The sequence below is a fragment of the Cricetulus griseus genome, chromosome 6 (assembly GCF_003668045.3).
Source record: "Cricetulus griseus strain 17A/GY chromosome 6, alternate assembly CriGri-PICRH-1.0, whole genome shotgun sequence".
Taxonomy (NCBI): Eukaryota; Metazoa; Chordata; class Mammalia; order Rodentia; family Cricetidae; genus Cricetulus; species Cricetulus griseus.
Genome location: NC_048599.1, coordinates 1,631,482 through 1,700,954, shown reverse-complemented (window position 1 = coordinate 1,700,954; position 69,473 = coordinate 1,631,482). Strand labels below are relative to the sequence as shown.

General features: G+C 52.7%; 3 protein-coding genes and 1 non-coding gene across 4 annotated transcripts; 1 reads left to right on the top strand and 3 right to left on the bottom strand.

The window, feature by feature from the left end:
- Window positions 1-144: 144 nt before the first annotated feature.
- LOC113836253 lies at window positions 145-247 on the bottom strand. The gene has a single exon (XR_003486274.1). It is a non-coding gene; the product is annotated as a U6 spliceosomal RNA (small nuclear RNA).
- A 14,234-nt stretch (window positions 248-14,481) lies between these two features.
- Rps21 (ribosomal protein S21) lies at window positions 14,482-15,784 on the top strand. Its single transcript, XM_027419891.2, has 6 exons — window positions 14,482-14,579; window positions 14,881-14,943; window positions 15,032-15,095; window positions 15,203-15,274; window positions 15,569-15,624; window positions 15,727-15,784. The coding sequence occupies exons 2-6, from the start codon at window positions 14,894-14,896 to the stop codon at window positions 15,734-15,736; spliced, it is 252 nt and encodes an 83-aa protein (XP_027275692.1). The 5' UTR covers window positions 14,482-14,579; window positions 14,881-14,893; the 3' UTR covers window positions 15,737-15,784.
- Window positions 15,785-15,882: 98 nt separating this feature from the next.
- Cables2 (Cdk5 and Abl enzyme substrate 2) lies at window positions 15,883-31,036 on the bottom strand. Its single transcript, XM_027419889.1, is given in 14 exon segments — window positions 15,883-17,606; window positions 17,703-17,907; window positions 18,079-18,185; window positions 18,482-18,585; window positions 18,951-19,116; window positions 19,536-19,644; window positions 20,392-20,469; window positions 21,567-21,659; window positions 21,747-21,818; window positions 30,670-30,784; window positions 30,787-30,837; window positions 30,840-30,875; window positions 30,878-30,892; window positions 30,895-31,036. Coding segments are annotated over 14 exon segments (1,419 nt in total). The 5' UTR covers window positions 31,022-31,036; the 3' UTR covers window positions 15,883-17,465.
- A 2,260-nt stretch (window positions 31,037-33,296) lies between these two features.
- Rbbp8nl (RBBP8 N-terminal like) lies at window positions 33,297-45,460 on the bottom strand. Its single transcript, XM_035447116.1, has 13 exons — window positions 45,400-45,460; window positions 43,904-43,946; window positions 43,061-43,156; window positions 42,679-42,791; window positions 42,224-42,296; window positions 41,946-42,088; window positions 41,777-41,859; window positions 41,406-41,572; window positions 39,668-40,370; window positions 39,280-39,406; window positions 36,884-36,945; window positions 36,675-36,792; window positions 33,297-34,868 (listed from the first exon to the last, which is right to left on the bottom strand). The coding sequence occupies exons 1-13, from the start codon at window positions 45,458-45,460 to the stop codon at window positions 34,747-34,749; spliced, it is 1,911 nt and encodes a 636-aa protein (XP_035303007.1). The 3' UTR covers window positions 33,297-34,746.
- Between the last annotated feature and the right edge of the window lie 24,013 nt (window positions 45,461-69,473).

Here is a 69,473-nt window from a genome sequence, read left to right as displayed (position 1 = left end):
TCCTTCTTCCTTTTTTCTTTCTTTCTTCTTTCCTTCCTTCTTTCTGAGAGGAAAGGGTTTATTTGGCTTATAGCTTACAGTCCATCAACAGGGAGGCCAAGGCAGGAACCTGGAGGTAGGAACTGAAGCAGAGCTCTTGGAGGAAAAAATATGGAACTCTTCACGCATTTGCATCGTCCTTGCTCAGGGGCCATACTAGTCTTCTCTGTATCGTTTCAGTTTTCATGTAGTGCTGCGGAAGCCAACACCACAATCTAGATTTTTATTAACTGTTGACCACCAGAACAAGACTGACTTGAAACTGGTTGCTATTTGGTTCCAAGGTTAATTAATTAAAGTAATGAATTTGGGACTCCCCCAGGACACTTCTATGCCATCTACATAAATATGGGGATCAAATGAGTCTCCTAGGGTTAACAGCGCCCCCTTCTTGCAGGAGGGGCCCTAAGGCAGGTGGGGACGTCTAAATGCCATACTGAAAGAGGTAGCCAGTTGCACTAAAGTATAAGTCGCTCTGGTCCACTGATTGGACCTCACATAAGAGTCCTCCACGATACCTCCAGATATCTGATTGTGCGACTGCCAGAGCTGAGTGGTCAGCTCTTCAAAAGGCAGACCTTCAGGGCCCCAGTCCATGGTTCACTGGAGTTGATTGCTCTTCCTACCTACCATGCAATTACTCCTGGGGGTGGGGGCTCTATGGTAGTCAGGGCACCATGGCTTTGACGGGGGGAACAGCAGGGACAAGATGCTATAGGACACATTGCTTCAGGCCCCTCAGTCTTGGAAGAGGGACATGATACAACGCATGCCATTTGGATTGAAGGTCCACCCAACAGGAAGGGGACTATTGGAGTCTGGGGTCCTCCAGCCACACACATCCTAACCACTCTTAACCAGCGTATGGGCTGAGTGTTTTATCCATTCTAACCCAGGCTTCTGTGTTTCTGCGACCTGTCTCAGTGCTAAAGGTCTGTCTTAAGTCTTTGGCTTCCATTATGGTTAGCTTGGAGTATTAGTCCTTAGGAGAATTTTTGGGTGTAAGTGATGGAAAATTGGGGACAGGTTTGGACTTGAGCCAGGGGGTGGTAAGGACATGACTTAAAGATTTGTTTGAAGTGATCTGAGGCATGTCGGCCTCTCCCCTTGACCTGTCTCAGGGTAGATTTTCCTACGGGAATCTATTGCTCTTACATCTGCCCCTCGTCCCTAAGGTCTGAATATCGAGGATTCTTGGTGTCATGATTAGTGTTATTATGGGTGACACTGTTGATGCTGATAAGCTGGAGGACTTTGTTCACCTCCTGTAAGTTTTCCTTTAGGGTTTGCATAACATTTGCGGAGGGTGGGTTGTAAGTCCATCTCTAATCCTGAGTGGTCCACCAAATGACACTTCAATCCTAATGAGCCCTTTAAAGCACTGTGCTTAACTTTCCTGAGTTCTGAAGGGATAGGAGTGCGTGTCTGTCCCAGAGAGCTGTCTTTGGCCTTTCGTATTCCCACAGGGTATAACCAAGCATACATCAAATTGGATAGACAGAAGTATGTCGACTATGATTCCATTAGTAGTAAAAACCCTGTCAGTTGCCTGCGTAGGGAACAATAGTCTTTAAAGTGAGCCCGTCACAAGCAAGTAAACGGGTTTGCCTTTTGGAATATCCTGAGTTTAAAATAGCACCAGAGAGCTTAAGGCAGCAAGAGAACCAGCAACACAAAGCCTACGTTATAAGGGCAAACATGACACACATGCTGAAAGAGCAAGGCAAACTGGTGAGGATGGAGTTAAGAAAAAGCCACCTTGAGAAATACCCCGCGTGGCACAAGGCTGATTCAGCTCCAGCCAAGGAGCCATAAACAGTTCCAAGGAGCATCCAAACTGTGCCTACTCTGGTCAAAGTGATCCCATCCGGGTGGTCAGGCAATGACTAATTTTGGTAAATAACATCTTCTCGCCATAACTGTCCTTCCTTTGGGCAACTGTTAGTGACAATTTTGAAATTCCCCTAGACCCTTGTCAATGAATTCAAAGGTCACCTACTCCTACCCAATTCTAAACAGCTAAGGCATGAACCACCCTGCTTGCAGGTTTTTTCCTTTATAAACCCTTTGAAATTGAGGCCAGGCACCCTTTTCCTGCAGCTGCTGTGTCAGTTTGCTGGACAGCTGGACAGCTTGTAGCTTAACAATAAACCTTGTGCGTTTGCATTGGTGAGTTGGCTCCTTGGTGGTCTTTCTGGGGTCTCATGAACTTGACATAACAATACATAGCAGCAGGTTGAAAACAACACTGGGACTACAGTGTAGGATGACTGGGTAAGGGGTGTTATCTGCTTCTTGAAGCTTTGTTTTGAAGAATAGTCTGGTGCTTCCTGCATGTTCCATTGAGTTTGGTCAGACTCATTGGACATCCCCTCAATTACAAGTGACTTCTTTTGAGTGTATGTGTCCAGCCCCTTTGGACAGTATGTGGCCTTTCAGTAGAGAGTGGGACTTGGTTGGGTCCTTCCTCCATTTCTTCCTTCCATTTCACTTCCTTCTCTCTGGAATGTGACCAGGTCATTGCTGCCTGGCTTGTGCTTCTGGGCCGTTAACTTGAGCAGTGTTGCCTGGGCTAATAGTCCCTGCCACCCAAGAGAGGGCAGAGTACAAAACAACCCAAGTGCATAGTCCCTGAGAAACTGGTCCTTGGTTTTAGAGGATGGGGACATCCAGTAGGTTTCCGTAGGGTAAATGGTGTAGCATCCTGTGTGGTGATGGTTCTGTGTACCTTCAAGGGGCACAGTTTTAGGAGGGCAACGGGGAGATGTCTTGTCAGGGTTATTTTGTATTAATTTGGTCAAATGCCTTTTTTAGAACTTGATTCATCCTTTCTCCTGGTGGAGGTTTGAATAAGAATGACAACCATAGGCCCACTTATTTGAATGCTTAGTCATCAGAGATTGGCATTTTTTGAGAAGGATTAGGAAGAGGTGTGGCTTTGTTGGCAGAAGTGGTCGCTGTGGGTGGACTCTGGGGTTTCAAAGATGCTCTGTCTGCCTGTGGATGAAGACACAGCTGTTGATTGGTTGCCACGTAGGGAGAAGCAGTATGGGTAACTCACTGTGGAGATACCGTGGCGGGGTGCTCCCTGCTGCTCCTGGGCCTGGCAGCCTTTCCTGGCTGAAGGCAGAGGCCCGGGATGTGTAGCGGCAGCTCCCGGGGTCTCAGAGTCTGGGTGCCAACTGTTGATTGGTTGCCAGGTGTGCTCAAAGATGAACTGTAGTCCGTGAGGCTAAGACTTCTTTATTCAGGTAAACACCAGTCCAAAACGCAAGCCAGAGCGAGCCCATAGGTAGCAAGCTAGCGTGGGCTGCGAGAAGGGGCTTTCTACGTGAGCCCCACTCCTTTTAAACCTCCTTGTACGTCATCTCAGACTTCCCCTCACCCCACCCTCACAGGCGTATCCTGGCACACCTGTCCGGGTTACCTGGGGCGGGGCTAGGGTGTCTCCCTACACACAGCTCTCAGCTACTGCTGGAGCACCATGCATGCCACCATGCTCTCTGCCATGATGAAAATAGACTAAACCTCTGAAACTGTAAGCCCCACCACCCATCCCCCCACCCCCATTACATGCTAGAATTGTTGGTTATGGTGTCTTTTTTTGCACCAGATCTCATAACGGATGGTTGTGAGCCACCATGTGGTTGCTGGGAATTGAACTCAGGACCTCTGGAAGAGCAGTCAGTGCTCTTAACCTCTGAGCCATCTCTCCAGCTCCGGTCATGGTGTCTTGACCAAGTGTTTTGACTATGTTATCAGGAATAGCTCTAGGTAGAGGTATAGCCTGATTCCAGTGAGTTAAGTTACTCCCAGTAATATTGTAAGTGGCCAGCTTTCAGCATTTCCATATAGTCAACCTGTACACTCTGAAAAGGCCTTAGCTTTGGGCTCCTCCCTCCAGAAGGCTGTAGTCTCAAAGCTGGCTTATTTATGTTAGAACAAGTAAGGAATCCTTGGACTTCTTTAGTTATGGTGTAAAGGTCCAGGTATCCATAAATTCTAAGGGAGCATCACACATCACTTGGGGGTCCCAGTGACAGCCCTCATGTGCAAGATGTATATGGGGCTTAAGAAACATTTTCTGTCTATCTCGTAAGCACCATTTCCCTCTTCTCTTACTTTAATTATTTATTTTTAAATTACGTGCCCATGAAATCCAGAAGTTTCTGGTCAGCTGGAGTTACGGGCATTTGTGAGTGTTGGGAACTGAGCTTATGCCCTCTGTGAGAGCAGTAAGTCTCTTAGCCACCAAGCCATCTCTCTAGAAGCCCCTCCCTGTCCTCATCATTGGAGTTTTTCCTTGTGGGTAAATAGCAGTGCAGAGAACTTGGGATAGGAGGCATAATGGAGGTGAGATAGAAAAAGGACATGTCTGCTCAGCGGCCTTTTCAGCAAATTCAGGTCATTCCCTTTTACATTGTCCCCCTTGATTTCAGTAGTATGACCCCTTAGAGACCACACACACACACACACACACACACACACACACACCACTTTATTTACTATTAAATGATGGTTTAGCCCTGCACGGATGTTTGTTCACCATGTGTGTGCTTGGACTCTGTGGAGGTCAGAAGGCATCTTCTGGAACGGGAGTTACAGGTGGCCTGTGAGTCATTGTGGGTTGCTGGGAACTGAACCTGGGTCCTTTGATTGTTTAGGGAAGTGAAGAACTTGTGGCTGTTATCTCCCATACAATAGCCTCCAGCCTTTCAGGAGCCATCTGTCCTTGAGCACAGTAATTTAAAGGTAAAATGTAGCTGGCTCTCACACAGACCAGAGTAATGGTCTGAGTAGTTTGGATGGTATGCCATGGTTGTCAGTGTCCTCTGTGTTCCTGTGTCAGGCCACCAAGTGCTGTCCTTCTACTAACACTGCCAAATAAATGAAACGACATTTCTAAGTAGAGTAGGGCTAAATTATGAGGCAGAAATAGGTAATAAGGTATCTTTCTCCTTTTTCTTTTTCTTTTTTTTTTGGGGGGGCTGGGTTCCAGACAGGGTTTCTCTGTGGCTTTGGAGGCTGTTCTGGAACTTGCTCTTGTAGACCAGGCTGGTCTCAAATCTCCTGAGTGTTGAGATTAAAAGTGTGTGCCACCATGCCTGGCTTTAGTGGGGCATCTTCAATGTCCTCTATTAACTTAGTTTCTCCTTGTTTCCAAGACATGGGATCTGGTTCTGCTCCTAGTTGTCTCTGACTTCACATTCAAACCCAACCCCTCCTCTTCCTAGGGGAGCTTTTCTAAGTGGGTATGCCAGTGAGTCTGGGCTCCAAGGGGGACATACTACTGAAATCAAGGGGGACAAGTGGGAGAAGGGTGTCAGGTTGTTGGGAGATTCTCAATTTTTCCCTCATGTTACTCACCTGAGTCTAACACAGGGTCTGTCTGACAATTGAGGAAGAGAAGGGGGGCGGGGAGCAGCGGCTGGGCTGCTTCTGGTAGGAGAAAAATAAGCGGTGTGTGTGTGTGTGTGTGTGTGTGTGTGTGTGTGTGTGTGTGTGTGTGTGTCTCATTTACGCTCTTATTCATCTTGGTGGTTGTCCCGATCTGCTTTTAGGGGAAGCAGAGTTATGGAACCTTCCCTCCAGCATTGAGCATACTTAATTGCCTCATTGGAAACAGGGCCTTCTTTTGTTTGTTTTTCAAGACAGGATTTCTCTGTGTAGTCTTTGCTATTCTTGGCTGACCAGGAACTCCCTTTGTAATTAGGCTGGCCTTGAACTCACAGAGATCCACCTGCCTCTGCCTCAGGAGTGCTGGGATTAAAGGCGTGCGCCACCACCGTCCAACTTCTAACTGATTCACTATGGGGCAGGCTCCTGTGTTTGATGTTTCTTAGTAATGGGCATGTTGGTGTAAAGCCCTGAATATGTCCAAAAGGACAGGCAAAGGCTGAATGAAGTCACTAGGATGTCCCCCCACTAAACTTCAGATTGTGACTCCACACCTAGCAACAGTTTTCATTTATTCTCATTCAACCTCCAAGATGACCCAACCACCAAGGAGCACTTTGTGGTCTCCAATGTTTCTAAACTCTGTTTTGTTCACAGAGTCTGAGTCACTGAAGCCGAGAACCTTCCAGTCCTGGGGTGTGTGTGTGTGTGTGTGTGTGTGTGTGTGTGTGTGTGTGTGTGTGAGTGTGCGCATGTGCGCTGGGATTCAAGGCTGCAACCTGCTTAAAAAAAAAAAAAGTTTGCCGGCTGTGGTGGCGCACATGCCTTTAATCCCAGCACTCCAGAGGCAGAGGCAGGAGGATCTTTGTGAGTTCGAGACCAGCCTGGTCTACAAGAGCTAGTTCCAGGACAGCCTCCAAAGCCACAGAGAAACCCTGACATGAAAAACCAATAAATAAATAAATAAATAAATAAATAAGTTTATGGCTGGTTGGTGATGGTACACACCTTTAATTCCAGCACTTAAGAGGCAGAGGCAGAGGCAGAGGCAGGTGAATCTCTGTGAGTTCCAGGCCAGCCTGGTCTACAGAGTTCCAACAAATTCCAGGGCTATGTAGAGAGATCCTGTCTCAAAAAAAGTAAAAGCAAGTTTATGTATTTCTGTGTGTTTGAGTGTGTGTGTATGTACTGTGTGTATGCCTGTGTTTGCATGTGTGTATGTGAAGGGACCAGCTCCCCATTTTGGCAGCCATGACAGTAACACGTGCTTGCCACGACCTTGCCTTGGTCACTAGGAGGTTAGGTGCCTGCCTTGTGGCAAGGAACCAATCAAAAGTTAGCTGGTGGCGCTATGCTTTACGGCTCTAGGTGTGCTTTACGGACAAGTGCACAGCAATGATGTGTAGAGCATAGCAACCACCCTGGGAGGGCCTATGGGCCATAACAATCAGTTGACCAATCAACACAGGGAAAGCCCTCCAAGCCTGGAGGCACACCAATCGTGAGCCTGTGCGTACCCCTAGACACTCCCCTTACGCTGCCCTATAAGATCTCTATGCAGACGCTTTGAGCTGTCTTTCCTAGCCATCTGCCATGGTGGATGGATGGAAGGTCCGAGCTAACATGGGGTTAGCTTGTTAAACAACTTTAATAAAGCCTTATGCAGTTTGCATCAAGCTTTCGAATCCCCCTGGTGATTGGGGTGACCGAGGTCCTGGCCTGAGATCCTGGAGGCCTGAGCTTCCGGGGGTCTTACATATGTACTCTGTGTGTGTGTGTCTGTGTGTGTGTGTGTGTGTGTGTGTCTGTGTGTGTGTATGAACTGTGTGTATGAACTGTGTGTATGTGTAGCTGGAGGTGTCTGTAGAGGTCAGAAGAAGCTGTTGGATTCCCTGGATCTGGAGTTCTGGGTGGTTATAAACCACCATGCACACACTGGAAACTAAGCCTGGGTCCTCCAGAAGAGCAGCTGGGCCATCTCCCCAGATTCCAGCCCTGGGTTTTGTTTCTTCATTAGCCCAGGGAGCATTAAAGACTCAGGGCGCAGGGCCCACTGCACACAGGCCTAGGATGCGTTTCCTCTGGGAGGGGAGCTGTCATCCTCAGGAATCCTGGACAAGCCCCCCATGTCGTCATAGACAAGAGTGGGGTCACAAATGGAGAAATTACCACTCAAATCAAGGGTCACAGCAAGGAAAACTTCACTTCTGCATGGGAGAGTAAGTGTCCGCCAAAAGCTGGGGACACTTATTCTACACCAAAGGGGCTTTGGTTTTGGGCTGAGGTTCGGCCTCACAATCTACACCCACTTGCTAATTTGAAACACAGCAAGGAAGGGCAGAGCAAGGGTAGAAGGAGAAGGGGTGTGTTTTACCTTAACCATTCCGAGAAGCTGTGTCAGTGAATCAGGGTGTAGGACACAGAGACATTCCAGAAGTAGATTATATCTGAGTGAACAAACGCACACACGGTCCTTGACAGGAGAGCCAAGGGGAGGACATGAGAGGAAACAGGCGTACAACTGCTGAACCTGCTTGACAGAAGAGATTAAGTCACCCATACCACCGGGGATGTGTGCTTGAGGAGCCCTACCTGGGTCGGGCCACAGCTCCTCCCAGTGCCTGGATCTGCCTTGCTGGCTCATACATACGTGCTGCACGTGTCTCCAAGGGCAGCACTGGGGTGTGGCAACAGTCCAGAAACCAGCCAGCCCGAGGCTTTCATGTTTATTACAATGCTGCTCTGCCTGGGATGGGGAGACCCTAGGGCCTGTCAGGGCTATCTGTGCCTAGGGTCAGAGGTCAGCCTGGAAGCTGGATGGGGCACTGTCTATGACTGGGGTCAGAGGTCAGCTTGTTGCTAGGCTAGGCCAAGACTCAGGTCCGCTCTGCTTTCTCTCCTTGAACCTGACAGGGCATCCTGGATAGAGGGAGTGTTGGCCAGTGTCAGAGGTCTAGTGGGATTGCTGGGATACAGAGGCTCTTTTCCTGTGACCCAGAGCTGGATACCCAGCCCTACCAAAGGGGTAGAGGCAAGATGGGACACTTGGGGAGAGGGGATTCTGACTTCACAGTCTACCAACCACACTGTGGGTACATTTGTGGTAAGACCTGTCCAGGGAGCCTAGGCCACACTGGGCTGTGGTGTGCAGCTTCTCCATTCTATTCACCTGGAGCCCAGAAGGAGGTCTTTTGGGGACAGGCTGGGGCCTACCCAGACACAGACCGATACCTGCAGTGGGCGGCAGGCAGCATCAAGGGTGGCTCTACTAAGTGTCTAGGGCTTGTGCTCTTGGTGGAGTCTGGGCTGGGTTTCACTGAAGCAACTGTGGTAAGAATTAAAATGTAACAACCCAGCGAGACACTGTTTCTTTTTCTGATGATGCTGACAAAAACAGGTGAAGTCAGGGAGGTCTGGTTTTGCTGTTAGTTCAAGATAGGGTTCCTCTTTTGGGGAAGTCCAGGTGGTTCACTGACTCCGCAGTCAGAAGAGTAATGAAAATGACGCACACAAGTACACCAAGTGCTCAGCTCAGTTTCTCCACCTCACGCAGCCCAGGATCCATCCCCTGCCTAAGGAATGGACCCACTCATAGTAGACAGGTCTTCCCACCTCCCCAGTGAGCATAATCCAGATGACACTAACCATAACACATACAGTAACAGAGCAAAGCAGGATCAAATGGAAGGCAGCAGGAAGGATCCAGGCCAGCATCTCCACTCTTGTTTTCCTCAGGCCTGTGGCTAATGCTCTGATGGTCCTCTAGACCCCAAATAGTGTGGCTGACCTTCTGCTGGCTCTGCCTGGCAGGTCTCACTTGATCCCTCTATGCCTAGGGGAGAGGGTTGTGTGACTGCTGGAGACCAGAAAATGGCCTCTACCATGTCTGGGAAGCAGTGGTCCTAGGAGTCCCACTCTGTGTGGGGTCAGAGTTTCATCCAGGAGGGGCCCGAGGGAGAAAGGGCTGAAGCCCCTGGTTGGACCTGCCCAAGGAGAAGGCCTGTCCCTTACCCTGACCTGTCATTCATCCTGGCCAAAGTCCAGGCCTGTTAGGAAGGCTTCCTGGTCCTCAACTGGGTCCTCTTCTCACAGACTGTATTTGATGCTGGCCTAGCTCCACCCCTTGGCCCACTCATAGCTGCTCCATTGCACCTTGAGTCTCAGTTTACACACATGTGAGGTGGACCTTCAGGATGGGCATAGGGAATCCAGTGGGGTTTACTGCACACAAAACCCCAGAATCCAGATCAGGACTGTAAGATTGAGGATTGGGAGCCTATACATGCAAATATGAATTGTAACATTGATGATAGTGATCATAAAGGGATTGTAAAGAAGGTGATGATGGTGACAGTGATGGTGATGATGGAGCTGATGAAGACAGCGATGATGTTGGCAATAATGGTGGCCATGGTGGGAATGATGGCAGTGGTGAGGTACCAAGCACCTTCTGGGTACACACCTTAGGTGAGCAATGCTAACTAGATGAATGTAAGTAACTCCAGGCTTTTAGGGTGGCTTAATTGCAATCACTACACTTTGTAGTTAGACAGCTACATGATTTGCGTGTCCTAGGTCACACAGCTAGAGAAGCAGAAGTGAGGGGTCTGGAGAGATGGCTTGGCAGTTCAGTGCACCGGCTGCTCCTGAAGAGGACCTGGGTTTGATTCCTAGCACCTACAGGGCCGCTCACAACCATCTGTAGCTCCAGTTCCGGGGGATCTGGTGCCCCTTTTTGCAGGCCCCAGACATGCACATGGTGCACATACACACACAGGCAAAACACCCATTCATGTAAAATAAGAAAAACAGATAATGAAGCAGAAATGAGTACAGAGCTGGCCCATGATACCTATGTGATGTTAGCTGTCCAGATAATACAGGATACTCAGCAATCGGGAGGCAGAAGCAGGCTGATCTCTGTGAGTTTGAGACCAGCCTGGTCTACAAGAGATAATACAGGATACTTCTTTTTAAATTTATATGCATCAGTGTTTTGCCTGCATGTATGTCTGTGTGAGAGTGTTGGATCCCCTGGATCACAGACAACTGTGAGCTAGCTGGTTTGTGTGGGAATTGAACCCAGGTCCTCTGCTCTTCTGAGCCATCTCTTCAGCGCTGGTATACTCTGTGGCTTTGGAGCCTGTCGTAGAACTAGCTCTTATAGACCGGGCTGGTCTTGAACTCACAGAGATCCACCTGCCTCTGCTTCCTGAGTGCTGGGACTAAAGGTGAGCTCTACCACTGCCCAGCTTTTTTTTTTGAGTCAGAAAAGGTCCAGTGAGATGGCTCAGTGGATGATGGTACCAAGACTGGTATCCTGAGTTAGACCCCTGGTCCCACATGGTGGAAAAAGAGAATCAACTTCCTGAAATTGTCCTTGGACCTTCACACACACACCAAGTCATATGAACACCATAAACATACACATGTCCACAAATAAGTAAAATGCAATAAATATGTGTAGGGTGGCACACACCTTTAATCCCAGCATTCGGGAGGCAGAGGCAGAAGGATCACTATAAGTTCGAGGTCAGGCTGGTCTACAGAGTGAGCTCCAGGACAGCCAGGGCTACACAGAGAAACCCTGACTCAAAACAAACAAACAGAATAAAATAGCATTCTTACAGAAAAAGAAAAAATAACAGCAAATACAAAGCCAGCCCACAATCCCTACGTGGTATTAGCAGTCAAGATCAAAGGAAACTTGGGGGTACAGAGGGGCAGAGACCCAGGGCCATTCAGGGACCCTGAGAAGGTTGCCCTGCAGAAGAAGCAGCTGCAACTCTGAGGCCTAAGATTCTGCAGGAAGGCGTGGCCTAACAGTGTTTGGGGTCCTTCTGCTCCCCTCCCTTTTTCTCACTTGGCCTCTGACCCTTTCCCACCCTAGAGTTCTGTCAACAGATGACTGCCTGACTTGGGGTGACGTGGCCCAGCCAGCTCCAAAGCGGCTAGGAGCTGAACTGTGTAGGTTTGCCCTTGATCCAGGATGGCTATTGGCTGCCCCCAAGTGGCGACTAGGAGAAGTACAGGGGATGTGTGGATGCCTCACCTCTGCAGATTCACTGTGATCCCTTCAGTGGAGGTTCTCACCCCTTTATTTTGGGGGTCTTGAATTTTGTGCAGCAAATTATCATATAGGAAGGGTCATCCAGATCTCATGGGCCCGAAGATGGGATTGCAATCCCAGTGCTGGGGTGCTAAGGGAGACAAATGGATCCCTGGGATTCACGGGCTGAATCAGCTGAGATCCAGACTAATGAGAGACTCTGCCTCAAAACACAAGGTGGACAGCAGCAAGGAACAATACATGGAGCTGCCCTCTGCCCTCTGATTGCACACACTCACACACTCACACACACACACACACACACACACACACACACACACGCAACGCACACACAAATGCACACACATATGCACACACACAAACACACATATGCAAATATACACACACATACACAAAAACACATACACACACACAAATGCACACACATATGCACACACACATACACACACGTACACACAAACACACATATGCAAACAAATATACACACTCACATACACAAAAACACACATACACACACACACACACACACACACACACACACACACACACACACCTGTGTGTGTGTATCTCTATAGGCTAGAGGTTGATGTTGGTGGCTTCTTCAATCACTTTCCGAGACTGGGTCTCTTGCTGGACCTGGAAGCTCCTAATTCACTAGAGTAGCTGACCAGCCAGCCCCAGGAATTCTCCTGCCTCTGCCTCCTTGGCCCTGGATTACAGGTTTATGTTGCCACTCCTGGATTCTAGGGACTGAACTTGGGTCCTCATGTTGTGCATAAAGGATGTGCTGACTGGGCCTTCTCGCCCCAGCACTGTCTCCCACCCGGGCTGGAACTTAGTATGTAGAGCGGGCTGGGCTTGAGCTCACAGAGATCCACCAGCCCTGCCTCCCAAGTGCTGGAGCTAAAGGTGTGCGCCACCATGCCCAGTCCTGACAAAAGATTAATGCTTAATACATAACAATAAAAAGATCAGGGCTCTTGTCCTCACTGGACACTGCGAGTACTTTTTCCTCAGCCAGGTTGGGGCAGGGCCTCTGCTGGTCAAGTCTACTAGTCCTTATGTCATATAACCAGAACAAAATACCTGAGCTAGAATGGATCAACATTTACGCTGGCTGTTTTAATGAGAGCACCGGTCTTGGGTCACCTCACTGTCACATTGGATGAGGACCCAGTAAGTGCTGAGAGCCGCAGATGTAGCCGGTGTGGGTGAATGCTGGGCTGGTGTCTGCTGGTCAAGGTACCAGAGGCTGCCTCAGCTTCCTCAGAGGGACAAAGGGTCATTAACACTGAGGAGGCTTGTTTATTAGTTTACTCTTTTCTTTCCACCTAAAAGTTTGAGCTTTTCTATTAGTGCTACAAGTATGCATCATGGTCTGCTTCTCGTGAAGGTTTTGAGCAGATGGAACACATTCTATGAAAACCCCTATCACAACCCTGTCTACTAATTCTAAACTCTGAGTCAGTCCTGGGTCAGTTTCAACGGGCTGTTCTTTCTCTCATTAGTGGCCATATTCCCTTGCTGTTGGATTTGGCAGTCTCTGAGTGGATACCAGAAAATACGATTTTTTCCTTTGTTGTGGGCTTCATGCTGCCTTTGTGTTCCGTTTTTTTTTTTTTGGGGGGGGGGATGTGGTGGAGTTATTTGGTAATACTTTGACCCTTGCAGGCCCTGTTTTTATGATGTTAGGGGGCCCTAGGCATTGTTCAGGGCAGTTACTGGAGGCTAGACCTTTCTCAACACTCTACCCAGTGCTATGTGCACTAAACTTTTTCACCTGTTTCCAGTCCCTGCCCTTTTTAGGACTGCTGAATTTGCTGAGTAGAGCTACTGCAAATTTCTGGGGTTTTCCTTGGCCACTTTCTCCTTACTGGCACTCTGGGTGTGCTCCATCTCTGGCCACTAAAGAGACCTTCAGGGTTCAACTCAACACACACAGGTGCAGCTCTCAAAGCTAAAACACAAACAAACCACCCTTGTACACAGGCCTCATGGCCTTCCAAGGGCAGTGGCTATGGTTCTTGTTTCTGATGCACAGAAAGGGTCTAGTGGAAATTCCAGACACAATGCCCACACCTGCTTTCCCAGGCGTGAGGAGGGTTTCAGCAGACCTCATGACAGTCCTGGGAAGGTGTCGGGTGCGCGTGGCAGGGAGGGGAGAGCTCTCCCCAAGATCATTTAACTGGGTGTGCACACCTGAGGCACCAGTCTGCCCAGAGAGACATCAGGTGCACAGTTCTACAGATAAGCGAGACAAGCGGTCCCTATGTGAAGAATGTAACGGTAGGAAAACCAACAGTGTAGACTGGGAGTCTTGTGTCCGGGCTGGTTTGCAGCCTCTTCAACAGGGGGCTGCCTGAGCGTTAGGGGCATTTTCCTCCTGGTTTTTAAAGATTTTATTTGTTATGTAGACAGTGTACTGCACCCTCTGGGCAGACTCACAACACTGGGCGGCCGGATGCCGTGCTGGCCAGAGCAGGAGAGGGCAGGGCCTGGGTGGAGACGCCGCAGGGGAGCGCGCCGGCCCGGACGCCTGGCTGGTCTCGGCGGTTCCCACTGGACTGCCGCTCTGCTGACACCCGTGCCCGCCTCCCTCCGCCGCGACTGGCGGCGGCTTCCGGGGAGCGATTTCCAGGTGCAGGTCTGGGGTGTCGGCGTCCCCGCAGGGCGAGCCGGCTCCCTTCGACGTCCTTCCTATCCCGCCCCCGCCCGCCCCCCGCCGCCCCCCGCCGCCCCCTCAACCTCAAGCAGGGGAGACCCGGCCGGGGCGGGGCACGAAGAGCGCGGCGGCTCCTGCTGTGGGCGGAGCCTCTCCTGCTATGGGCGGAGCCTGGGGCGGAGCCCCGCCTTGGTAGGGTAGAGCCAGGCTCCAGTGTCTGAGCTTTGTGCGGAAGAGCCGGGGCTTCTTTGCACCGGAAGCGGAAGAAAAGACTCCCAAGCCGGCCTCCGGAACGGTGGATACGAGCATCGTGACCCGGAAGTATTCACCACACGCACCGCCCCTCCCGCCCAAGAGAGCTGCCTGGGGACGACCCACTTCCTTTCTGCGCTCCGCTGGCCTAGAGAGCAGGTAGAGCACGCGGCGGGCTGGGGGCCGGCGGCGGGCGGCGGGCGGCGGGCGGCGGGCGGCGGCTGGGCCGGCGGCGGGCGGCGGGCGGCGGGCGGCGGGCTGGGGGGCGGCGGGCTGGGGCGGCGGGGGGCCGGCGGGCGGCGGGCCGGGCCGGGCGGCGGGCGCGGGCTGGGGCCGGGGGCCGGGTGCCGGGGCGGGCGGCGGAGGTCGCGCACGATGGCCGGGCGCTCGGGACTGGGTCCGCCGGGCCGCGGTCTGGAGTGCCGGCCCGCTGACCTCATGGCCGCGCGTGGCCCCACAGGCACGGTCTCGACATGCAGAACGACGCCGGCGAGTTCGTGGACCTGTACGTGCCGCGGAAATGGTAAGCAGGGCTGCGGGCCCCTCCCTCTCCCCTCTCCCCTCCCCGCGGTCCCTCGCGGCCCACCACACGCACTCCCGTCTCCCGTCAGCTCCGCGAGCAACCGCATCATTGGCGCCAAGGACCACGCGTCCATCCAGATGAATGTGGCCGAGGTGAGCTCAGCCCGTCCCGGGGGAGGAGGCAGACAGCGGCCTGGCCTCGGTGGGGTGGGGTGTGTGGGGTGGGGGTCGACTCTCCCAACCTCTCTCCCCCTGTGCAGGTTGACAGGTGCACGGGCCGCTTTAATGGTCAGTTTAAAACCTATGCCATCTGCGGGGCCATTCGCAGGATGGTGAGTTTGTTTTACCGCACGGACCTCTGCTTTGTCGTACTGTTGACGCAGACACTTGAGCTGTGTCAGTGGTGTCCCTCGGGAAGAAAGGGTTGGCAGGACAGGTTTGCTCTTCGCCTGCTTAGGCCTCAGGCTGCTCTAGGACGACTTAGGTAGTCGGTTCTTGCGTATGCAAGCTCGTTCTATTTCCCCTTGGGGCGGTGCGGGTGGGGTGCAGATTTGGGTATGGTGGTGCATGACCTGCCGAGCCGGGAGCCGTACGGGGATATTTAGGGATTTATCTTTAATTTTAAGGGCGAGTCCGATGATTCCATTCTCCGACTGGCTAAGGCTGATGGAATTGTCTCAAAGTAAGTGTGTGGTGGTGGTGGTGGGGGAATCATATTGGGGTTGAATGGCCTGGGGGTTCCCAAGAGGTACGGCTTTTAATATTATTTTTCTTCCTTTGTTAGGAACTTTTAACCAGAAGACATGGGGGAGCGTTTGTCATAAATAAAAGTGAGAAAGTACCTTTGTTGGTTGTGTGCTTTTAGCGTGTTGGCAGGGCTGGTGTGTTTCCTGCGACCTGAATAGGGACAACGCACTCATCCGAAAGACAAACTAGGGAGTATGTTGCAAAACCAAGTTTTACTTTAACAAAAACATTAACACCATCCATTCAAAACCTACCCGACGTACATGACATTCTGAGGTTAGATAGCCTTTCACAAACACTTGTGCCTACTGTTGGGTGCTAAGGGTGCAGCACCAGGTCTGTGGCATTGGGTCACAGTCCAGCTGGACACCATGGATATAGTTCAGATTTCTGGGTTTAGCCTGCCATTTGGTTTAAGGTTGGTTTTGTTGCAGCAGTGCTTGGTACCACACAGCAGCTCTTGGTGTCACTAAAGATGAGTGGGATGGAAGGACTCTTAGTAGGCGAGCTTGGTAAATAATAAACTTTACTACATAAATATAAGCTTAAGTTACTGCTGTCTACCAGCTTTAACATTAACTACACATCTAGAGGAAGCTGCCTGGGTGTCCTCGGAGGGTAGCCTGAAAGTTGGAGCAATGTCTAGGAGGTTCATTTTAAACCAAATGAGGGGACTACCTTAAGGATGGCATGTTTGCAGGACCATTGTCTTGCACCCAAGATGCTGTAGGGGTTAGGGTTCACTTACACCAGCATAAGCATGGTCTATAAACAAGATTGGTCTGTCACAATCCTGCAAGGCTCCCTTGTGCTCAAGCTGTTATTGATGCTCTGGTCCTAGGTGGTTGGACAGTGTCAGGCGTGAGGCGTGAGCATTGCTGGGGTGTGGTGAGGCTGTGGATCCGAGCAGCTGCTAGCAGTAGGTCTGGCACCTACTATGGGACCCCGAATAGTGGCTACTTGTCATAAAAAAGCAAAGGGACAATGGCACGGTGGATGCACAGGCAAGTTGTCCTCGACGACATTTAGAGGTGGCAGGGTCAGTGCCTTCCTGCCTGGAGATCAGGTGTGGTTTCAGAGTTGCACCAGCAGACCTTATTGGACCAGCTTCTGTTACCTTGGAGAACAAATTTCAATGACTTTTATCCATTACAGTATTGCTTAGGAAAGCCAAGAGCCTCAAGTCAGCAGTTGTCTTAAGGGCCCAGTGCTTCAGGGATGTTTCCGGCAGGCGGTGTGGTGGGGTTGGCCAAGCCTTGCTGTATGTGTGAATGGCACAGGGGTTTCACAGTGACAGATGCATGACAAGGTCCAAAGAGTAAGCAAAACCAGGGTGGGTCAAGGTATCTGCCCTCCCCTCTACCTTGCCAACAAAGGAGAGCTCTGTTAGGGTGGTGGAGGGAGGGTCTACACAGCCGATTCCAGAAATAAGCCTGGTTGGCAATTCTCCTATGTTCAGGTCTGTTCACCTGGGTCTCCATGGGAATGGTCTCAGCTGTGATGGGTTTCAAAGGCTGGACCTCAGGATCCACACAATGTAAACCAGGCTGGTCTCAGGCACATGAAGAGCAAGCCAAGCCCCACACTGTTCATTTACATCAGGAAAATTCTCAGAAGTGCTGTGAGGTGTGGTACACTTCTGAATGGAAGCAGTGTTGGGCTGTGAGGGGCAAGTGCAGTGTTGGAGGAGGGACTGGACACTAGTTGCCTCTGTTCTAGCCAAGCCACATGCCTTCCTACCAAGCAGCCTTCCTGCAGGGTGCACACTATTCTGGGCTAGAACTGCTGGGTGAGGCGTCTGTAGTGAGGTAACACTTGGCTCTCCGGGAGGTACAGGGCCAGTTCCAGAGCCACAAGCACCGTGAACTCAAACCCAATGAGGTCTCTTCTGTTGAACCGGAATCGTTCCTCCAGCTTCTGCAGTGAAGGAAGCAAAGGGTCAGCAGGTCAGCCCCGTCTGTGGCGCCCACCTACACTTCAGTGCTGCCGCACACCTCCGCACTCAGCACTCACGTCAATCAGCTGCTTCACTTCGCCCTTGCGGAGGTCACTGCTGATCTTGGCAGCCAGCAGAACGCAAGCTCCAGCACACAGTTTGCGGTTGTGCTTGTTGAGCTTGCCCTGCAGCACCAGCTTCTCAAAGTACACGTAGGCCATGGACACGGTCACGGGCTCCAGGCTGCACTCCTCAGACAGGGTGCGCATCTCCCGCTTTAAACTGTGGGTGGGATGGGAGCCGTGTCCATCAGACTACGACGAAGCATCGGCCACCCTTCCATGGCTACACCACGTGGTGTGGGCTGTCAGAAAAGACACTATGTTCTCCAAGGAGAAAGCCCAGGGCCAGGTTCTGTGGCTGGGTCGGGGCATCTGCCTGGCCCTTTCTTACCTCCTAATTTTGCTCAGTGTCAGTTTGATATGCGGGAACTTCTCCCTGAAGGTCTCATTCATGTCCTTCTTGAGGTCTGCAGGCTTCACATACTCTATAACCGTGGTCTATAACACAAGTAGAGGTAGGTGGAGCCTAGGCGCCTTCAGAGTGGAAACCCTGCGGCCTGGGTTTACAGACACGAGTGTGTGGGACTTCAGAGGGGTACCCAGAGCTCACCCCAGAAGCCTGTCTAGCATGGCTGGCTATCCGGCTTTGTCACACTGTCCTTGTCTATGGCCCTGTCCTACCTGCTGGTGCTGGACAAGGCCCCTGGAATAGATGGCTGTTCTGGACTTCTGGATGTGGAGGGGTGCTCACTCACAGCTGACTCCCTGAGCAACGCCAGGGCCACGGAACTTACCATGTACGAAGCAAAGATAAGGACCCGCTTGTGCTTCCCACATGGCCACTGTGGGTCATCCAAGAGGTTGGGGTTGTATTCCACTGCCTCTCCTCCATCGTTTCCTGTGGGCAGAGGCAGCTATTGACCCCTGGGTCCCGGTCAGAACCCATGCCACCCCTCCCCACCACACCCAAGGGAGAGAGAGGCATCACATCACAGCTCCCAGGTGGGAGAGGACTCCCAAGTGAAGGGCCAGGACTTGGGTACAAGAAGTGACACCTGGACAGTGCCCGCTTCCCACACGGATCCTTTCCTCTGCCTGACTCAGGCAGAGCCTCGGGCCACACCTCCCAAATTCTTGTCCTCTGAGAAGCCCCAGTGGAGATGTGGTTTACACTGCTGTCTGTCTGTCTGTCCCATCATCACTGTCCCTAGCCCAGCCATTGCTGCTGCCTCCCTAGTGCCATGGCGAAGGCACCTGGACTACCTAGTTCTGTGCCAGCTGGTGTTGACTTGGTAGGTACAGGTTTGTGTCTTGAACCTGGTGGAACACGGGGGACGCTGGGCCGAGGCTGGGGCAGCAAGCCGTGACTGTCATTCTTGTGTGTAACCAAGGCATTAGTAGGGTACAGGAACTTTGCATAAGACACGACCTGGAAAAGCAATCACAGGGGAACTCAGGCCTGCTTCCCCAGGCTAAGGGACAACCAAATCCTGCTGCCCTCCACCCTCCAGCAAGAAGCCTGAGGGCCATGCTGCTACCCATTTGGGGCAGGTGTTCTTATATCAGAGTACCAGCTTCCATCCCTGGGGTCTGCAGCTGTGCAAGTCTCCCTGTTTTGGAAGACTCTTGGCCTTGGCCTACTGGTTCAGAAGCAGGGCTAGGTGTGGAGAGCCCGGGGGAGACAGCTGGGTCACCTACAGCCAGCAGTGGCCACGTATGGTGTATTCTTAGGCATGGGCCAGCTAGTGATAGGTGTGTGGCTGGTTCCCAGTGCTGTGTCTTAGATTCATGTATGAGGCACCTGTCTGCCTAACTCTGCTGGCCACTGGCTGGCCACAGGGCTCTTGCCTTTCCATCTGCTCCCAGCTCAACGCCTTCCAACTCAAAGACCATCTCGGAAGAAACAGAAACGCCGCCGGATGGGTGCCTCTGCTTCTGGCTGTCCACCCTCAGGTCACTGCAATGATTAGGAGAGGAGAGGGCTGTAGTCCCTCTTCCTGCAATCAGTGGGTGGATGCCTGGCCCACAATAAATCCATGTGGCAGCCTTGTCTGCTCATCCACCCACACAGAGGAGCTCCCAGAACAGGAGGAGAAGTAGATGGGTATGACCTTGGAGGTCAAGACAGGTTAAAGCTGAAGGTAGTCTATATCTCACTCCTGCCCCAGACAGATGTCATCTGTCAAAGCACTAGAGAGCCACCACTCTGGAACATCCCTTAACACTCACCTGTACTTGGGCTCAGATCTGCTTCTCTGGGTGCCTCTAACCCTTCATCTGCAGTCACACACCTCAGCAGCTGGCCCGGGCCCCCGAGAACTGGCTACCACCCACTCTGGACGGGAGTTTTCTCTGTGTCGACTATTGTTCTGTGGGGTCACACACAACACTGCCCCACCCCAACAGCTGTTTCCTTCTTCCCTGAATTACACTCAGGACACAATTGCCAGGGTTGGTCACAAGATTTTAGGAGCATATCTGAGGGAGGGACAGAAATATCTCAGCCAACCTATACATAGTTTCATCAGAACCTGTGGCCCCCTAGGGAATAAGAACATGAAATGCAAGTTCCTGGGCTGTGGTGGAAGGTGGTGGGCTGACACCCCATGAGTCTAAGGACCCAGCTCACACTCAGGGATGGGCTGCACTGTTGCCCTGTGGGCTGGGCCCAGGGCTCATCAGTGTACACAGCATGGGTTCTTACCTGATCCGGAGGCCTTCTCCATAGGGCAGGACTGAGAAGGCCGCACACAGGGACCGCTTGGCACAGATGAGCACAATCCTGTGGGAAGCCCAGGTCAGAGCAGGGCCTTAGTTCTGTCCTGCCTACAGCTGGGTGATGGAAACTGACAAGAGCCACGGAGGGGGCTGGGATTCAGGAAGCCAGCCTAGCATCTTAGCACATGGGCCTGATTCCCTAGAGATTCTTAGTAAGAAAGCAACTCCCTGTTCCCAGGCACAGCGCCTTAAGAGTACAACAGAACTGCTGGGTAGATCTCCCTTGACCCTCTAACACACAGGGCCATAGATTTCATGTTTCCTGGGGGCACAGGTCACCCAGGAAAGGGCAGGCTTCATTTGCACAAAGATAGGGCACAGGGAAGTGAGGTTCATCAGCATGGAGCCTCAGTGGTCCAGACCAAGGCAAGGCTCAATGCTCTGGAGAGCAGCCAGATCTAATGCGGAGCTCAGTTGCCCAGGGCTTAGGACCCGAGGCCACCCTGCAGTCTTGGAGTTCAGGACCTGCAGGGAGCCACCTCTGGCTAGGCCCTGTAGCATTCATTCCCTGGAGATACTAGTCAGGGTGACCTACAGAGGGAAGGGGGTTCCCAGAGTGGATCAGAGTGACTGGTAGTGTGGTGCCAAGGGACACAGTCAAAGCACTGCCCCTGCACCAGTGCAGGACATATGCAGCTGCCCAGAGCCCAGCCTAGCACTGTTTTGGGGAGCCAAATACCAGTTTGAGTTCAGGTTCCAAATGTTCCCCAATATCCCACACCTCCTTCTGTGTGTGTCCCCAGTATGACTGCTTCCTCCTATGTGCTCCCAAGTATAACCATGCCTTATCCTGTGTATGACCCCCACAACCCACCCCTGACAATGCACCACACCCTTGAGCATATCTGGGGTGGGGCCCATTTTTGCTCTCCTAGTCCTCTTTTCCCAAAGACTTGAGTCCAGCTGGTGGCTCTTCCATGGAACTGTACAAGGCAGGTTTGCTGGCCTGGCCACGCTGGCAGTGTTCAGCTAACTTAGAGGAACATGAGTGCCCAATTCTAAAGGGTCAGGAGACAGGCCATGGCGATGAAGCAGGCTGCCTTGTCCTGCAGTGTAGGGAGCACCGTTGGCAGTCCCTGGCCAGGCCCTGCGTGCTCTTACCTGCTGTTCTTCGTGTCATACTGCCTCATGTTTTTGATGAAGTGGGTTTTCTTCAGGCCTTTGTGTCTTGGTGACCCAGATGCATGCTTGGTTCTGTAAGGTAAAAAGCAGGTTGTTCTTGCCCTCCTTGTGGCCCCAGGGGTTGGAGGGCCTTGGAGTAGGGGCATGTAGGGTGTATACCTCTGCACCGAGGCACATCCCACGGCGTCTTCCAGAAATTCGAGGGAGCAGCGCTGTGATGTGACTCGTCTCCTGTAGCGAAGACATCATGACCTCAGAAGAGCCCGTACCACAGACTCCAAGAAGCCTTTGCAGCCAGGTTCCCTGAAGAGAACTGAACTAGCTTGGGAATATGCAGGGCAGTTACGTCATGAGGCCCAGAGGCTTCAAGAATCTGGGAACCAAAACTTCCATGCAGGGGATCCTGTTTCCTGACACAAGGTTGCCAGCCTTCCCTGTGTGGGAGCATCTGGTGCATGGTGGTTCCAACAGGCTCCATCTCTCAGAGGGCCTGCTTGTACCAGGCCCTCGACAGTAGAGTAAACTCTCTGGGCTGTGGCCCATGCCAGGAATACAGTGTAAGCTCCTGCTTAAGGCTGCCATTGCTATTCAAGTCAGAGACACACACCCTTCCCTCCCAGAAGCTGCTCTGGGGTCTAGAACATTCTTTTCCTCCTAGACTTTGGGTCCTAGCTCTCTCCATGGTGCCCCTCAGGAAGGCCTGTTGGTGACGGTCACCAATAGAAGATAATACCTCTCCTTGGGAGAACCTGATCCCTGTGGGTCAGGTTGGCTCCTATGTCCTCCATCCTACACCCAGGAGGTCAGGACCTGGGAGGCACTTTGCAAGCACCGTGTGCAAGAATAGGGCTTCTTCAGGCTGAGGACTGAGACCCCACAGACCCACAACTTCGTACTAAGACAACAACTCAGGTTCTTAGTCCCCAGGGTCTAATGACTATGGCCATTTACTGATCTTCTGGTCTTTACAGGACACAGTGAGTCAAATCACAGCAAATCTACAAGGGTAGGCTTCTGGAGGCCAAGGTCACAATGAGGGAAGGCAAGATATGGTCTGTGGTTCTGAGGTTGAGGCCTGCTCTGAGGCCTCTGCCACTGGGAAGTCTGTACCAGTATCCCTGAGAGGATAGAGACATGAGGAACCTCAATCTGAGGTTGAGGCTGTGCCAAACACCATGGCTCCCTGCCCTAGCCTTTGAGAAAGAGGGGCCTGTATCCAGACCCAAGGGGCTGTAGCTTTCCATCTTTATTTTCCTATTATTAGACAAGTGGTTCATGTTCATAAGGAAAAAAAATAAGGGATATCTAGGCATGGTAGTATGGAGGATGTTGACCTATATGGGACCTTATCTCTTTCTTTTATTATTTATTTAATTTTAAAGACAGGGTCTCATGTAGCCAAACTCAATAGGTGGCCGGGAACGACCTTGAACTCCTAATCCTCCAGCCTCCATTGTTGCCTGTTGGGATTACAGAGAAGAGAAACTCCTTCAAAAGTCATTCACCTAAACACCGTAACTTCCTGTCAGACACAGCAGGATTATTGTCTTGGCATGAACCACTGTGACACAAGGTCACAAAGATGCATGATTCAGTCACTTCTTGCCGAAGTGTCTGTGGGCCTCCCTCCCCCTCTCTCTGCACATGGTGTGTGGGTAGTAGTACTGAGGATCTTGAGAGACTCATACATGGTAGGCAGGTTGCTCTACCACCGAGCTAGACTCTGGCTCCTAGTACCACCCATGGTGTCACTGTGGTGCAGGGTGCCTGGGCCACTAAGGATCAGGAACATGTGTCAAACACCCTTGCTCACTCTCACTCCCGAGGGAGTCTTGGATGTAGAAATCTGGCCAAGGAATTCACCAGGACACATAGCCTGAAGCTTCCCCAACAGGAGCCGAGGATACACACACAAACCACTTTCCTCCTGCCTAGACCTCAGCAACTATCCATGCATTTTCAAACAAAAAGAGTTGAGCAAGTGCCCATGGGATGATTGCATGATGGGCCACGTCTCTCAAACCTAGCACTGTTGACTTAATAGTAGCCCCTGTGCAAGCTGTGTGGCCCTTTCTGGCAAGCTCAGAGTAGCCAAACAGCTCTCCAGGACACACAGCTACCAGGATACAGACAGCAATGTTTTTCTCTTCCCTGTATCAGGATCCATGGGTGTACATGCTCTGCACCCAATATCCTAGAGTGCAGCCAATGACGAGGCCAAGTACTGCCACACAGCACTATGAGGAAAAGCACCCACTCAGAACAATGGTGATGGAGAGGGTACTGCAGGAGACGGTGTGGATGGGGGTGGCAGAGATGCTAATGGCGGTGAAGTCATTGCTTGGAGTGGCAATGGTGCTGTGGTGGTGACGACAGTGTCATTGGTGGGGATGGTGTCAATGGTGATGGCTAATGTGCCTCAGTTGTGCTAACTGCTGCTATGCATACACCATGCGTGGTATCCTTGTTACCTCACTTTGCTCCAAGTTCCCCTCACCTGATGGACACAAAGTGGCTACTTCATAGTTAGGAAGCTTCCAGTGGTGTTGGAGGCCAGCAGCCAAAGGCACATCCAAGACACAGAGATGAGCCTGACACCCAAGGCCTTCTAGGAACCTGGAGAGGAAAGCCCCAGAGGCCCCAGGCAGGAATGCCAACAAGTGACTCAAGACCAGAAGCTCTCTACAGCTTCCTTCAGGGTTCTGTGGCTGGCTGGGTACAGAGGGATTACCAGGGGAGACTTAGTCAATCCCCAAGAGCTCCAATCACAGCCGTGGGGCCTATGGCTGTGAGGCTGCCTGTCTGTGCTTCCAGAGCTATGGGTGGGGAGCTCGAGCTCTTTCACAACACCGAAGGTTTCACAGACTTGAGAGAGAGAGAGAGAGAGAGAGAGAGAGAGAGAGAGAGAGAGAGAGAGAGAGAGAGGTAATTAACCCCAAGTTCCCTGAGCAGTGAGTCCTCTAGCTGGATTTAGAGATCCTGCCATGAGCCTCTGACATGCCAAAGGTCCAAGTACCCTGGTTATTCAAACGGTCCAAGGTACTTGCAGCTCAGAAATGCTTATCCTTGAGGCCAAGAAAACCCTGCATATCAGACATGGGGATGTGGAAAGGAAGGGTCATTTGGGGAAGCTGCTACTGCCACACAGACTGTGCTTCAGCTTGCTACCAGAAACTCACAAAAGTGAGAGAGAACTCCCGGGACTTTAGTATTGGCACCTGCGATCTGAGCGTGTCCCATAACAGCCTCTTCATACTGGGATGCCAGTGGAGTTCTGTCCCTCCACGTCCATATGTTCACCTGGGACTTTAGAACACGAGTGAGCTTTGAGATATGGCTTCTAAAGAGAGTAACTGGGCCTGCCCTTTTGGTGTCCTTAAGATTAGGGCACAGACACACAGAGGAAGGACTGTGTGATGACAAGGGAGGACAAAATCTATGAGGCCAAGGGCGAGGCCTCAAAGGGAGCCTGCCACACCTTCCCAGGCTTCTGGCTTCCAAATGTGAGAAATAAAAGCCTGTTGCTTGAAAGAAACCCTGTCTTGAAAAACAAAAACAAAAAGTTTTATTAGGGGCTGGAGAGATGGCTCAGTGGTTAGGAACTCTGGTTGCTCTTCCAGAGGACCCAGATTCAGTATCACCTGTAACTCCAGTTCTAAGGGATCCAAGACTCTCTATTCTGACCTCTTGGATACTAAGCACACACATGGCACACAGACAGACAAGCAGGTAAAATACCCATACACATAATTTATCAGCCCACTATCTGCAAGGACTCTGGAATGGCTCTGGGCTTCATCTGTGCAAGAAGGGGCTCCCAGGGCGCTCTGCAGGACGGCAGTGTGCTTACTGCACACAGGTCCTTGGGTTATGCCTGACATTTGGGCAGTAGCCATTTACCAAGCGTGAACAGTGCAGAGGGGCATCTGGTGGCTGCCAGGGCCATACTGTCCCTGCTGCATCATTAGCAGAAGCCCCCTTCCAGCAGGGTAGTTGGTTCATATGAGGTGTGGCATGGTCAGATTCCTGCCTGCCAGATAGGGCCATGCAGATCCCCAAACCATGCCCTTGCCTGTGCTTGTCGCAGAAGCAGGAGATACAGCCACTACCTCACACCAACACTTCAGAGGCTGTGACACTCACACTCAAGTACCGGTGGCATACAGAGGCCATTCTGCCCAAGGTCACACAAATACTGTGTTTCAGTCCAGGTCCTGGTAGGCACCAAGACTGTCACGGTGACCCAAGTCTGTGGCTCTCCCTTCTTACACAGTCACTTACATCCATTAAATGACACAAGTCACAGAAGCTTGCAGAAAACCAACCAGAACTGAAAACAGAAGTGAACTGACTGAGGCACTTGGGTGCCTCTGGTGCTACCTCCAGAGGATCCTGCGGCTACCAGCTACCAGCTACCAGCCAGGTGGGAACAAGACACCAACCCAGGGAGGCTCTGGAGGAGGGTGAACAGGTAAGTGCAGGCACCGTGTAGATCTAGAAGCATGGCCAGAGGGAAAGGCTAGGGCCTGGAACAGAAGGGATTAGGACCAGTCAGAATGGCAGACTCAGACAACCTGACTGGCTAGGAAGGTGCCATATGCGTGCCCACAGTGTGTTGGGTGTTTGGGGGCAGAATCTGCCTAGAGAGGACTAGCCAAGGGCTGGCTGTACAGGTATGGAGCAGGGAAAAGCAGCTGGCCTGGGGTACAACAGAATGTGGAACCTGAGGAAGAGTCTGTGTTCTGAGGCCCTTAGGGCCACCTGTCTGGCGTGGCATTCCCTGAGGTAATTATCCAGGCAAGGCCCGGTGACTGATCATGGCCCTGGGATCTCATTTGCAAGTCCACAGAGGCAATGTGGGAGAGCTGAGGCAGATCTGCCCTTCATGGCCACTTTATGGTCTCTCTAGGAATGGTGTGCTCCCTCAGGAGCTTGTGAAGTGTTCCCAGTTGGCCCAACATCTCGTTCCCTGTGGCTTTCTCTCCCCTCACAAGCATGCTATTTGTAAATCAATCCTCGGAATTGTACCAGGGAGCACTACTCATACTCAGTTTCAGGTAGGGACACTGAGGTATAGAGCCATTCGATCTGAAATCAAACAGCGGGACAGAGAGGAAGAGGCCCATGCCCACAGCTCAGCTACTCTGAGGATGAGCCAAGTTCGTCTAGTGCAGACCCTGTGGTTAATAAACAAGACAGGACACACCTCACAGTCTGCCCTAACTGACCCCACGGGCAGTAACAGTTGTGCTTTTCAGCAGAAGATAGACATGTGGGGTGTCTGTGTGACTGACACTCAGGTATGACACCCTACGTGACAAAAGGTGTCTTAGTCAGGAGATGGCTGAGGAGGGAGTGAGGAAACCTAGGGGCTGTTCTGCGGAGTGAATGGTGGCCATGTATGGTGTAGGTCCACAAACAGACATGGGGAGCGACACACTCAGATTCCATGTACTGTTCACATATCCCTGGCACCTCAACTTGAAAACAGCTAAAAGCCAAACAACAAAGAAGAACACTGGAGAGCAACCTAGACTTTGTTGCCTCTGCTGACATTCCCCCGACAACTCGATAAGCCCAAGCTGAGCAGACCTGGGCTCAGCTCTTCAAGTTGCCTATTTATACAGGACAGTGTCTACCCTAGCTCTATGTGCATGGTGGCATGACATGTGACCTGGGAAGAAGAGGTCAGGGGTCAGGAGAGAGAGGGAGGAGGCTAAGAAGGCTTACCCATGTATCAGTTCTGCTGAACTAACTCAGCTCAGAACTACCCCTTAGCAACCTTGCTGCCAAGGGATTCCACCGCTGCTCTTCAGTCAGTACCTGCAACCTGATTACAGACCTTAAACCATCTTCTGGTATGCGACAGGCTTCCTTACTTGGTAGCTTGGGAGATGGGGAGAGGTCTAGGCAGGACCACCTCCCAGTGGCTGAGATTCTGTCCCCATTAGGGATGCAAGGAGAGTAAATGGTCTCTGCAGTCTTGGGGCAGACTCAGGAGCCACCTGCCACACGACAGGCTGAGGGCAGCCCCAGCGAGGAGCAGCATGCTCAGGGCCTGAGAGCCTCCCCTGCCAAGGAAGTACAGGTGGCAGCAGTCTCATCAGGTGTTCAGGGCTCTCTCCCCTCTGCCTGAACATCATTTTGGCTCATCGCAGAACCATATCTGCTAAAAAGCAAGCGAATAAGCTAAAAGCCCCATGGTCTCCTGGTGAGTCTCACTTAGTCTTAGGCAAAGCAAAGGCACCTGGTCCCAGCACTCCATGTAGGGGCCTGTGATCTAGCAGCTTCACAGAGAAAGAGCGGGGCCTCAGGGCAGGGGCAGGTGCCTGGCTGTCCTAGAGAACTGACTACTCCAGTGGTTTTTAGCCCCACCAGTGGACAGATGCTGGGCACAGACTAATTAATGGATGCTAAGTGGCTCAGGGGCTGTTTAAATGGCTCAGTGGCTAGTTAGGGTTGGCCTAGGCTCCTCTTCCAGATCAAAGCAGAGTACAGCCTCCTGCCTCTAGGCTATGCCCAGTTCTCCTGATGGTGGGAGCATTAGGCTGAAATTTGCAAAGTCATTTGCCTGTGGGGACTTTCCCTTCCCCCTCATTTCTGTGGCAGATACAATGCAGGGCTGTTGTGAGTTGAAGTAGTTCCCCAAAAAGATCCATCAAAAACCTAGCCTGTGTTAGGGGTCTTAGCTAGAGACAGTCTAAGAAGAGGCCAAGGCAAAAGAAGGTCAGGAAAAGTCTGTGAGGACACACATGGAAGCAAGGAGATTGAACACAGCATAAGCTGCAGGGCACCCCAGGCCTTAGAAGCACCCCCAGGCTACAGCCTGACCCCCAGTGACTGGCATCCTGAGCTAGGGGAAGGGCTACCAGGTTTGTGTCCTTTGTCACCATGGCTCTTGAGGTGCATACACAGGCTTTCTAGGCAAGAGGCAGCAGCAGATGAGGTTAGCTGGAATGCAATGCTTCAAACCTGACCATAGATTCTAGAGATGGGCTGACTGCCAGACATGCAGGAAAAAAAGACAATAACAGTGCCTAAAGCCCCATGCAGAAAACTAGCGGTGATTCCGTCACTAGCTAGAAACGCTGTTGGGAGCCCCAAGTTATAACAGTTGTCACTTTCCTGAGTCTTTAGGATCCTGGGACCTCAAGGAGAAAGGCTTCATGTCAGCCCATTGCAGAGGGGGAGACTGAGGTTCCAAGAGACCCATTAGGTGCTCAAGGTCACAGAGCTTCTGGATGGCAGAAAGCTGGTCTGTACTCATTGTGACACAGCCTTCAGGAACTCTAGGGTTTTGCATCTTAAAAAACAACAGATCAGGTGGAGAGATGGCTCAGAGGATAAGAGCACTGGCTGCTCTTCCAGAGGACCCAGGTTTGGATCCCAGCACCCACAGGGCAACTCACAACTGTCTGTAACTCCAGCTGCAGAGGATCCGACACCCTCACACAGACACACATGCAGACAAAACACCAACGCACATAAAATAAAAAACACAAACAGATCAGGGCACTAAATCTGGGGGCCAGTAGCCCCCTTTAACAGGCCAGCCACTACTGTCTCTCCTAGCCACAGGACGGGAGCTGAGAGAGGGTAGACAGTCCTCTTCCTAAGGGCCTGTGCCCATGAGAGGAAGGATAACAACTCCAGGGCAGTGCCAAGAACTTGTAAGCAGAGCCCAAGAAGAAAAAGACATCTGCCACAGGCAATTGTAGTTGTGGGTGGTAGCGAGGATGTCAGAATGAAGGAAAGCAGAACTGGGAGGGTAGGAGATGGCTCATTGGAGGAGCTAGCAAAGGGAGCCTGACCCACGAAAACTTCAGACTGATCTTCAGTTCTGCTCTTCACAAGGGGTCCAGCTAACACTCTGGGACAAAATGACCCTTATCCCCAGTGGATCCTTCTATGTCCGGTGGAGATCCTACAGGCTAAGGTGGTGACCACAGAAAGTTCAGGCCCTCCTGGCCACACAGACATGTGATGCAGGGTCAGATGTCAGGTAACTTTTCCCCATCACAGACGTGGGAGGCACCTCCACACTGTGAGTCTACAGCTTACCCATGCTAGACTTGCCCAGGGCTTCCCACACCTGGGAGCTACCTGGCAGGAGCTCTGCCCTATAGTAGTGGGCCCTGCCCAGAAGGGACCACAATGGCTAGAGCTGCCTGCTATTGTCACTCTTCAGGTGAAGACTGAGACTGTCAGAGGGGGCTGAGAAGGCTGAGACCCACTTGGTACCTGGTAGCTGTGGACACTGGGGTGTGGGCACAGTCCGGGGGTGGGGTGGGGCAGGGCAGTGGTTAGCAATAAAAGCTGCCCTGGGTTAGGCTGAGGAGTCCTCAGAAACGACCCAGTGCAGAGGTCCTCTGTCCAGCAGCTGTGGCATGGCAGGGAGGAAGGTCTGGCCGGGTATACAGGGCTGAGAACAGACCCTGGCCCACAAGCTGAGGCCGACACACAGCACATAAAAGTGTTTGCGAGTTCCAGTGCTTAGGGTACTGATAGAATGGACAGGGAGGGGTGTGTCTAAAGTCAGTTAAGCTGAGGGAACTCTGAAGGTGAAGAACTGACCCCATAACCAGGATCTGACGGCTTTAATGGAAGTATTCCCTGTACCTGGCGGCTGACAAGCTTCAGGACACTGCAACTCTGTGACACGGGCTGACAAGGCTCCATTTAACCCCAAATTTTGTCTCCTGTATTCTGGACTGATGCTGCCAGATCATCTCAGCCCAAGTCAAGGGCAGATAGGACTACCAGGCGCTCTGACTCATGCATGCTGGGGTGGGTGATGGACCCTGGGGCCACCTCTGACCCCTTATGTCTTGGGTGCCGGGTGAATGGATCCACCTTACCCCAACCACGGCCAGGTCCGCCGAGCCCGTGGCTTACCGGAACCCTTGTGCTCTGTGCTGCCGAGCCCACAGGTCAACCACCCTGTGAGCCGGGAGGAAGGATTCGGCTCACTACCTAACCTGTGCCTGGCTGCCAAGCCCACAGGTCACGCACCGGGCGTGCGGGCCGGGCCTCTAGGCCACCCCAACCCCAGCGTGCAGCCCGCCCCGCCCAGCCCACTCACCTCTGGCGCTGCCCGTCTAGGCCGAGGCCGGCGGGCGCCGTCGTGGGGCTGAGTAGGCCCTGGGGCGCGGGCCTGCCTGGCAGCCCCGGGAGGCCTCCGGGTGGAGCGGGCGGGGCGCGGGCGGCTCGCGGGCCTCGGTGGGCGGTGGTGGCGGCGGCGGGGGCTTCTCCCGCCGGGACCCAGGCTCGGGGGCCGTCCGTCCAGGAGATGTTATTGAGGAAGAGAGAGCGGCCTGGCGGCGCCGGGAGTCCCCGCGCCTCCGCGGCACGGACGGCGGGTTCCGGGCGGCCGGCGCGGGCCTGGCGGGGCCGGGGGCCGGACCCGGGGCTCCTCCCGCCGCGGCCGCGGCCATGCTCGAGTGCGCCGCCGCGCCGCGCCGTCGCGCTGCTGCCCATTGGCCGCGGCGCGCCTGCATGCAAATGTCACCCCGTCACTCCCGCCCATTGGCCGGGGCGCGCCCATATGCAAATACAGTTCCATTCTCCCTGCCCATTGGCCGCGGCGCGCCTGCATGCAAATGTCACCCCGTCACTCCCGCCCATTGGCCGGGGCGCGCCCATATGCAAATATAGTTCCATTCTCCCTGCCCATTGGCCGCGGCGCGCCTGCATGCAAATGCAGCTTCGCTGAGCCCTTCCATTGGCTAGCGAGGTGTGTCCTGCTCTGGCGCTCCCCCGGGTCCTAGAGGTGGTTAACATCTGTCGATTGTTAGTTTCGCGGGGCCACGGGACCCTCAACCGCAAGGTCGGTGGCTGCAAGGCGCCGGTGTCCTGTTCTCTTGCCCAGACGCAGTGTACGGGGCATCCTGCAGAGAACGGTCATTGTGGGCCGCGGACTCGGGGTGTGGGCCAGGCCTGGCCACTTGCCCTCCGGGCTGTTTCTTAAGAGCCGAGAGGTTCCTCTGGGTCGGGCATCCACCCACGGAGCCACCGGAGCCCGCAGCTTCAGCTTCCGGGCGGTGCCAGCGGGCCCGCCTGACCGCCCTCACTGTCTGCAGAGGAGACCGGTCTACGGTCCGAGGACAGCTGGCACTTTCCCGGTTGCCTGGCGTCTGCATGGCGCTCAGCCTTTAGTTTCCTCCGTGGTCCGGTGGCCAGGGCTTGAGTCTGCAGTTTTTGGCTATGTACCGTGTGTGTATGTCCGTCCCGTTGTGCCACCGTATGCTCTTTCCAGCTCCCAGCCGATGTGGACTCCTAGTCTTTAGAGGAAAGTCCCCCTTATGTTCCGGTCTCTGGTCCCGTGGCTACTGCACCCGGTGCTGGGGTGGAGTTGGCTGATGGACAGGGAACCCTGGGAAGCGGCTTCTTTGCTTGGAGGAGAATCTATCAGTGGTGTGACCCACAAGAGTCCTTACTGCTAGTTCCCTCTCTGCTTTCAAGGCTCAGGCAGGCTGACCCCGCCCCACCTCACCCCACCCCCGCCATTGATCCCTACACGGGTAGGCTTACCTGTAGAGGCAAATGACCGTACACCGGATATGGATATAGATGGGTAATTTATTAAGTGGAAATCACTTACATGAGAAACCGATGACCCAGGTTAGTCTCAGACCCAACCCGGTGAGAGAGATAACGCCCCTCGCCTCAGCCCGCAGGTCGACACAGGGTTTCTCTGTGGCTTTGGAGGCTGTCCTGGAATTGGTTCTTGTAGACCAGGCTGGTCTCGAACTTACAGAGATCCACCTGCCTCTGCCTCCCGAGTGCTGGGACTAACGGCGAGCTAGAGCTCTCTCCCTACACTTACCCTGCCCTCTCCTTTTCTTCCCTGTCTTTTTCCAAGCTGGCCTCTGGCAGGAGCCAGTGGTAAGGTGGGCAGTTTTCTTTTCTAGTAAAACGCAGGGCTCCCTCCCAGAGACTGTCATTTCTTTTCTTTTTTTCTTTTTTCTTTTTTTTTGGTTTTTCGAGACAGGGTTTCTCTGTGGCTTTGGAGGCTGTCCTGGCACTCACTCTGGAGACCAGGCTGGCCTCGAACTCACAGAGATCCGCCTGCCTCTGCCTCCTGAGAGCTGGGATTAAAGGCGTGTGCCACCAATGCTCGGCGAGACTGTCATTTCTGTCAGAGGGTAGGACTAAACACTGAAGGGGTCATTGTGTCTGATGTGTGTGATGCCCTTGGCACTCAGGCTGCTGTTAGCCCCCACTGTCTGCAAGTGACCATGGGAGTGACTCACTTGGGTTTTGGTCCCCAGTAGCAATGATGTACTTGTATGCCTAAGCTGCTTTGGGATGGGTGAGACACTGTAGTGTTGGGCCTGTGGTATGGTGGCGTGGGGTCCTTGTTGCTAATGTGCACAGTCCTCGATGGGGGAGGGACAACAAACTTGTGGCTAACTGTCAAATGGACATGGCAAAGATATGTGTCCTCAACAGGGTGCCACAGATGCAGAGCTAGACCTAGAGTTGGACCCCAATGCTGGCAGGCATTGTGGGATCCTTGAGGTGCGTAAGGGATATTTAGGCAGGAATTTGGCTTCTTCCTGGGTGTGGTGTTGGGGTGTGTTCCCTCACAGACCAAACCTGACCAAGAGGTTAGAGTAAATAGATCATACAGCTTGTGTTTTATTTAATTTTGAAAAATAAAAAGAACTCAAGAAACCTGTAACAACCATTTGAACACACACACACACACACACACACACACACACACACACACACCTACGAATGCACACATGCACACCCTTCCCCTGGGATATCCCTTGGAACTTAGTCCCTCTGCCCTCTCAGGTGGCAGGCAGAGGGGCCACTGTCTGTCCAGTAGAGAATGGTACCCTTTCATCAAGCCCAGGCCTTACCTAGCCCCAGCAACAGCTTCTCCAGTTCCAGAGGTTTCAGACTCTCACAATCGAAACTCTGACTCTACAGCACCCTTTTATGCTGTAGTCCCTTCTATGTGGCTTGGTCAGCTCGGGCCTTCCTCACTCAGTTATGGTCAAGTGAGTTCTGCTTGGCCTTCAATCTGACCTCTAGACACTTATAAAAGCAAGCTAGACCCCAGCAGTGGTGGCGCACGCCTTTAATCCCAGCACTTGGGAGGCAGAGGTAGGTGGATCTCTGTGAGTTCGAGGCCAGTCTGGTCTACAGAGCGAGTGCCAAGATAGGCTCCAAAGCTACATAAAGAAACCCTGTCTCGAAAAACTAAAAAAAGGAAAAAAGAAAAAGAAAGAAAAACCAAACAAACAAAACAAAATAAACAAAAAAGCATGCTAGGACCTTTGCCTACTTGGCGTACTCCTATTCATCCCTCAAAATCCAAACTGAAGTTTTAGATGCCACCTTCCTTGGCCTCCCCAAGACACCTTCTCTCTTCCTTGTCTCTCCCCACACTGGACCCTGACTTGGTGCTTTTACCCCTTTGCCCACAGTGCCTGTCTTTGTTCTGGGAGTGGCAGTTATTAAACTTCGTACACACAGGTCCCGGAATATCTTCAATGCCCACATGATCCAGTGGCTCAGGACTGATTAAGCTCAAAGACACTGAGACATCCACCTCACCAGCACTGGTTGTCAGTGTGCAGGGGCTCTTCAGAACATAGGGCTCTGCCTTCCTGCACTTGGATCCACTTAATCCTCGATCACCTGCCTAAAGGGGTCATGCCGTTGCCCTCAGCCCTGCCAGCTGCATATAATAATATCATGCATATTCTTCCCTGAGGTCTTTGGAGGTCACGTCTAACCAGGCATTGTCTCCCCTTTTCCGTTTTGTTGGCTGCATTTGCTCAGACTCCACAAGAGGGCGCCTGAGACCGCTGCCCGAAGCTTCCTTCCTGGCCTGGAAAAGTCTGCAGGGTAGATGACCCCCACTTGCACTTGGAGGTGGGGCGTTGCCTAGAAAAAGCAGGAGGTGGGGGCTGGACTGAGGCTCCTCCTATTCCCGGCCCTGCCTCCAGGTAGGGTTGGGAGGGGGTGGAGCTGCCCAGAGACCTGGGAGTGGATGAGCCTCATCAAGCCCTCTAGAAGTAGGAAGAGCCTGGGTGCACTGACTGTTCCAGGCTATCTTCAGGTTGGGTGGTTTGACCGGTGCAAGCAATAGTCTGTGACAGAAAGCCACCTCTGGGCAAATGTCCCTTAGTCTGGTGGGTTAGGACTCCTGGCAGCTGTTAACTGGGGAGAGGCTGAAGTCCTCTGTGTCCCTTGGACTCCCATCTGCTGGTGTCAGAGACTCCTTCAGTTTCTTCCTTCCTTGAGGTGGCTTCTTGGGGGCTGTGGGAAATACGAAGTTAGATGAGGCATGGCAGCAGCCCTGGGTCTTGTGTGTCCTCCCTAGATGTTTCTCTGGCTTTCAACTTCTAGGCTCAGGAAAGCTCAACTCTGTGAAGTCAGTTGGCCACTCTTGTTCCTAAGAAGATGATGAATGGCTGGCGCATGGGAGGAGAACCACTAGAGTATGGCAAAAGGGCCATTCCTCTCACAGAGCCTAACCCCATAGTCTCTCTCACTGCCACAGAGTGGCTGGGGCTGTGAATACAAGGGAGGGGCATCTGGTTCTGGCCAGGCCACACCCAGGACCTTCTGAGATGCTGGGTCTACACAGCAAACCTGTGGCTTTGGGCCAATTAACTCATCCAGCCTCAGTTTCCCCACCTGCCAGACAGTGCCAATTCTGTATGCCGGGTAGAGTTGTAGACCCAAGGCAGAGACAACTGCACACCCTTCCCACTCTTCATGGCTCAAGATAATGCTGGGACAAGTAACACCCTGCTAGGTAAAATGGGACCATGGTGCTTAACAAGACAAGTCCCTGTTCTCACTGACTACAGGCAGTGTCTTGGAATGGAGGAGTGCCACTCACAGACAGCCTGGTGCCAACCGTCCCTTGCCCAGTTCTACCTGGGAGGATAAGCGGGGGTGGGGGTTGGGGGCTGGCTTGCTCAGTGTGAAAGGTGGAAGGTGACACACTGGGAACCCAGTGGGCCACACCCAACTCCATGTGCACACAACAAGCAGTGCTTGGAAATGACACAGGCACCCTGGCCTCCACTTGGAGCAAATACAGGCTGCAGTCAGTCCCTTTCTGGTAACAATGGCTTATTGTGGTGGCCCCAGCCTCCCAGCCTAGCCTGCTGAGCTGTAGCCTGGACAAACATAGGCTACAGGCATATTAGCTTAGGTGTTCAAAGACTCACCATTGTGCACTGGAGCAGGAAGTGTCTCATGCCTGGGACCAGGCTGAGATGCCTGCTATCTTATCTGGGGAAAGCCGAGCTCAAAGGCACCGCCCTGGGCAAACACGTGAGCAACCCTAACCCCAAAGGAAGACAGGGCTGGCAGATGTGGCTGCCAAAATGTGTGCAGAGGGTCCAAGAATGCCAATCCCAAGGCGATGCCTATGGGTGGGCAGTAACGAATGACCTCAGCCCTGCTCTTTTTTTTTTTTTTTTTCTTTTCCTTTTTGAGACAAGGGCTCATAATAGCATAGATGGGCCTTGAACTTACTATGTAGCTGGAGATGACAATGTGATTTACATCATTCCCTAAGGTTGGGTGTGGTGGTGCATGCTTTTAATCTCAGCACTTGGGAGGCAGAGGCAGGACAATCTCTGTGAGTTTGAGTCCTTTCTGGTCTACAGAGTAAGTTCCGGGCCAGTTCCGGGCCAGTTGGGACTATTTAATGAAACCCTGTCTCAGAGCAAAAAAACAAAACAAAACAAAACAAAACAACTAAATATTGCTCCCTGTGGAAAATGTCTTTTTTTTTTTTTTTTTAAGTATTGGGGATAGAAACCAGGGCCTTATGTATGCTAGGCAAGCCTTCTACCAGCTGATCACCTCCAGCCCTGATCAGCTCCACTCTTGTCCCATTCAAGTTTTATGGAGCTCTGGTGTCAGTCCACTTGCTAAAAGGTCCAGGAGTACTGCCAGGAGGTCATTTGGTCAGGTTTCGCAGAGGCCTTTGCTGGGGAGGCTCAGGGCTTTAGCTGGTCCCCAGATACCATGCACCAAGTGTCTAGGAGAGGCACCCACCACATACATTCCTCGTCCTATTTGCCCTTGCAGGAGATGGGGTACCTTTGTCCTGAAGATCTGAGGTCCGCCTCCTCTTCTGTTGTGGGCCTTCGTGGTGGTCCTCAGCATGCCCCTGTCCTGGCATGCCTGGCTCTGCACTTGCCTCAGAGGTCAGGGCCACCTGAGCAGGAGACACATTCAGGACAACGAACACCCCCTCTCCTGCCTGGGCATCTGCCAGGGCCACCTTGAGTGAGTGGCTGAGGACCCACCTTGGTGTCTGACCCTTCCAGTGGCTCCAACTCTGGTCTCTGTGCCCTGAGCTTGCTGGGCTCTGAAAGACACAAATGGGGTTAGCCAGGCTGGTGGCCTTGGGCACACAGTCCCAGGACAAGGAGAACAACTCTTCAGATGAGGATACAGAGGAACAGGAAACCTGCCCCAGGGCTCTTGCTGGAGATCTGATCCCAGGCTCCTGCTAGGTACCCTCTGCTTGGCGCCGACAACCCTGTGGGTTGGTGCCGTCCCTTCCTCAAAATGGATAGAGCAATGTCTTTTGAGCCTCAGAGCCGCTACCACAGAGGGAGAGACCGCGGGAGGTCAGCAGGCTGCCACTCCCCTCCCCTCCCATGCAACCCCTTCCCACTGCACACCCTTCTCACTGCAACCCCTCCCACTGTACACCCTTCTCACTGCAACCCCTCCCACTGCAACCCCTTCCCACTGCACACCCTTCCCACTGCAACCCCTTCCCACTGCACACCCTTCCCTCTGCACACCCTTCTCACTGCACACACCCCTTCCCTCTGCACATCTTTCCCACTGCACACCCTTCCCACTGCACACCCTTCCCACTGCACACCCTTCTCACTGCAACCCCTCCCACTGCAACCCCTTCCCACTGCACACCCTTCTCACTGCAACCCCTTCCCACTGTACACCCTTCCCACTGCATACCCCTTCCCACTGCAACCCCTTCCCACTGCACACCCCTTCCCACTGCAACCCCTTCCCACTGCACACCCCTTCCCACTGCAACCCCTTCCCACTGCAACCCCTTCCCACTGCAACCCTTCTCACTGCAACCCCTTCCGACTGTACAACCTTCCCACTGCAACCCCTTCCCACTGCAACCCCTTCCCACTGCAACCCTTCTCACTGCAACCCCTTCCCACTGCACACCCCTTCCCACTGTACACCCTTCCCACTGCAACCCCTTCCCACTGCACACCCTTCCCTCTGCACACCCTTCCCACTGCAACCCCTTCCCACTGCAACCCTTCTCACTGCAACCCCTTCCTACTGTACACCCTTCCCACTGCAACCCCTTCCCACTGTACACCCTTCCCACTGCAACCCCTTCCCTCTGCACATCCTTCCCACTGCAACCCCTTCCCACTGCACACCCTTCCCACTGCAACCCCTTCCCACTGCAACCCCTTCCCACTGCACACCTTCCCACTGCACACCCTTCCCTCTGCACACCCTTCCCACTGCAACCCCTTCCCTCTGTACACCCTTCCCACTGCAAACCCTTCCCACTGCAACCCCTTCCCACTGCACATCCTTCCCACTGCAACCCCTTCCCACTGCACACCCTTCCCACTGCAACCCCTTCCCACTGCACACCCTTCCCACTGCAACCCCTTCCCACTGCAACCCCTTCCCACTGCACACCTTCCCACTGCACACCCTTCCCACTGCACACCCTTCCCTCTGCACACCCTTCCCACTGCAACCCCTTCCCACTGCACACCCTTCCCACTGCAACCCCTTCCCACTGCACACCCTTCCCTCTGCACACCCTTCTCACTGCACACACCCCTTCCCTCTGCACATCTTTCCCACTGCACACCCTTCCCACTGCACACCCTTCCCACTGCACACCCTTCCCACTGCAACCCCTTCCCACTGCACACCTTCCCACTGCACACCCTTCCCACTGCACACCCTTCCCTCTGCACACCCTTCCCACTGCAACCCCTTCCCACTGCACACCCTTCCCACTGCAACCCCTTCCCACTGCACACCCTTCCCTCTGCACACCCTTCTCACTGCACACACCCCTTCCCTCTGCACATCTTTCCCACTGCACACCCTTCCCACTGCACACCCTTCCCACTGCACACCCTTCCCTCTGCACACCCTTCCCACTGCAACCCCTTCCCACTGCACACCCTTCCCACTGCAACCCCTTCCCACTGCACACCCTTCCCACTGCAACCCCTTCCCACTGCACACCCTTCCCTCTGCACACCCTTCCCACTGCAACCCCTTCCCACTGCAACCCTTCTCACTGTAACCCCTTCCCACTGCACACCCTTCCCTCTGCACACCCTTCCCACTGCAACCCCTTCCCACTGCAACCCTTCTCACTGCAACCCCTTCCCACTGTACACCCTTCCCACTACAACCCCCTTCCCACTGCACACCCTTCTCACTGCACATCCCTTTCCACTGCAACCCCTCCCACTGCAACCCCTTCCCACTGCACACCCCTTCCACTGCAACCCCTTCCCACTGCACACCCCTCCCACTGCACACACCCCTTCCCTCTGCACACCCTTCCCACTGCACACCCTTCCCTCTGCACACCCCTTCCCACTGCACACACCCCTTCCCTCTGCAATCCTTCCCACTGGACTGGTGCTCTGAGTGCTCACTTTACCTGTGGTCCCATCAGAGTCAGGCCTCTGCAGGTGGGATCCTGGCTGGGGCCTTCCTCCAGCCTCCTCTGCTGTCCTTCCAGGAGAGGTCAGGCTGGCATGGATACCTGGGAGAGGATGTGAGGTTTCCTGGGAGAGGCAAATTAATGGTTTGAGTATCTCTCTCTCTCTCTCTCTGTGTGTGTGTGTGTGTGTGTGTGTGTGTGTATAGATGAGACAACTCCATCTTCAGACTGTAGTAGGTGTGCAGTCCTTTCCGAGTGTGAACAGGGAAGTGAGGCTGCTCTTTGGCACCAATTGATGGGGCAGAGAAAAGGCAGCTCAAGGAGGTGTAAATGTCACCCTGCAGTGCAGGGGCATAGAGGGTGAGGACAGGGCTGGGATCCTTACCTTGGAAGGAGAGTGTTCTTCAGGCTCTTGAGCTCTAGTCTGTGGGCTGCCATTGCTGGGAGTATGGGGGCTATGAGTCTTAGGTCTGGACAAGGTGGGCAGCTGGGGGCTGTGAGTGTGAACAACTGTGGTGCTGAGTGGCAAAGGCTGGCAAGTGAGTTTGGGGATGTCTCGACACCGTCCCCGGTCAGAGAGGTCCAGAGGCTTGTCGGGGGAACAGTCCTTAGTGGTCACATGTGTCTCCTTCCTTGGGGGGCTACCTTGGCCTGGGGACTGAGGACTCCACCCATCAGGCTGGGTCTCTGTGCTCAGAGCTGTCCTGGGGGCCTCACTCTCAAAACCTGAGCCAGCTGGTGGGGAAGTTGGCTCATCTTCTTGTGCAGATGGGACCCTCAGCCTGGCGCTGCCTGCCCGTGCCCGCGCTCGCAGCTGCTGCTGGACCAGCAGCAGATGCAATGCTCCTTCCAGTCGTGGGTCCTGTATGCCCACAAAGGTACCAGGCTCCTCCCATGCCTCTGCCTCCCTAGTCTTTGGGCCCTGGGGCAGGGGGTTATTGGCAGCTACAGCAGGAGCCAGGGGGCTGCTGTGGGGGCTTTGCAGGTGCAGAGACAGGTGGCGGTTCAGGAGGCATAGGCGATCAGTCTGAAGGGAGCGTTTCAGGGTCTCATAGGCTATGGCTGATGGCCGGCAGGCCCGCAGGAAGCTAGGAGGAAGAGAAGAGTGATGATACTGGCCCTTGGCCAGCAATGACTGGTTAAGTGAGCTCCCAGAGGGAGGACAATAGGCACGTCACTTCACGGATGGTCAAGCAAGCCACCTGAGGTCACATGGCCACGGGAGAGGGCAGGTTCTCAGGCCCTGGATCTGGAGGCCACTATGTATAGAAGGTGGCAGATTTGGCTAAAGAGGACCCAGAGCCTGGACACTGGGTCTTATGTCTCCTCCTGTGTCTTAGTTAACTTTAACTGTTAACTTGACACAGCCTGATGTCACCAGAGAAGACAGTCTCCCTTGAGAGACTGCCCAGATCTGATTGGCTAATATGTGGGGGATTGTTTTGATTATTAACTGAAGTAGGAGAGCTCAGCCCAGGGTGGGTGGCACCATCCCCTGCGCAAATGCTCCTAGACTGTATAAGAAGGCTAGCTGAATGTAAGCATGAGAGCCAGCTAGCAAGCATCCTCCTCCATGGTTTCTGCTGTACTTTCTTGGCGGTGAGCTCTCTGACAGAGGTAAATGTTCAGAGAGTAGCAAGCAGGCCTGTCTTCAAGTTCCCGCTTGAGTTTCTGCTCTGACTTCCTTCAGTGATGAGCCGTGGCCTGTGAGCTGAAATAACCCTTTCTTCCCTTAAGTTGCTTTTTTGGTCAGAGTTTTTGTTTATCACAGCAACAGAAAGTGAACTAGAACATCTTGTGTGGGGGGGGGAGGAAGCACCAGCTACCCAGAGCGATCCTCCAATCTATCTCCCACAGCCCAACTGGCTCTGCTAGGCAATGAGACTTGGGCTTTACATAGGTCTTCTGAGTGCCCCAGTCAAGGTGAATGCCAGTGCCCTGCCTCCACTGTGGCCTGGTCACTCAGGAGATGTGAGAACTGTGAGTCAACCTTGGTGTCCAGATAAATCAATTCAGGAAAGGTAGGTGACCTGGAGGGATACTGAGCAGCACTTCCCAGACTGCTGGTCCTCCACTATGGGGCACCAGCAGAGAGCTGCTCTCAGTGGTGGATAGGGCCTCACCTGTCCACAGGGAGGCTCTGTTCATATGTTGGGCTGGGTGCACTGCTTCTGTTGGATGGCGCTGGGGGTGTTCCGTTGGCAGTGCCACAGTCCGGGGGGCAGGCCCGGGAGCCAGGCCGCACCACGGCTACTGTCGAATGCAGCTGGTTGGAGATGCGCTGAGGGCTCTGTACAGGGTAGAGGGGGTCAGCCTGGCAGGGACACCTCGCCCAGGCTTGCCTCCCCCACCTCACATGAAGCTCAGTGTCCCTGTGTGGCCCGGGGACGGGCCTGATGGTTGTGAAGCTGGCACTTAGTTACTATGGCTGCCAGCCCACTTGCCTGGGTGGCACTGAGTGTTGGGGTGCAGGGGTTAGGACCCATGTCCTCACCATGTCCAGGGCCCTTGGCTCAGACAGGTTGGCAGCTGGGGAGATTCTGGCCACTGGAGATGCCTTGTGGCTTGGCACCTTATCTGTGGGAGGAAGAATGACAGGGAGCTAGGGAGATACTGTGGGATCCCAGGTGCCCAATCTCCCGGCTTCCCCCATCCCTGTAGACCTGGGCCTGGCTGTTCTTCCTCAGCCTCCTCTGGGCCTCCTGGGTGGTTCTCTGTGGCACCCTTCCAGTTACCAGGTGAGGGGAGTGGCATGGGTGATGAGGTCTCTGAAGTGCCCTCACAGGCCTGAGGTGCGGCCCTGTCTCTGGAGAGGACACAAGGGTGATGATGAGGATACAGAAGCTAGAGCATCTGAGACAGCCAGGCCACTGTGCGGCCAGGATCCTCGGAAGACACAGGCCTGCTGAGCCAGTGTCTGGGCCTGTGCTGCCCCACTCACCCCAGGCTCCGGAGCCTCTTCACTTCTTCCTTCAGGGTCTGGTTTTCCTCCCTCAGCCCATTCATCTCATTGGCTGCAAAGAGTGGCAGTAATTAGCAGCGAGGCCATGGGGCAGGATGGAGACAAGGGACTCCCACAATACCAGGGAAGCCCTCCGTGTCTTGCTCCAGCCTGGAGCATAGTAGGAGGGAAGATAATAAGATTGGACTCGGGAGTGGACTGTGGGATGGTGTTGAGTTAACCCCTCTGCCTGAGGTTTGAAGGGTGAAGTCGGCACTCGGCTTGTCCCTAGAGCTCCCCAGGAAGGTCAGGAGAGTGGGGATGCCCTGGCCCAGGAACTGATGTGAGAAGGGCCTCTGGGGGCCTCATCCCATGTGTCTAGGAATCAGAGTGTCCCTGTGGCTCTGTGTGGGCTGGCCAGGCCCTGGGGTCCCTGGCCTGTGGGTGTGGCTCACTGAGGACACAGAGGTGCTGCAGGCTCTGCAGGTGTGCACTTTCCAGCTCCAGCTGCTTCTTTCTGGCCAGCTCCTGGGTGACTGTGCAGCGATCGCACAAGCCAGCCCTCAGCCTGGGGACAGGAGAAGTCATACTGAGGTAGCAGACATTTGGTTCCTTCTGCCCGGTTGCCAGGACATGTCCTGCCTTTCCCAACTGTGTTCCATGGTCCCCCAGGCCTGTTTCCTGTTGAGGGCTTAGCATCCCAGGTACAATTAAGTCTGGGAAAGAATTTTGGGAAGGATGTTCTCTTATGGTTCTGCAAAGCCCTGTTTGGAGACATCTGTCTGGCTTGGTCTTTGCTAAAAGCTCCCAGAGTGGCTCTGGGAGGAGCTGCCTCACCTGTTCTCCAGCACCCGAAGGTTCTCCTTCAGTGCCTTCTGCTGCTCCCGGAGCTGGTGGTTCTTGGCAAAGAGCTCCTCTACTCTCTGTGCATCCCTGCGTGGCAAACAGCTGAGGTGGGCTGCTGGTCTTGATGCCTACAGTAGCCTGGGTTCAGGAGGGCCCTCCCTGGCAGCTCCGTGTGGGGACCTGTCCTGGAGTGTGGTTCTTCAAAGGGGGCTCCATTCCACACTCCCAGATAGCGCTAAGGACCCTGGTATAGGCCATTGTTTCTCAACCTGTGGTCATGACTCCTTGGGTGGGGGAGGTCAAATAACCCTTTCACAAGGGTCACCTAAGACCATCGGAAAACACAGATCCATAATAGTATCAAAATTACAGTTATGAAGTAGCAATGAAATAACTTATGGTTGGGGTAGGCACAACATGAGGAACTGTGTTGAAGAATCACAGCATTAGGGAGGGTGAGAACCACTGGTTTAGTCCGAGGTGGGGCACAGGAAGGTGAGCTACAGGTCAACCAGCAGCAGCAACAAGGCTGTGTGTTGGGCCTTGCAGCAAGTGCTGTCACAGGTGCCTTGGTCTCCCTGGCTCCAAATGGAGGGCCACACCAGATCCCTTGGGGCTGACATCTCAATGGTCCAGTCCTGGCCCTAACACATAGGTAGTGTGTCACCTTGGCCAAGAGACTCACTGCCCTCTCCCCGCCAAGCTGTTTCCCTTCTTCATTTGGGATGCTGTGTGTGCTGCCATCCTGGGACCTTGGGGGTAGTGTGGGTGGCCACGGTCTTTGGGAACAACTGCCCTCCTGTCCATTCCGCTGGCTCGGCTGGGCTGACTCACCGGTACCGCTCTGAGTTCAGTACTAGAAGCTTGTTCTGCAGGCCTGGCAGAGAGAATAGAGAAGGTGCAGGTCAGGCCCAGCCCAGCTGCGTCTTCACAGCACTGGTAGGGCTGAGGCATGAAATGGAAACTCCTGCCCTGGTTGTCACATGGGATCCTCTCCAGACTCCTGCTATCTTCTTTGTGATGGGGAATGTACTGTGTGTGTTTATCTTATTGATAGTTCGTAACAGCTTTGTAAGGGTGTGGGGAGGACACCCCATCTGTACCTGCTGCCCAGATGTTCTGGTGTCCTGAACTGAGGCCTGGGACCCTCGTCCTGGTAGGGGCAGAGCATCTGAGAGTGGCTACTTTTTTGCGGGGGTAGTGCTAGTGTTAAGGAAGGGAAGCTAGATATACTCCTAACTTCTGGACCTGCCAATGTCTACTGGCTGCATAGACTGGATGGAAAGACCCGGCACCCATCTTTTTCTTCTACTTAGGTTCTACTCAGTCTTCAAATCAGCACAATTTCAGGGCGGGGCTAGCCATCTACTCTCTCAGCAGCTGCAACTTCTTTGCCCCTGGGGTTCAGTAGCCTCTGCCCCACCCTGAGTCCTTGTGTGCCTAACCAAGTCCCTTAGGTAGGTGAGGGTTGTCTGCCAGCTCAAACCAATCGGCAAAAAAGGTCCACTCCTCTTTAGGGAGTGGCCTGGTCTCCTCTTGGTCAGTCCTGACTCCTCACCCCTCAAGATGAAACCCTATCAGCCCTGGCTTGTATCCCCGTGCACACTCAGCCAGGTACTGTTTCTGTTGCTTCTGGGACATTTTCCGTAACACTGTATGTGCAACCAACAGGCTTTCAGAGCAAGTTCTCACTGACACACCTCTTTGGGATTCAGGGAGGCCTGGGGGTTCCCAGAAGGACAGACTGGCTTCTTCCTGAGGCTTGGGGGAGTGTCTGGCTTCCTTGACCTTCAGATGGCCCTTTTTGGAAGGCCTCCAAGGACTGAATTGGAATTGCAATGTGGTGGGTGGAGGGCACCCTGAGCACTGGGAAACGTAGCAGAGGCTGCAGGGCAGTAGGGAGAGGTGGCTGTTCAGTACCACAGACACAGTATCACATGGCCTTAGCAGCTTCTACAGTGGGTTGCCTCTCCTTCTGGGTGAGGAGCCATTGTGTTAGAGCGGCCAGCCCTCTGAGTGGACACTGCGGGGGGCATGCTTGGGGGCTGGATGCAGCTTGTGGTCAGGAGGTGTTGATCCCTGAATATTTCCTCTCCTGGTCCACACCACAGGGTGTGGTCCGAAGACATTCTGCATGAGGAAGTGCTCTGAGCCAAGCCTGGGCCAATGCTGGGCATCTGAATGCTTTGCAATTTGTGTCCTTGGGTTCAGGAGTCTGTTCTCCAACAGACTTGCTGTACCAGAGGGGATCCTTGGAAGCTCCCCAACCTGCCCAGACCCCCAAGACCATCTTCCTAGGAGCACAGTGGAGCCTCCTACTGACCACTCACCCAGGACTTCCCTCTCGTGGGCGTCCTTCAGTCTGTTCAGCGACTCCATGAAGCTGTCCATGGCTCCTGGTGTGCTGGCCACTCAGCACTAGTACGAGGAGGGCTGGGACCTTTACAGTCCTTCTGGGTCCAGCCTGTAGAGAGGGGAGTGGGGAGAGGGTTGACTTAAGTAGGGGCTATGGGCTGAAAAGTAGGTGAACTTCCCATGTGTGGGGTAAACCTGCTCACGGTGAGGGGCTGCCCAGGGGGAGGGATAGAGTAGATGGCCAAAGGCTGGGCAGTGGAGGATGAAATGGTTAGTAGCAGAGTCTGCATGGGGTCAGAGTACTGGGCACCCGACTTCTGGAGGCTGGCTAGGAGTGGGGAGAAGGCAGGGGCAGTGGATTCCATGTCACACAGCAACTGTGGTGGCCACAGGAACTCGCCGAGCAGACATGGATGGTTTGGGGACAGAAGGTGGGCTCCCAAACTGTTGACAGACCCTCCTGAGCTCCAAGTCCTCCATAGCTGGATACAGTAGTGGAAGTGACAGCTGGTGGCTCTGTGTTTGGTAGGTGAGGGGTATGGGAATGAAGAACTGGGAGGTTGCCAGGCTGGGGTGGCGCACGCCTTTAATTCTAGCACTCGGGAGGCAGAGGCAGGTGGATCTCTGTGAGTTCAAGACCAGCCTGGTCTACAAGAGCTAGTTCCAGGACAGGCTTCAAAGCCACAGAGAAACCCTGTCTTGAAAAACAAACAAACAGCCGGGCGTTGGTGGTGCACAACTTTAATCCCAGCACTCGGGAGGCAGAGGCAGGTGGATCTCTGTGAGTTCAAGGCCAGCCTGGTCTCCAGAGCAAGTGCCAGGATAGGCTCCAAAGCTACACAGAGAAACCCTGTCTCGAAAAACAAATAAAAACAAACAAAAAAAGAAAAACAAACAAACAGAAAAAAGAACTGGGAGGTCCCTCAACTAGGGGCTGGGACTTGAGGCTCATCCAAGGAGGGATGTCCTCATGGGTTAACTGACCACCCCAACGTCGAGCGCCAGAGGCTGAGGGCCCCCTGTAGCCAGCCCCTAAGCAGGCACGGCTACAGCATCCCCTACCCTCCCCCCAGGTCACATGACTGTAGCTGCCTTTTTCCCTCCTGGAATTTAGAACAGGTGTTGCTTTTATCATCAAAGTCATCTAATCCTCAAGACATCTCCAGGAACTTCTCTCCCAGTGGGAGAAGTGAAGCTCAAAGAGGTCTTCCCCCACCTTTTTCACAGGGGGTGGGGGGAGTAGATTTGAACTCAGACCTTGCTGATTCACCCAGTGTGAGCTTGGGTGTTTCCCAGAGGGTCCTATGCTCAGCAGTGTAGGCCTTACCTTGCTAAAGGCCGGGAGGTGGGACCAGCTGGCTGGGACAAACAGGGCTAGGAAGGCACCTGTAATTCCACCCAGACTCGCCCAGCGGGTGGCTCTCCTCAGGCCCCTAGCACCTGCTTTATGGGCTGGGCCAACACCTGTAGAAGAACTGGCCAAGGGATCCTGAGGTGCCTGTAGGCTTGGGTGAGGCCTGTACAGGCTCTGAGTCCATATGCTGTTTTCTTTCTGCATTCTAGCTTATCATACTTGGCAGTTACTCTCAAGGTCCCCAAAGGGAAGTCCTGAATTCTCTGCTGTACACTGGCTTAGTTCCTTTAGATCGAGATGGTGCATCCTGTCCAGGGACCCAGGGCCGTGACAAGACCAAGCAAAGTCATTCTGATCCTAGGTAACATTGCTATAGGGATGATGTGACTTCTTCCTTGGTAGGCAGATGGCAGAGACACATATGACTGAGATAAAGTGAAAGTCAGTTTGCTGGGCCACTGCCATGCCTAAAGTGACTCCGTGTCCAGATTCTACCATTCTGGAATCTTAGGGGTCTGGGCAGGGAAAGGAAATGGTGGGTGGTAGTTACCTGGGTGCTTTCTTCAAGCCTTGGCATTTTGGTGCAGAAATGGGTGACCATGGGTAAAATGGTCACCCAGGCCTATGCCCAGAAGCCTTGCGAAACAGGTCAGCAGAGCGACTGTCCCCAGTAGGGCTGCTCTGTGAGTCTAGGCTAGCGGCTTGGGTATCAGGGAGCCCTACAGGTGGGAGTGGGGTCTTTTGAGAGGCCAACGCTGTATTTTGCATCTGGCTGTATAGGGAGCTATGAAGTGAGGAGAAGCCTGGAAGAGTAATAGGCTTGGTGCAATCTTCAACCCATCAGGGTGGAACCCAGGAGTGTGTGAGAGTGCTTTGGGGATGTAAATGCAGAGTGGTGATGGGGGTAGGAAGAGACCTAAACCCTATCCCTGAGCCTTAGGGTCCTTACACAGGGCCCTCACTTTTGATATCCAGGCTGGAAGGTCTATGTGGGCACTGAATCCCTGGGAAGGAGCTGGCAGAGGGACAAGGCTGCAGAACAGCCTCTGCTCCATCTTTTGTTGCTGTCTGGGCAACTGGGGAGGCAGGTACAAAGCTGGGAGCAGCTGCCACCTACACAGACATTACACACCTTCAGGCCTACTCTGCTCTCCTTTGTCTGTGAAGATACAGGGATAGAAGTGGGGTTTGTTCAGAATCAAAGCTGGCAAGAAGCATGAGGCCGGACATGAGATGTAGCCTCTACATGACAGGTTGAGTGCTACTCAAATCAGCTCTGTGCAGCTCACCAGAACCAAACAGAGCAAGTCACTAAACTGGATCCCTTCCCTGTCAGAGCCTAGGACAGCGCCCTACAGTGAGGAAGCCCGAGGGACAGCAGGAGCCTCGGTCACATGTGCTCACCAGCAGGCATACTGTAAACTCTGCCAGCCTCCCAGGAAGCCAACTCGAACCTCAGGCTCGCCCTGCCCCTCTTCCCCAGTCCCTCACTTGCTCCAAGGATCTTCACCTGCCCCATGGATCCTCTACTTTCTGAAGGGCCCCTCTTGGCACCTTCGGGTCCCTATTTACATTCTAGGGAACCTATGTGCTCTGTGGGGGCCTCCACTACCTCACAGGCCCCAGCTTCCCTTCCAGGAGCCCTGCCTAAACCTTAAACCCCTCCCACCTGCTCTATGGGGCTTTACCTATTCTGTAGAGCCCTCACCTGCTTCTCAGGGTTCCCTTCTGTTCTTCAGGGTCACCTGTCTCCACAGAGCGCTACCTGAACCTCAGGCCCTTCACCTGCATCCCACAGCTCCCCAGAGTGGCCTCTGAGAGGAAGCAGGGATTCTTCATTGCCAGTCACAGCAGGCCAGCAGACTGGTGTCCCAGAGGGGAGCCACTACCCCAGCCCGGAGTGCTAGCCTGGGCTTTCAATATGATTCTTGCCCTTGCTGTGTTTAGCCTCAGGTAAGTTGCTTTACCCTCTGAGCCCCTGTTTCCTCATCTGGGGGTAATGGCCTAGTCATGTCCTGTATTGGGTTTCTGTAAGACTCCTGCCAGTACCACATGCTCCAGGAAAAAGCAGGTGGCACGTATTCTGTGTGAGACAGAGGGAACCCTGAACCTCTTATCTTTCTCATGTACAGCCCCCAGAGGGCTGACAGTGCCCTCCCTCCTTGTGACAAGCCCAAGTCTTACAAACAAAAAGACCTTTTGTAGAAGGACAAATCCTTCCCCATGTTCAGAGCAGATGCCTGTCATCTACAGTGACCAGAAAGTGCTCACTAGTCCATGGTTTTGGGGACCATTCCCAGGGAAGGTGCCATCAGTTCCCTACAGGTGAGGGCTCATGGTCCCAGCTGTAACTCTCAGTAAGACCAGATGCTATCTGGACCAGCTGCAAAGCCCACGTGGTGGGTCAGTGGTCATACTTGGGTGTTGTTCTCTGGGGCAGCTGGATTCCTGTCACTGGTGGGTAATGGCACCTGGCTTCCTTCCCTTTCTAGAGTGCTTTTCGAGGCTGTCCTTAATGCCTGGCCCCTTTCTTCTAGCAGGCCCTCATTCTGTTTCTTTAAGGATGAGGGGTTGGTCCACCCATCTGATGTCCACCTATCCACAGAAAGCAGCGATGGCCACGGTGGTGGTAACGACAGCAGCTACTGTACACACCTCCTCTGCCCCTTGTACCTCATGAGAGATGTTCTGACTCAGGGATGTTAACATCCTCCCAGCACTTTGCTGAGGAAGCCAAGCTATTACCTGGCTTGCCATCTACCTTGACAGGCCACTGCTGGGTCAGGAACACCACCAGAATGTGATTAGAGTCCATTTGGAGGAAATACTGAGTATCCCATGCTATGCAATCTGCCTCCAGGACATGGAGCAGACAAGAGGCAAGGAGGCAGAGGCTGGATTTGAACCAGAGTCTAGCTCTGTCCATCTCCTCTTGTTCTCCATGTGGGAGACTGCAGTGATGGGCAAAGCATCTCCCAGAGTGGCCTTAGCCAAGCTACTTGTCTGTGCCTTGGTTTCTCCATTCATAAATCTGGTGGTGGTGACCGGGAAGACGGGAGGAGTCTGGTATGCAATGGGCGCTCCCATGCCTGATGCCCGGGGCCAGGTAGGGAACAGGGTGCTTCTAACCCACATGCTCCCATATGGTCTTCATAGTCACCATGGCAGCTCTTATTTTATAGAGATCTGAGATGCGACCTACAATCATCAGCTCATGAGAGATACAGCCTAGACATAAACAGGCCTCCTGGCAACCTCTTGGGTCAGCCTGTGTGGTGAGCTCTTTGCAGAGAGGTTTCCTTTCTTAGGAGGGTGGCTTCTGATCGCTTTCTGACACATAAACCCCTATAGACAGATAGCCACCACAGACAGACAGAGCAACACCTCCAGTTGGAGAAGCCACATCTCTTCATACATGCCAAAAATAAATGCCTTTGCACAACTTCAGCCCATCCCCTGCCGCACACGCAACCCCCTTAGATGGAGCTAGGGATGGCTGTGTACACACAGTCAGGTGGACGCAGACATTTGCATGTCTCATGCTTGTGTGCACACTGCTTGCATGGGCACAAGTAAAAGAATAAGGCAGATTTGCAGCTCAGGTAACAGAGGGCCATGCAACCTGACTCCAGCCTCCCAGGCCTAGGGGTGGGGGGTGGGTAGGAGACCCAGTAGACTAGCGACTGATCCTACTGGCTCCCACTGTCTGCTGCAGTACTGCAGCTACTGACCCAGTCTCGGGGCCTGGCAATGTCCCCCTGCCAAGCTCAGAGGTATGGGGGCTGGACCTGGCCTTGTGCTCCCCTCATTTCCATGGCTGCACAGACTTCCAGGCCCATGAGGAGCTAGGCAATGAGAGGTCTAGGACACCAGCCTATTCCTAGGCCCTGGAGCCTCCTGCAGAGATTGGGACGGCCATGCCACACTTTGCTTTTGCTGCCCCTAAAGTTCTGCCCAGGAAACCCTTGAGCCCTCCTCCTCCTTACTTGGTCCCTAGGACCATACCTCTCACAGGTGAAGGCAGGCCAGCCTGCCTGTCCCTGCCTCCCGCCTCCTGTCTCCCAGGCCTTCTGCTTCCTGCCTTCTGCCTCCCGGGCCTCCTGCTCTGAAGCCTGAGCTGGGTCTCCAGGCCCCAGGGTGAGCACCCCAACAGCTCCAGTCCGCCCAGCTCCTGGGAGGGCCCTGCCTGCTGTAACCGAGTACTCACATGGCCCCTTGGCCAGCCTTGGACCTCCAGGGGCCTCGGTCCTGAGCGATCCCCTTCTGGAAGAGATAGGAGCAAGCAGCATGAACTTGCAAGACAGAATTTTGACCAAACCCGCCTGACAGGTTTCCGATTCTCCCAGCCGGGAGCTGCAAGGAGGCAGGAACTGCCCAAAGCCGCCCGACTGGTCTGGCCATCTCAGAGAGAGTGGAAGAACCGGCTGGCCATGTGCATAGAGCTGGGTTGTTTCCCCATGATCCAAGCTGCCTGGGTGCCATAGCTTGACCATCACAAGGAGCATCTTGTGAGGCCTGGACAGGAGCACTGGCTAGCCCAGGGAAGCAGCCAGGGTGTGCAGGCATTTATGAAGGAAGAGGGGATGCTGTGGTCCTGCCATGTAGGGGTCAGATTTTAGAGGGCTATCATGTTCACGTTCAGCTTGCCTTGGGCTGACTTTGGGCAGGTGAAGTTTTCTGGTCCAATCTTGGTTTCCTGGTCTGTGGTCAGGATAACCATGGGTAGGTGCCAGTCCCTTTTCCTGACTTGGTTTCTTTTTTTTCCCTCTTTTTTTTAAAAAAATTTAAATTAGAAACAATCTTGTTTTACATATCAATCCAAGTTCCCTCTCCCTCCCCTCCTCCCCTTCCCCCCACCGACCTCCCCATCCCATCCCCTTTCTGCTCCCCAGGGAGGGTGAGGTCTTCCATGGGGGATCATCAAAGCTGGCTTGGTTTCTTGGTCTGTGGCTTGTGGATAAAAAAAAAAAAAAAAAAAAAAAAAAAAATCAGGACCTGTGCACAGAGAGAACTCACTGGGCTGGGGACTGTCCAGTACCCATTATGCCCTCGCTGACAGACAGTTGGCTTCTGCTTGTGGTAGAGGTGGGCAGGGGCTAAGACTCAGGTCTGTGGATGCCCCAGCCAGGTGGAATCCTGGGTTGACAAATGGGGCAGAGGGCTGTCTTGGAAGGAGGTAGCTCAGCTCAGGGTGCTAGAGGGACCAGGCACTGATGTCCAGCCATTTTCTTTCTGGACAGTGGCATCATGGCTGCACTCATGCAGAAAGCAGTGTCTTCTGAGGACATAGATGCCCACATTACTGTCCCTGCCTCTCTCTCACTTGCCCATCACCATCCCCTACTTCAGCTTGTCATGCTCTGCCCAGAAGCAAGGGGGCTGCCCTGTTCATGGGGCCACAGAAGGTAGGTAGTGGGGGTCCATCAGAGTAACCACATTGATTAGGAGAGGAGGAAGTACCAGGTCTTGAAGAATAGAAGACTCCCTGCTGCTGGCAGCTGGCCCTGGGCATCTCTAGCCCCAGGATGACCTTGTCTAGGCTCCAGGAAGGGGAAAACGTTGTAGGCCACAGAGCACTGTAGACACCTTCTCCTCCCTACCTCCTGCCTGCCTGCTCAGTATGTGTGTACCTGTTTGTATGTGTACCACAGGAGGGAGTGGGCATGGTCTGTGTGGGCTCAGTTTTATGTCTGGAGAAAGGAAGCTTGTGTGTATGTGGATGGATGCTTTGCTTGCTTCAGGTTAAGGACTGAAGTGTCCCCCAACTCATACGTTGACAGCTCAACCCGAGGCTGAGGTTCTGGGGGACTTGGGCGTCAGTCATGAGTGTCACCAGTGCTCTTATAGGAGATCAGAGAGCTCCAGCTCCCTCCACTGGATGAGACAGAGAGAAGGTTGTCACCAGATCTGCCCTGGGACTTTCAGGCTTATGAGAAGTAGGTTTTTGCTTCCTGTCAGCCCCAACCTAAGGCATCTTGTGCAGCAGCCTATGGCTAAGCCAGATCTGGTGCACAAGATCACAAATTGGCATTTGAAAGTAGCTTGTTGTCATCCCCCAGCTTGTGCGTGTTCAGCAGGTATATGTGCTATGTACATGGCTTGCTCTTGTGTGTGAGGCAGGGTCTACAGGCTAGAGGCTGTCAGCGTATGTCTTGAGGCTTTGTGTGCATGCTTTAGGACTGTGTATGTGCATGCCTGAGGCTGTGTGTGCATGCCTGGAGACTGTGTGTACATGTCTGGAGGCTGTGTGTGCATGCCTGGAGGTTGTGTGTACACATCTGGTGGGTTCTCTGTGGGTAGAAAGAGTCACATCCGTCATACCAGGATTGTAGGTTTATGTCTGGACCGAGCTGGAGTTTGGACACTGCAATTCCGTCCTAGTTCTCTGTCCCCAGCTCCTGCCCCAGACAGGTCACAATGTCTCTGGGTCAGGGATCTGTCTGCATAATATCCTTCTTAGGTGGCTCAGAAGGAGTCTTGAGGTTGCAACTAAAGCTTTTGCCAGGGTCACCCTGGCACTCAGTGGGTGCTTAGCAGCAGGACCCTTCCTGACAGGGAAGTGGCACTAACAGAAAGGTGTTAATAACTGATCAGAGGCTGTTTTCTCAGAGGTCCATGCACATTGACCCCGCAGCCCAGTGGCTAGGCTGATGTCCCAGCAGCTGTATTTGTAATCACCTGGACTGTCCGTTGAATAAACAAAGGAGTCAAGCTCCAAGATGGAAAACTCCTTCCCAACCCAGAGGTAGGGCTCTGAGGTCTACACCTCTGCTCCATGTGGGTAGGTGCCATGTAGGTAGCAGAGACCAGGAATTCCACTGACAAGCTGCTGAGGAGCTGGCCTCTTGGGTGATGAACTGTCAGTCTCTTGGTTGTGGTTGTGTGTGGGAGGACTCATTTGGGAACATTCATCCTGCACATTAAAGGCTTAGTTTTATGCAACTCTGCCTCATTATGGCTGATTTTTTTGTTGTTGTTTTAATGATGCTGGAGATAGAACTCAGGACCGTATACACACTGGTCCCCCACTGAGATGCATCCCCAGCTCTTAAACAGAGTATATAGCTCAGTAGGTGGAGTTCTTGCCTCTCATGAATGAAGCCCTGGGCTTGATGCCCAGGATGACATAAAACCAAGTATGGTGGTGGAGTTTGAAGCCAGCCTGGGCTATGTAAGACCGAATCTCAAAAGAAAATTTTTGCTTTTTAAACTTGAGGCAGGTGTCACCGTGTAGTTCAGGCTGGTCTTGAACTTTCTATCCCCCACTGCCTGCCTCCCAAGCAGCTGCGAGTGTAGGTGCACAGCTGGGCCTAACTCGGTCTTCTCTCCTCTCCTTCCTTCTTCATTTTCTCCTCCCTCCTACCTTTTCTCTCTCTCAGTTCCTTCCCTCCTTTTCCTTCTTTTTTGAGAGGGGTCACTGACTGCTATGTGGTCCAAGTTGGTCTTAAACTCCTAGAATCGAGTGACCTTCCTCTCTCTGGTTCCTAAGTAGCCATGACTGCAAGTGTACACCACTATACCAGCCAATAAAATTGGGCTTTACAAAAGTCAGTAAGAATATAGCTCAGTTGGCAGAGTGCTTGCCTAGCATTCGTGAAACCCTGGGTTCAATTCTCAGCATTGCATAAAAACTGGGTGTGGCGGATTATGTTTGCAATCTCACTACTTAGGAGGTAGAGGCAGGAGGATCAGAAATTTGAGATCATCCTTGGCTATGTAGAAAGTTTGAGACCAGCCTAAGACACAGGAAACTCTGTCTCAAACAAATTATAGAGCTAAATTTTAGAGTTGTGCTAGGGTCACAGTGAAACAGACAGGACAGCCTCCTCCACAGAAGACTTCCTCCCTCCCATGGCCATGGTCACACCTGAGCCAGCATCTGCTTACTGAGACACTGTTAGCACTTAAGGAGGGATGATACTTAGGGACATGACGTGGGGTTGTAAGAATGTGTTCAGGTGCTGTCTTAGTTAGGGGTTCTACTGCTGTGGAGAGACACCATGACCACAGCAACTCTTACAAAGGAAAGCATTTAATTGAGGTGACTGCTTATAGTTCAGAGGTTCAGTCCATTATCATCATGGCTGTGTGCAGGCAGACATAGTGCTGGCTACATCTTGATCAGAAGGCAACAGGAAATGCACTCTGACACTGGGAGTAGCTTGAATATAGGAGACCTCAAAGCCCGCCCTCACAGTGACACACTTCCTCCAACAAAGCCACACCTCCTAACAGTGACACTCCCTATGAGTTTATGGGGGCCAGTTACATTCATACTACCACAGGTGTGCTCTCCACCTACTGGCGACATCTACCTGGTTCCTAATACCACCAAGGGATTTTTGATCCCTTCTCCTATGGTCATGGTTGGTTGGAGAGCATGTGTTTGGGGACATCAACACGTGTCCTCTGTACTCTGGGTCTCTGTTCTCCCCACTTTACTGGAATGATTGCCACAGTGACAGTGATGCTAACAACCGTCTTTGTCTAGTCTTGCTGAAGGCCAAGTGCTTTCCCTGCATTAACCTCTTCACTCCTCTCTGACTTACAGGTGGGGGGACTGAGGCCAGGGAAGTGAAGTACCTTTCCCAAAGACCCTCCCCTGTGAGAGGGGGCCCTAGAATTAAAGGTGGGAATGTCTGAAGATATCTCCCCACAGTTCACATGCTGCAAGTGGAGCCAGGCCTTGGGAGAAGCTTCTACTTTTATTGCTCTCATACTGGCAGGTCTTCCCCCCCACTTGCTCCACATTCCCATGGGTCTAAGTCTGCCTGGAGCTGCTGGTCTGGGGTCCACCAGAGACTGTGGAGATGGAGCAGATGGTGGGGGCGGGTTCTGTAGTCTCTGAATGGATGAGAGTAGACACTTGTTTCAGAAAGCCTTGGAACTGATAGGTGGACTACTAATCCCACCAGACCTCCTCCATCTTTTTAGTGACCTGGAACTATTTAAGGCTCAGCTCCTCTTTGGCACTACCCTTCGAGGCAGAGGCCATTTGGTGTCCATCCCAGATCTGCTGAGCCGAGGTCTCCAGCATTATGGCTGTCTTAGTCGGGGTTTCTACTGCTGTGTCAAAAACACCAGGACCAAAAAGCAAGTTGGGGAGAAAAGGGTTATTTTGGTTTACGCTTCCACATCACTGTTCATCATCAAAGGAAGTCAGGACAGGAACTCAAACAGGATAGGGACCTGGAGGCCAGAGTTGATGCAGAAGCCATGGAGAGTGCTGCTTACTGGCTTGCTTCACATGGCAGGTGGCTCAGCCTGTTTTCTTATAGAACCCAGGGCCAACATCCCAGGGATGACACTACCCACAATGAACTGGGCTCTTCCCCTCAATAACTAAGAAAATGCCTTACAGCTGGATCTTATGGAGACATTTTCTCATTTAAGATTCCCTCCTCTCAGATAACTCTAGTTTGCATGTCAAGTTGACACAAGATTAGCTAGCACAATGACCTTGTTCAGTTGCCAACAGGAGCTCCTCCTATGCCTACATGCAGCCACAACTCTCTCCTAGAGCCCAGGCTACTGGAAACCTCTGTCCTTATACCCTTCCCAGGTGACCTTGAGCAAAGCCTAAAGCCTGTCCCGAGATGGAAGATGGAGGTGATGCTAATGTGGGGTAAGAGCTTACACAAAGCATCTTGGGAGGAGGCTGGTCCAGGAGGCCACCGTCGGGTCCTCACTGCCCTCAGGACTGAAGTAGCTTCTCTTGCTGTTCTGGGAAGGTTGCTGTGACCTCATGATGAGTTAGGGGTCAGGGTCTTCGTCATTAGAAAAGGTGTGTAGGAACCCCTAAACCATTATTCCTTGTCCGTTTCCATCTCTCAGGCATGCTGGAGCCAGAGCAGTCAGCGTCTGGAGACTCTGTGGTACCTCCTATCCATGAGAAAGGAGCAGAGTATGGCCTCTTAAGGCCTCTTCCAGAGTTTTTCCTCTGTCCACCCAAACCTGGGCAAGCTCTAGACCCCTAACATATATCCACTCATCCATCCACTCACCCATCCATCCACCCATCCATCCATCACCCATCATCCACTCACCCATCCACCCATCCACTCATCCATCCATCCACCCATCCATCCATCTGTCCATCCACCCATGTTTCAGGGGATGCCTAGGTCCTGGGGTACAATGTTGGGCAGTATTGGGGCAATGCTTCGGTCCTGACAGAGGTCTGGCTATACTGCAAATGCTGTGTGTGTGTGTGTGTGTGTGTGTGTGTGTGTGTGTGTGCGCGCGCGCGTGCATGTACACTCACTCCCCACTTACCTGTCTGTACACGCTTCATGTACATACACACCCTTAATCCCTGTGTGGTCACATCATCTACACAGTCCTAGTTAGTTTAAACTGTCAGTGACACAGTCTAGAGTCAACTGAGACTAGATAGGATTAACCTGTGGAGGGCTGTCTTGGTTGTTAACTGATAGAGGAAAACCCAGTGTGTCAGCTGGGAAGGTGGTGCAGGGCTGTGTAACGAAAGCTAGCACAAACGTGAACAAGACAGCAAACAGCATCCTTCCATGGTTTCTGTTTCAAGTTCTCGCCCTGACTCCGCTCAAAGATGGACTGTGATTGGGAGGTGTAAACTAAATAAGCCCTTCTTTCCCTCAGCACAAAGGAAACAAGAACATACTCAGTTACCCATGTTCATACACACATATCCCCTTACCCCTGGGGGGTGGTAAGATGGACTATTGGGGAAACAAGGAACCCCCCAGGGTCAGGGCAGCTGTGTGTGAGATTGGCCCTCACCGCATTCCCCCTTTCCTTCCTTCCTTTCTTTTTTCTTTAATTAAAACATCTGGGCTGGAGAAAAGGCTCAGCAGTTAAGAATAGAAGGTGCTCTTCCAGAGTACCTGGCTTCAAGTTCCAGCACTCACATGGTGGCTCACAACCACCTGTAATTCCAGTCCCTTGGCCTCTGACATTACCAGGCACATATGTGATGTACAAACACACATGCAGACAAAATAGCCATACACACTAAGAAGATAAATTAATAAATAATAAAACTTTATTATGAAAACTTGCAAATAAAATATCTTTTCTACTCTATTAATTTTCTGTGGTTCTGGGGATTAAACCCAGAACCTTGTACATCTTATGTAAGCATTGAGATAAACTCCCAGGCATTTTCTCAGAATCTTGTTATGTTGTCCAAGGTGGCCTCTTTTATTTAATCTGGCTTTTGTTTTTGGTGGTATTGGGACTGGACTGTAGGGACTCAACTCATGTTAGGCAAGGGCTCTACTAGCACTGACCCACATCTCTAGGCCCAGCCTTGAATTTGGTCTGTAGCCCAGGTAGGCCTTGAACTTGGTGTCCTTCTACCTCAGCCTGGCTAGCTCTCCCATCAACTACAGTTAGGAACTAGACACTCAAGATGTTATACTAAATGGGTCCTCCAGGGATCCTGTGTCCTGTGTTCATCTCAGCAAGAAGCTGGCTGGTAGATTGCAGGGATGTGGGGTTTAGATCTTGCAAGACTTGGAGGGCTCCATGGCCTTCCTAGGAGATAACTGGGTGGACTGCACCTCCTGGAGGAGAGGGTGATGGGAATCGTGAGGGACACAGGGCAGGCCATGGGAACCAGGGCTACATGTCGGGAGGCCCTGGGTGCGCAGATGGGGAGACAGCCAGCCATTCTGCAGGCTGAGAGAGGATGTGACCCATCTCCTCTGTGCCTGGCTAGGCCTCAGAGCCCAAACTTGAAGCTGCAGATTAGGACATTGTGGCAGGTATCATGAGGGGCCTCGGTGAGTGCATTTATAGGCTACGCTCTGCCCTGCAGGACCTGTGGGTGCAGGCCAAAGAGACTGCGGTGGTAGGATCCCACTGAGCATGCTCACTGGTAGCTGTTTACAGCCTGCTAAGATCTGTGCTGTGTACAGACTGGGCAGGGGTGGGGTGCCCTCTGCTGACTGCCCACTGTGTGAAGACTGGAGGTAAGGAACGGGGTGCTATTGCTCAGTGTTTACTGTGTGCAGGTCAGCAAGGCACCATCTGATTCTTCTTCTTTAGGAACCTATACAAAAGTAAAAGAAAGAAAGAAAAAAAAAAGTTGGCCATTCTGGCTGCACCAGTTAGTGGAAGTGCTTGGGGAGAGAACACCGGTGTTGGTCGTGGTAGCTTGAGGGCGCCTTTGGTGGAGCACCGGACAGATGACACTTAGTCAAAATGAAGCAGAGAACAGGAATAGATGTGCAAAGGGTCAGGAGATGGTGTAGGGAGGCAGGAGAGGAGCTGCAAGGTTGCAGTGCGTGGGGTGAGGAGTAGGCAGGTGGATGAGTCTACAGACGGCAGGGAGCGAAACACTGCTCCCCTGCCCTGCTGCGTTGAAGTCAAGCTTCCTTCTCTTCCTGCTTCTCCTTCTCTTTCCCCACCTCCTTCTGTTCTTCTCACTCCCTCTTGGGCTGGGGACGGAACCCAGGGCATGCAAGGCAAGCACACTGCCCGCTGAGCTGTATCCCCAGTCACTCAGAAACCATGGATGTCCCACAAGGTTTTACTTCTGGCTCTAGTCCTGAATGGCTGCAGGCACAGCTTATGTCTTCAGGTTAGGATCAGCACATGGAAGTTCAGTGTGAGCTCCAGTTTACTCATCTCTGACACTCTTTGCAGGGCTGCGGTGAGGACCGGGAGGTCTTATGTTGGCATCCTTCACTGATGGATCCAGTCAGCAGGAGACTTAGAGTGGGCAGGTGGTCCAAGTTTCAGAGAATGTAGGTGACCTCTGAGCCCAGCAGGGCTAGAGACACCAAGGCTACCCCTGAAGCTCCCATGGCCCCAGATCTTCTTCCTGAGCCAGCTGGGGGCAAAAAGCCCAGCCCAGAGGTGAGGCGGCCCTGGGCTTTTATCCCTAAGCAGGGAGGGCTGAAGATAAGGCTTCAAAGACAGCTGCCTGGGAGCACACCTTTAAAAGCTGCCCAACCACTCATGTTTGTGTTACTGGACTAATAGATAAGGGGGGTTGGGTGGGTGGCCAGTACCAAGCCAGTCCAACCCTGTAGCCTTAGCCCCCAGATAAATATGTCACCTATTAAAATGCCACCCCCACCCCCAAAGGGTCCTGCTGGGCAAGGCTTCTTTCTGTGAAGTTTAGGGTCTCTGTCTCCACCTTCCTGCAGGTAGGTTTCTGTGGTGGAAGAGGAAGGGGAGGGGAGGGGAGGGGACTTTCTCATGGCAGCAGGCTACATACCTAACCTGGGACACACAGCACTGGGGAGGCAACTGGAGGGGAGAGGCAACCCTCATCTGCCCTCCACATGACCTCTGTGTTAGCACACTGTTTTTTTTTTTTTTTTTTTTTTTTCAGTTCCTTTTTGATAACACAGACATTGCAAGGATGAGCCACTTTGCCAAGTGCCGAAGCATGTTGAATAAGGTGAAGGTCTCCTTTTTATTGTTCCTTTTATCCTCTCCCCAGGTTCCCTCTGCTTGGGATGAGCCTTCTTCCTTCCTTCTCTAGCTGGCATTGCAGCCACCCTAGCAGGAACCATCCAGAGGTGTCTCCTTTGGCCACAAATCTACACAACCATGGTGGCTGTCTGATTCCAGAACACTGTCCTCACCCAGAAGAAAACCCTAGGACTATCTGTAGCCACTATTTCTCCTATTGACAGTCCACTAGACTTCTCATATTAGTGGATTTACCTGTTCCTGGGCATTTCATCTAAATAGTCTGGTCTCTCATTGCACACAGTTGGGCCGCCCTCCTTCTCAGGGCTAAAGACACTGCGGGTACTCTGACTTGATTATCGATTGATTGTGTGTATTTTGTTGTCCTCCTCTGGTTGTTGTCAAAAGGGCTGTTATGACCAGGCATTTGGGAGGCAGAGGCAGGTAGATCTCCACAAGTTTGAGGCCAGCCTAGTCTACATAGAGCATTGAAGGTCAGCCAGTGTAACAAAGTGAGATCTTGTCCCAAAGACCAAAAGGAGGTTTTTGTGGACATCAGTGTCAACTGTAAGCTCAGGCTGTCACTGGGCTCTGCATCTGCATTCTGAGGGCTGGAGTGGCAGGTATGTGCTTGACTTGGGGGCAGGGATGGATATTTTTGGGTAAATGTTCATTTTCAGCTGTCTTGGTACAAATTCATATCAAGGTGTGGAAGTGATGTGTTATGTTGGCTCTATGCTTAACCTTTTATTCTTTTTTGTTCATTTTTATCAATTTTTTACATTCCAATCCCAGTTCTCCCTCCCTCTTTTCCTCCCAAACCCTCCACTCCCTGACTCCTCCCATCTGCTCCATGGAGAGGGTGAGGCCTCCCCTAGGAAGTCTACTAAGTCTGTCCCGTCATCTCCTTGAGGCAGGACCAAGGCACCTCTCCACCCCACACCCTCTGTCTAGGTTGAGCAAGGTATCTATCTCTCCATATAGAATGGGCTCCACTAAGTCAGTTTGTGCATTAGAGTTAGATCTTGGACCCACTATCAGTGGCCTCAGATATTGTCCCAGTCACACCATTGCCACCTATATTAAGGGAGTCTAGTTTGGTCTTATTCTATGCTTAACTTTTGAGGAACTGCCGGGCATTGGTGGTGCATACCTTTAATCCCAGCACTCGGGAGGCAGAGGCAGGCGGATCTCCGTGAGTTCGAAGCCAGCCTGGTCTTGAGAGCGAGTGCCAGGATAGGCTCCAAAGCTACACAGAGAAACCCTGTCTCAAAAAATCAAAAACAAAACAAAACAAAACAAAACAACAAAAAACCAAAAAAAAAAAAAAAAACCAAAAAACCAACACAAAACCCTTTTGAGGAACCACCAAGAGGCTAAATTTTCTTTCTTTTCTTGTGGTATTTTGCTGTGGAATAATCCTTCTGTACATTGTGTGAATATATGTTCCTATGATTGGTCTAATAAACAAGCTGACTGGCCAATAGCTGAACAGGATAAAGTTAGGCCAGAAAGTCAAATGTAATGATGGGAAGAGGAAGGGTTGAGTCAGAGGAGTCACCAGCCAGATAGAGAACAAGTCAGACATACAGAACGGGGTAGAGGTAAAAGCCTCACATAGATTAATAGAAATCGGTTAAGTTGTAAGAGCTAGTTAGTAACAAGCCTGAGCTATTGGTACAGCATTTGCCTCTGTGTGGTAATTTGGAAGTGGCTGTCGGGGTGGGAAAACTCCACCTACATGGGCTCAGGCATTGAATTCAGGACCTTTTATATGCTAGGCAAGTGCTCTACTACTGGGCTGTATACCCAGATCTAAGAATCTTAAAAAAATGAATTGATTTTATTATTTTTAAAAATTATGTGTCTATGTCTATTTGCATATGGTTATATATATTCTAGTGCAGATATCCTCTGAGGCCAGAGGTGTCTGGTCCTCCTGCAGCTGGATTTACAGGTGGTTGCGAGATGTCTGACATGGGTGCTGGGAACCAAATTCAAGTCCCTCACAAGAATGATTGAGCTCTTCGCTACTATCTCTTAGCCACTGGGCTAACTCTCCAGCTCCCAGGCCTGAGGAGCTTCAAGGACTCCTCAGGTAGCTTAATTTTATGACTGAGAACCATCAGTAGTCTTTAGTAGTCTACCTTCAGACCCTTGCCTGGAATGGCTGGATTATTTCTGCCTGTGAACCCACAATTACCAAAAAACAAAACAAAACAAAACAAAAAAAACATTCAATTGAAATGTAATCCAGTACTCAGTAAGTGGGGCAGGAGACTAGGGAATTTAAGGCCAGTCTCAGATACACAGTAAGTTTGAGCCCAGTCTGGGCTTCATGACATTGTATTTCAAAAATCCAAAACAGAATGAAAAGAAGCAAAAATATTTAAATGGCGGGTATTTTTCTTGGTTCCTAACGTTTTGGAATCCCAAGTCTTTTATTTATTTATTTTGGTTTTCAAGACAGTGTTTCGTTGTGTAGCTCTGGCCGTCCTAGAACTCACTCTGTAGACCAGGATGGCTTCGAATTCAGAAATCTGCCTGCTTCCACCTCTCAAGTGCTGAGATTAAAGGTGTGCACCACTATCCCTGGCTAGGAATCCCAAGTCTCAGCTCTGTGGAGACCTGACCTCTGCTCTTCCTTTCTTGCTGGATGTCCCATGAGGCTGGGCTGACCTTCCTTCCCTGAGGCTCAGGGGCTAGGGTGGATCCTAGCTGTTCCAGTCATGTTTGGCCTCTACAGATCCAGCTGCTAGCAAGGCAGTAGAGGGAGCTTGCTCCTGGTCTGTGTGATGGTTACTGGAAGAATGTCCAGGGGCTAGGCAGAATCGTTCCCTAACAGCTTTTATTATTATTATTATTATTATTATTATTATTATTATTATTATTATTATTAATTATTTTGTTCCTGACCATTTGGGGCCAGGTCAGCTGTCTGTTATCTAACAGAAGGAAAGGGGGCTGAGGGATGCCACTTCATGTAGTGTGACAATCCTTCTGCGTGTTTCTGGGCCTCCTTGTGGACTCAACTCTGGGAAGCATGGGCTTGTTTTTCTGCTCATTTGTCCCCTGGCCTGGGGCTGTGATGGCAGGGCTCCCAGGCTTGTGTGTCTGCCTAGAGTGGCCTCAGCTTCCTGGAGTTGGAGGAACTTAATGAGCTTGTGATGGGAACTGTAAATGGCTGTCGGTCAGGATAACTTGATCTGTGACTTTGGAGGAGGGCAGACAGAGGGGACAAGGAGGTGTTGGTGACGAGGGAGCAGATCCTAGGACTGGGCTGGACTGTCTGCTGGCACGTCACAGATAGTAAAACTGCATTGCCCTGCCGTGCATGCAGAGACGGCGTCAGACCCAGATGTTGTAACTAATGCTGCGTGGCCAGAGTCTGGTGTCAGCAGGCTTCGGTCCAGGCACCAAGGATCCCGCACACATCATAAAGATACATTAATGGTCTGCGTGTCTTTAGAGAAATACTAATGTTGTTTTATGAGAAACAAGAGTTGAAAATATTAAAGTCGGAATTTTATGGCTTAAAAACAGTTAAACAATGAAGACATGGGAAGGGAGAAGATGTCTCTGCCCTTGGGTCTCAGTGCCCTGGATGGGATATGGACCCTCTCTGTGAAGCTCAGACTCAGCAGGAAATGTCCCACTGGAGATAGCTAGAAAGTAGAGGCATGGGATGGCCATGGGTGCCTCATGACAGTGTGGCTGGGGTGAGTGAGCTCTAGGATGCCCTTGGGTAGCAGGGTGTCCTCCAGGACCAGAGCCCCCTAAAAGCCTGGCTCTGGGTTCAGATGGAGACAGGGCTGCCTCTTGCTCTTTCCAGTGGGACGTTCTATCTGCCATGTGCTCCGTGCTGGAGGAACATTTATTTTATCTTAAGGATTGGCTTGAGTGACTTGCTAAAAGGGAGGAAATTCATCATGGGGGGCACTATGGAATGAGCAGAGTCCTGACAGAGAAGCGAGTCCAGAGCCTTGCTGTGAGGGCCTGTCCACAGGAATCGGTGCCCTGCTCCAGGAGAGAGGGGTCTTTTTGTCCTGGGAACGGCTGGCTGCAGGTGCTAGAACTCCATGTTTCTGCTCTATGAGGAATTTACATACAGCACATGGCATGACCTGGAACAAGGTGAATCCTATGGGGTCTTCCCTGAGCTCTCCCTGGGCTCAGGGATGCGGGCACTGCCAAGCTTCCAAGTCACTTGGTTAAGTGTTCTATGTATTTTTTTGCGCTTACATTGCATACCAGAAGATGGCATTCATGAATCTACCTCCATATGGGTGCTGGGAATTGAACTCGGATCCTTTAGCAGAGCAGCCAGTGCTCTTAACTGCTGAGCCCTATAAGTCACTTGAAAGTGAACAATTTAATGGCATTTAGTACATTCTGCAGTTTTGACACCTCTGTTTACTTCTAAACACTCCACCACACCAAAGAGAGACGGGGGGACTCTTCAATAGTTGCTCCCCACTCCCTCCTATACCCAGGTTACCTAGCTGGGCACTTCATGTAGCTGGAATTATGCAACGTGCAGTATTGGGGTTTGGATTCTTTTCCCAGGAGCCATGCCCTGGGGGGTACACTCCTCTGCCAGTGGAAAAGTGTTGACAGTTTATACCTCTCTCTAAGGGTGAGGGGTGCATCTTCACTTTGGCTGGTGTGAGCATTAGGTACAAGAGTTGCTTGGATACCTGTTTTCAGTTCTGGTGTTTCACGCAGGATTTCAGATGACTCTCCCTCTTCCCAAGAGTCCCTGTTGATTAATAATAATCATTGCCTGGTGACAGGCATGGTGTTAATGATTTATGGAATGTCATAAATCAGGTGCAAGTGATCAGGTGCAAGTGTTGGGACAGGCATGTGACCTCTTTTTCCTTTCCCCAGACATGACCACGGCACAGCCAATCCGGTCTTTTTGGACAGTTCATAGAACACCACACCCTCTGCCTCTTCTTATCCCTGGTTTTTGGTCAGGATGCTGTTGGACATAGTTTCTGTTTATGGCTGAATAGTATTCCCTCTTGTGGGCGAGCCATCATTTATCTGCTTGTCTATTGGTGAATCCCTCCCTGTGTGGAGGAGCCAGAGTGCATCGCCTGACAATAGTGGATGTACACATTGTTAACTGCTGGTCATTGTGAGTGGAGTTCGAATGGACACCTGTGCACAGTGCTTTTGTGGACATAGGCTTCCCTAGAGGGCAAACCTACAGTCACAAGCAGGCTGGCTCCATCGGAGGCGGTGGTGAAGTGCTTTTTGGCAGTGATGATGTCTTCCATGAGAGTGTTGGCGCTTCTGCTGTCCTGATACTTTGTGTCAGCTCTTATCCATTCCTGTGGGTGCTTGTCCAATTTAAAGGCCAGAAAACAAACTCAGAGAGGCGAAGTGAACTAACTGTCCTAGCCTGCACAGCAGCCAAGCAACAGCAGTCCTCATGCTGGGACCTGTGCTTCGGGGCTGGGCTATCTATGCTGGCAGTCGTGCCCTAGAACGTGCCCTGTCCATCACTGCCTCCTACAGCAGTAGTGAGCCCTGCTGCCCGACTCTCAGTGCCTTAGTCTCACTCTGATTTTTCTGTGCTTTCCTTTCCCCAGGGCCTTTGCACATGCTGGCCCTCTGCACTCTGCTGGCTGCTCTTCCTCACTCTTTGGGTGCAGCACACTTGGCCCAAATTCATGCAGAAAAAACTCATCTGAGGTGACAGCAACAGTCAGAGTCTAGCTTTCTGTAAAGCTGGATAGGGCAGATCTAATTGGCCCTGAGGTCTTCCCCGGGGCCCATCTGGTGACAAGTGGCACAGCACAGAACTATTTTTTTTTTTCCCTCAGCACTCCCTGTAGGACAGGCAGGAAAGCTAGGAATCCACTCAAACAGAGGTTGTGATGGTACTGCCAGTGGGCACGTCTTCAAAGCCCAAGGGATGTAGACCTTGATTGAGCCCAGCAAAACATTGAAAGTTTGAAAACATGAAACTTTAGTGTCCCCAGGGTGTGAGGGGACTATCCTATAGCCTTGGACCAGGCTCTAGGGGTTTTGCAGGACCTGGGATGTGCCCTAGCCTCAGCATCTGCTCCCAGAGCTGGGGAACCTGGGCATACTCCTGGATACAGTCCCTTCCCGGGCAAGGCCAGGCTGGGCTTGGCCTGTGTGGTCTGCAGCATCTACACTTCTTTCCCAACACGCACGGTTACATAAACGATGATAACACTTCATAAACATTTTTCTAACATGCGGAATGTTTGACATGATTTCAGCTATTTCAGAACTAATAAACAATTGTCAATGTCATGGCGGATAGGGAGCAGAAGCCGCAGAGCTTATGGAAGATCAAAGGCTCTTGGGAGAGACAGGGGACAGGGAAGAAGGCCCTCTCCCTCCTGTCCTGGTGGGCGGGGCATTAGGGTGAGCTCTGGGGCCTCTGGGGGAATCTTGGCCAGGCCTGGCTGTGCAGTGTCCAGAGCTGCTCAGAGAACAGGCAGGAGGGAGGTATTGTTCAGACCCTGTGGTGGTCATGTCTGTGCCAGCCCAGTGAAGGGCATCCAGGGTACAGGCCAGGGGTATGTAAGTGCCAGTGAGCTGCTGGATGTTTGGCCAGCTGCCTGGTCTCAGAGCCCACAACTGGCACTAGGGTGCTGGCAGCCAAGTCTGTGCACGTTGTGCACTGTAGCATCCTTTAAAAAATAACATGCATGTTTCCTGGAGAGGGACGAGGCCAGGGCTGACTGGACATGGGGATGCCCAAATCACCTTTCCTATGGGCTGCTGGGCTCCTGAGCCAGGGCTGCCTATTAGGAGTCTTCCAGTGGTCGCATGGTGTCATTGGCAGGGCTGACGGGACACCTGAAACAGAGGACCTGCTCAGGGAGGCTCCTTTACCCTGGGTTGGGCCCTGAGACATGAGTAGGGGAGCTGGAAGAGTGGAACAGAGGATTGTGGGCCTTTGGTGCTGCTGGTTGGGGAGGTAGTGCCGCAGCGGGTAGGCCACGGTGGGAAGCTTGGGGCTAGGGTGGAGACCCAGTGCCGGCCACTTCCACTCTGTTGGGGTGGTGCCAGGATTTCCATCCTCAGCTGTGCCAGGAGCTCCGGAAGAAAGAAGAGCCTTCCTCGGTCATCCGACCTCATCTCAGAGAAGGCTCTGCGCACTGACTGAGCACCAATTGTTTACCTGGGACATGATGCTGATAAAGGGATACTCCACTTGTGTGGTCCCGCTGGGGTTTTTGCTGTGGGAGTAATTGCTTTTCCTTTTATAGAGGAAGACACTGAGGGTCTGAAAGCTTCTGGGCTCTGCCCAAAGCATTTGGAATAATGGGGCCTCTGGCTGGTGACAGGGCAGGAAGGCCTAGGCATGCACTAACAGACCAGTATGCTGGCCATCTGTCCTCCACAGGGAAGATCCCTGGCTCCTGCTCCGCTGGGCTATGGTTCTGGCTGGAGGACCCCTCTGAGAGGCTGGGCTATGTGTCCACAGCTGAAGGTCCCACTCATTAGACCTGTGCTTCTGCAGCTGGGCACCAGCTGTGCTCTGGGCATGCGCTGTGTTCTCAGGGACAAAGGCTGGGGATCCTCTGGGTCACCCCAACAGGGAGCTCCTCTCCTCTCCTTGTGGTTTCTTGCCTCCCTGAAGTCCATTCAAATACAGTGGCAGTAGGCCCTGAGGGAGGTCGTGTCCCTTGCCTTTTCCAAATCCTCTGTGATCGCCACTTCCCTGGGAGAAAAGAGCCAGTGTCTTCTGGACCCTGGCAACCCCTCAATACAAGCCTCTCCTTCTCCATCTCACTCTTCCTTGCTGCCCTTGTTCCTCCAGTCCTGCTGGTCTCACCCCATCTGTACCTCCTAAGCACTTCCTTCCCCATGATACCAGCTCCAGAACAGCAGGGCTGTTTCTGTCACAGTTGGACCTGCATGCTCAGAGTGTGACTGGCACCCAAGACGTGAAAGTCCTCACCCCTGACCTCATTTGAAAACAGGGTCTTTGCAGATGGACTCAAGGTGAGGTGACATCATCACAGGGCCTAGTCCAATGTGAGTGTGGAGGCGATGGGAGTGCTACTCCATGGACTACAAGAGGCAGCATGACCCTCCCCAGTGCTGCTGCGGGCAGTGTGAGCAAGGTCCTGCCCACACCTGGGTTTGTCTCATCTCCTGAGCAGCTCTGCTGAGGGCTGAGAATTGTGCGGACCATGTTGGGCCCTCAGAAACAAACACAGCCAGCAAAGTATTTACTAATTATTCTGTGGTGAATTCACAATGGGGAACCAGAATTCCTTTGGCGTCCTCCCAACAGCGCAGTTAACCTTCAAGTGGCCCAGTATTTCCCAAGACTTAGCTGGAAGGCCAGCTCTTGTCCTTGGCCACCTAGAGTTGTGATTTACGGTCCTGGCCAACTCACCCCACCTGTTCCCTGCATTTCTCATCCCACCTGAGCTTCCTCCCTCTGGAATGGATGACACCCCCCCCCTGTCCCACCTGTGGCTCCCCCTTCCCAGGCACACCTGCAAGCCAGGACCAGCCTGCTGTGGCTGAGAGGTGTTTGTGTATAAACCCCCTGTTTGAGGGCCCCGCCTGGAAGCCTGACACAATATGCTCAGTACACCATACATTGTTCTCTCTTCCTCCCTCCCCCCTCTCCCCCCTCTCTCTCTCTCTCTGTGTGTGTGTGTGTGTGTGTGTGAGAGAGAGAGAGAGAGAGAGAGAGAGAGAGAGAGAGAGAGAGAGAGAGAGAGAGATGGGGACACTAATGGGCCTGTGGCTGGGAGCTGATTGTGTGAGCCTTGACACAGTGGGGTCCAGTGGGATGGGCAGAAGGCAGGAATAGGGTCTCTCCATGCTGCTCAGCCATCAGCACTCATTTGCCCAGCTGGCACCCACAGGGAAGAAGGGGCACAGGGCAGTGTTGTGCTTGCAGGTTGCAGGGGACAGTTACTCAGCATGTGTGAAAGTCAGCTTGACTTTGGGCTATCAGAGAAAGTTTTGGAAGTGTAGCCCCTACTTTCTAGCCCTCAGAAGCCGTTGTTTCTGACTGTGGGACAGAGGCCTGGTGGTCGTCACGGGCCATTTGCAGTTAGTCCTACTGACTGGCTGGGGGATACCCTGTGTGTCTGGCAGCTTCCCCAGTCCTACCCCACTGTGCAGGCAATGCCAGGGCTCCCGGGCTCTCCAGAGCACATGCCTTTGCTTGTAGCATGCCATACACTACCTAGGGCTAATGGAGCCACCAGAAAGAGGCCAGCTTGGAGGCAGGTCTTGTGTGTGCATTGTGTGGGGCCTGGGATGTTCGCA

Bases quoted from the DNA above. Each gene is read 5' to 3' on its own strand.
- Rps21 (XM_027419891.2), top strand. From the start codon at position 14,894: ATGCAGAACGACGCCGGCGAGTTCGTGGACCTGTACGTGCCGCGGAAA. The intron at 15,096-15,202 runs GTGAGCTCAGCC...CCCCCTGTGCAG, and splicing joins TCCAGATGAATGTGGCCGAG to GTTGACAGGTGCACGGGCCG. The intron at 15,275-15,568 runs GTGAGTTTGTTT...TTTAATTTTAAG, and splicing joins GCGGGGCCATTCGCAGGATG to GGCGAGTCCGATGATTCCAT.
- Rbbp8nl (XM_035447116.1), bottom strand. From the start codon at position 45,460: ATGGACAGCTTCATGGAGTCGCTGAACAGACTGAAGGACGCCCACGAG. The intron at 42,792-43,060 runs GTGAGGCAGCTC...TCCTGTCCCCAG, and splicing joins CTTCGGGTGCTGGAGAACAG to GCTGAGGGCTGGCTTGTGCG. The intron at 36,793-36,883 runs GTGGGTCCTCAG...TCTCCTGCTCAG, and splicing joins TGGAAGGGTCAGACACCAAG to GTGGCCCTGACCTCTGAGGC.